The 72,089-nt window shown below is 41.4% G+C and overlaps 1 long non-coding RNA gene across 3 annotated transcripts; it reads left to right on the top strand.

Annotated features, from left to right (window-relative positions):
- The first annotated feature begins 30,094 nt into the window (after window positions 1-30,094).
- On the top strand, window positions 30,095-48,792 carry LOC310749394. 3 transcript variants are annotated; one of them, XR_014541600.1, is made up of 5 exons: window positions 30,212-30,655; window positions 32,832-32,943; window positions 34,199-34,311; window positions 48,285-48,413; window positions 48,548-48,792. It is a non-coding gene; the product is annotated as an uncharacterized lncRNA (long non-coding RNA). The 3 variants fall into 3 exon arrangements; XR_014541601.1 differs by lacking the exons at window positions 48,285-48,413; window positions 48,548-48,792 and adding an exon at window positions 30,095-30,165 and having other exon boundaries at window positions 30,558-30,655; window positions 34,199-34,572; XR_014541602.1 differs by lacking the exons at window positions 48,285-48,413; window positions 48,548-48,792 and having other exon boundaries at window positions 34,199-34,572.
- Window positions 48,793-72,089: the final 23,297 nt, after the last annotated feature.

Below are 72,089 nucleotides of genomic sequence, written 5' to 3'. Positions count from 1 at the left end.
TTGCCCAATTAGCGGCTTTTACAAATCATCTGCATTTTAAATGTTAGGAAGTGATGAGTCCACTGTATTTTCTCTCCCCCCCCCTTAATTCTCTTTGCAATAAGACCTTCTCAACTTCAATAAAGAAAAAGCGCCCAAAGCCAGGAAACCCGGGTGCGGCTCCATCCAATCTATCACATAAATTATGCAAAAATGGTTCAAAATGAATTTCTGGCACTTTATTACTTACAACAGTAGCACTCAAGTATTTCATAAACCATAACACACCACACTGAATTCAGAGATCATTTTTGAATAATAATAAAGCTGGCGTTCTTTCCCTGTAGCTTCATAAATCTATTATTATTATTATTATTATTATTATTATTATTATTATTATACATAGTATTCTTATAATTATAAAATCCCCAGCATAAACAGTTTATAGAGGCCTCCCCTCCATTCTCCCTGCAAACCAAGCCCCGTTTAATTGATTGACAAGCTAGGAATTGCAACCTAATGGCTTTCTGGATCTTATTTTTAATTTAAAATATTTGGATGCCTCAAAAGGAGAAGCCTTTGGGGTTCACATGAACCCACAAATTAGAACAAAAATGTTATTTTTATTTTTTAAAGAAATGTCCTTTAATCTACAGCTTTTTTACTGATCAGTCCAAGTGGTAATTAAATTAGCTGTGGGCCTAAGTAGATTTGAAGCAGTATCTAGATCTCTGCATTATTTAAAATGCCATTAGAATCCTTAAATCTCCTCATCTTCAAATATTTCTTTAAAAGCCTATCAACCTCATATTAGTTCTCTTTCTATTTTCTACAATGGCAGACAGTGCCTCTGGACCCTATTTATACAAAGCCTAGAGAGCATTCTTAAAAAGCAGAGACATCACCTTGCCAACGAAGGTCCGTATAGTTAAAGCCATGGTTTTCCCAGTAGTGATGTATGGAAGTGAGAGCTGGTCTATAAAGAAAGCTGATCGCTGAAGAATCAATGCTTTTGAATTATGGTGCTGGAGGAGACTCTTGAGAGTCCCATGGACTGCAAGAAGATCAAACCTATCCATTCTTAAGGAAATCAGCCCTGAGTGCTCATTGGAAGGACAGATCCTGAAGCTGAGGCTCCAATACTTGGGCCATCTCATGAGAAGAGAAGACTCCCTGGAAAAGACCCTGATGTTGGGAAAGATTGAGGGCACAAGGAGAAGGCGACAATGGAGGACGAGATGGTTGGACAGTGTTCTCGAAGCTACGAACATGAGTTTGACCAAACTGCGGGAGGCAGTTGAAGACAGGAGTGCCTGGTGTGCTGGGGTCACGAAGAGTCAGACACGACTAAACAACTAAACAACAACAGAGAGCATTGTGACTTATAAACATCATCAAGATTGTCACCCCTGGGCTGTTCCTGTGAATAACCTAGCCTTCTATTTGGCTGAAAAGCGGATCTTCCACTGACAGATTTATTAAGAACAGGGGCCTGTAAGTTACTAGCAGAAGAGGAAATGCCTATTACTTTGTGGGGTTATGCCTGGGTGAGAGCAGCATTTGCATTCAGTGGTTGTAATTTCATTACCTTCCATTACCTCATCCACTGGACCTGGTGCCCTTAAACTGAACATTTCATGTTTGTTGCAGCTAAATTTGTTGTCCGGTACTGACTTTTCAGTTCCATAGAAACTCTGCATGTTGCTTCTTTCCAGTTTTTCTTTTCTGGGGGCACTCACTGTAACAACTTCATGGTGAGTACCAGCACCTTTGTTTTCCTAGAAAAAAAGTGCTGTTTCTTTCAGTGGTGTGTTGCTTCTATGTCACATTGCCACTCCTAGCCTTTCATTGGAGGTGAGTTTGCTCCACCCCAATGAAGAAAGACACCTTGTGCTGCTGGCTCATTCATCTAAAAGTGTCATCTGAAATGCATGAATCCTTGTGTTCTTAAGTAGGTCTCTGGATCCTGTCCCAGGTTATTGTGTCTGTGTAAAAACTTGCCTTGGAAAAAGAGATAGGCTGGGAAATCTATGCATTTTCCTTTTTGAACCACCACCCCACAAATCTTTTCACCTAAGCAAATGAATTAAGAAGAAATGCTGCACTAAGTGGGGCTAAATTATTCTCCGTGCACCAAAAGTTTGATATCGTTTGATTGCTTTTCTAAATTTATCAGCTTTCTGAGACTTCCCATAAATGTTTGAATGCTACCTCTACTTCCAATAGAAACAAACACTTCATCTTGGGAGCATATTTCACTGAAGTGGTGAGGCCAGCTTTGCTTTTGCTGAAAGGCAAAGATAACAGAACAGGGGTTCAAGGATGCATCTTTGCCTGTTCCTAAATGACTAAAAAGTCAGAGCATCACACCATGTGTAAATAGAGAATGCCTCATTAAGTCATTCTGCATCCAGGCTGTAAAATAATAAATTTCGAGTTCTGCAAATGCAGGCCAGAATTCAGAGGCCTTGAAAGACCCGTAAGTCAGAAGTAAGTAGCTTTTACCCAACACCACAAAGCCTGCCTGCAAGCCATGGGATGAAGTGAAGAAGTTATAAACCCATTCCCTGAGGTATGCAGATCAATTTGTGACTCGTGACCTTTGCGTATCTCCAGCCTCCAGTTATCTTATGTTATTATTTACTTGAATTTCTATCTGCTCCATTCCTTAGGGTTCAGAACAAGTTATAACATTTTAAAAACTGTTAACATTACCATAAAACAGGTCCATACAGTTTGTGACCTATCAAGCTGAATGCAACTCACTAGCTACAATAAACCTGCTGTCTGGGAGGGGAAGGGGAGTGTGAGTTTGTGGAAGGGGGGATCAAATACAATCCTACTCTGGGAGTAAGTCCTCATTAGGACTTACTTCTAAGTACACATGCATTTGATTGCACTGCAAATCTCTTTTCAGTCTTACTAGCCTGCAGGTGATTGGTTTAAGAACTATCCACTCAATATTTTTCCCCCAGATGCTTTCTTACCCTACTTTGCCTTGTCCGTCTCCTAAATAATAAAAGTGTGGAAACTACAGAGGTGGTGGTGCTTATCATGCAATATGTGTATGCTATTCCATACAAAATGGCTGTAGGCAGTCAATATACAAGTTGCAGTCCAGGAAAAACAAATCTTGGTTACAAACATTGGTGGCTAGAAGGTGGAGAGGCCAACAGCTCGTGCAGCCAGAGGCAAATAATTCAAGTTTGCTGAGTTTTATAAGTCCTGCTCTAGGTGTGCCCTGTGCATGGGGCAGTTTTGCCCAGCTTTGCAGGGGCTCTGATGCTGGTGGGGAAGTGAGGGTTCTCACCCTGTGGTGCTCTCGTGAGATCCCACAGGATTGGGATCACTGTGGCCAAGAGGGTTTGAGACCACTTTCCCCTGCAAGCGTCCCACCCATCCTTGGTGCCACAGCTTCACTGGGCTATTTGGGTTACTGGTTGACAGGGCCAGAAAGGAATTGTTTCCTCTTAACCTCAGTCTGCCCTTGGGTGGGGAGAGTGGGTTGCCTTTCCCTCAGTGAAATATTTCATCGTGCCAGGCGATTATAAATTTTGTCACAACGTTAGGCAGAAATGGCCTGGGTTAAGGGGATCATTGGTTCAAGGCATACTCTAGGCTTGGGTAAGGCCTCTGCCTGCTTAGAATTGCTACCCTGGTTGCCCTGTGGCATTCTGGAGGCTTGGCTTGCATTACACCAGGGTCCAACATTGGCCGACTACCATGGTAGGGTGGCTGGGTGCTTCCCAACCAGGAGCAAAATGTCATTCCATGAGCAAGGGCTGAATTGAGAAGGAATTGATCCTCACCCTACTGTCACACCAACCCTGAGACTAAGGATGAAAAAGCTGACAGGCGGTGCCACCTGCTGGATTGGACGGAAGTAAGAAGGCAGGCAAGAAGAGGCTGGCTGAAGCTGGTGGGGTAGTGCCCCATTCACCCTAGTAGACAAGCCTCCTTGTGGTTAGTCTGGAGAGAGCCAATGCACGTGCCTGAGTTTAGATGACATGGGGCAGCACAGAACTATAAAGAACCATAGAGGGGCCAAGCAGCCATGAGCTCCACTCCAGAAGCCTATGCATTAAGCCACAGTTTGTGTGACGTGCACATCAGGCCAGAGTGAAAAGCAATGGCGTTTCACCCATACATCCACATGGTGCTTCATCTTTCCAAAACTATTTTAGGGCTGCAAAATGGTGGGTTGTTTGTCCTCAAAATACACTTTTTACAGAACCTTTCAGTATCTGTGTGTGACCTTAGATCATTGGTTTTAAAAGTCTATAGCATGCTTTCTGGCTTAGTCCTTTGCTGTTGTTATGCACCACCCCAGTCTCTGAGTGCTGTGAGATTCCAGGGGTCCAGGCACTTACCCAGGGTTTGTGTTTCCTTTGGAAATGAGGCGCAGCAGAGACTGTAGGGTTTTTATGATATATGGTTTATTTACACATATATACAACCTGAGCCTGTGATGGAAGCGTTCACAGCATTAATACGCCAAAAGAGTCTTGCTCCTCCCATAGCTGTAGCCTGGGATCCAAGCAGACACCAGCCATGGCTTTTACTCTCTCTCCCCAGTCTGTGTTTTACAGACTGCTACTTTTTTCTCTCTCAGCTCCCATCAACTGCAATCCTTCCAATGCTGGCCTTTGTCCTGCTACCAATTAAGATCTGGAGGAGGGCTCCTCCCCAAGAGCCATCTAGCTCAGACTTTGCCTTCTTAAAGGCTTTCTTGATGGGTCATTACTGTCCCTTTGTTCTTTGGTTCACAGCTGATCTCCTAGGCGAGTTCCTGAACATAGGAAGCTGGTTTGACCTGTATTTAACACTTTGCTGAATCGAGTGTCTGGCATCTAGGAATTAGAAGGGGGTTCAGGCATCCCACAAACTCATAACACTATTCTGTTCACTGATCTTCACTTAAATAAATGGAATTACAGTTCCACTAAAAACAATGGTGCAGCAATAGGATAAAACTGAGACTCTGGAGTGGAGGATCAACCTCACAGCTTTCAACAGAGGAAAAAGAAAATGTCTGCCTCCCCCCGCCCCACTTCTTAGAGAAGCTTATAGAAGGTGGAAAACCCTAACTTATTTATTTCTTCTTGCTTGAGGAGATATGCCAGTAAATTGTTGTTCTGCTAGACTTTATGTTTTCCAATAGCACATGCTACAGTGGCATTCCCACAAGGAAGAAAAGGTATTAACTTTACAGGGGATAGAAAATTGAGAGGATAAGCAAATATCTGCACGTTTATCCAGCTGCCCCAAAGCTTAACAGGATTAGCTGTAATGATGATAGCTCTGGATGGTAGTTTGTTGGGTATATGCCATTATCTCTCTTCCTTACCCAGTTATTCAATAGGAAGCTTGGATGGGAGGTGGTTCGCTGCTATCTCAGGAAATCAATGTATTTTAGAGTTGCCACCAGATTTTGTCCAAAGCAAAATTGCCAGGCAATTTCAGAGGTTTCTGGTTGGGTGAAACATACAGAGAATTTCAAGAGAAGCAAAAGGTTTCAAGACATTTTTGGTGGATGGGAGAGTGGGTAAGAAACTCAAACATCCCTAAGTTGCTACTAAGTGTCACATATGATAAAATATTTCAGTAAATATTGAGTTTTCATGTAAATTGCTTAAGGTGTGTGTGTGTGAATGAGTGGGGAGGCAGGGAGTAAAAATATAACCCAAATTTCATTTTTGTGCATTGAGTCTTGTTTGAAAGGTCTTTCTCTTTTCCCTCTATGTCACTTTGTAAACATGCTTAATTGCATATATGTTTGTGTGTGTGTTTTGCTACCTCTGCATTGTGCTTTTTCTGTCTACAAATTTTTATAAGACACCTTTTTGACATTCATTTCCATGCACATTAATGCACAGAATATGGGAACGGATTGTGTCTACTGGTTCCACTCATAATCTCCATACGTTCAAAAGTACCATATGCATATCTCTCTCCTGTCTGCACTAAATGAAGGCTTCCACATGCATGCCTTCCGTGTGCTCAAGAAAATGCAAGATCTCAGATCATGCATAGGAATCTTTCCACATTTGTGCGTGTGTGTATGTGTCATATAAGCAATAGCTCCACAGGCACAGTGGACAGAGCAGGGGAGCATTGTCCTGATCACCCCCCCCCCCTCGCCCCATGCATTAATTTGTAAAGAATGAATAAAAATGTAAACAATTAATATGTATAAATCATTTGGCATATATCCTCCAGTTTTCAAAGGAATTTGCAGGTTTTGAGATAAAACTGAGAGCAATCTAGTTCTGTTGTTTCTTGAGTTTCATTGAGAGTTACTTGCATCGAGTTACTCCTTAAGTTTGTATTTTAATAAGTTTGTATTATTTAACTCAGCAATATATTCTTCACTTCTTGAGTGAGCCAGAGTGGCCTGATTGAGCTTATAAAACCCACACTCCTTTTTTTGCAATAAAAATAATTAATTCAACTTTTCATGTTAAATGTCTGTAATTCTACTTCCAATAGTGGTATGGGACATGAGACAGCAAATAACCAAAAGAAAGGGGGAAAGTAGGATTTGGAGACAGATCCATGAAGGCTAAGTAAATAACAGGGCAGGAAGTGGGTAGATAAGGAAAGTCTCAGAATATTTAAAGACTAATAGACATTAAGGACAGCTCAGCACAGATAACTGATGAATAATGGGCTTTTGCCTGAATGTTACCAACATCCCCAAATGCTTGATGTACTTTTTGAGAGGCAGAAATTAGAAGACAGGCAGTGAAAATTTAATGCACAGAAGCCCTGCCAAAATTAAGGAAGACTTTGTCTATTTATACACTGACTGAGGAGTGGATCGGAATATAAAAGGGTGAATTTCAAAGGATAGCTGCAGTTCAGGATGTATGTTTTCAGGAAGTGCAAATAAGATAGAAGGTTCATACAGAAATGAACCAAACCAATTCCCCCCTCACCCTTAGGAGCACTCATGTCAAAGATACACCTAGCATTTCCCCATTATAGCAGGCTCGTGACATTGGGCAATATTCAAAGTCATATTCAAATTAGAACCAAAGAAACCAATTTCCTTAAGCCTATAGATTTAATGGGGCTACCCTTAGTATGATTAAGATTGGATGTCACTCATAGATTCATAACTGATTCAGAAAAAGTGTTGATGCTTGATATCTTCCCCACCCTGGCAAAGTCACTGTTTTTAACGATGGGAGTCATTCATCCATAGCTGGACTGAGACAATTGCAGTCATCCCTTTTGAAAGCCACTTAGATCAGGGGTCGGCAAGGGGTCTTGCCTGGGCTGGATCGGTCCCAGGAAGATCCCTCTGTGGGCCGGATTGTGTGTGTGTGTGAGCATGCATGCTTGCTTGCAATTTTCCGTGTCTGCACAGACGCGGTTTCCGGCACCACGGAAGTGAGTACCTGCGCCGGTTTAGTGCAGCATGCGAGTGGGCAGCTCAGCTCGGGGGCCGATCAAACGACCTCCATGGGCTGCTTCCAGCCCATGGGCCTTAGCTTGGTGACCCCTGACTTAGATTAATGACCACAGCACCCTGGGTGTGATTCACCATACCAGTCCTGTCAGGAGAAGCCCTGCACAAGGACATCGGCTTGCACAATGGGTCTTCCCGCAACTCTGGGCTCCCTAAATTGAAGGAGGGGAGTTGGGAGAACCCTCAGAACAGCATGTGGAGGGACGAGCAGAAGGTTGTTCTGTCTGGCAAGCTTGTGCTGATGGAATGATCCAAAGTGTGTTTTATTGCACCCCGCCCACCTTGGTTTAATTTCCCCTGTTCAGAGAAGTAAAAAGCTACTGTGGCGATTTTGTGAGAAGAGGAATGTCACAGCAAATGGGTCAGGAGTGTAGGGAGCTCTAAATTAAAAGCTGCATAGTTTCCCCCCCCCCATACTGTTCTTTTTTTGAGGACTCTCTGCACCAGTCATATACACCTCTGCTTCAGAAATCCGTTAAATGGAAGCAGATGGAGGCTTTGCAAACAAGGCTGTGTGAATATGATTGACAACAACGTTGTGGCTGCAGATTCAGTCGTGTGACACTAGAATTCCTTTTCATTCCTCACATGAGCCTGTTGTGAGCTGTGATTTTGTTAATGCATAAATTACATTAAATCATCATGAATAAATTCCACAGGTGCTGACACTGCCATGTTGCTTATATTTCATTCTCCATTAGTGGGAAAGGAAAGGGGCATATTGATGGTGGGGGTTTTTTCCCTTTTTTTAAGCTTTCACTGCAATTATATATGTCATGAATTTTTCATAGTTTCTAATTCAGATGCATTATGGCACGGCTGTTTTGTGTGTGTGGTCACCTGCATGTTGCCCATGGAATAAATGCTGCAGTGGGAAAGGCTAACATAATGGCCTTTTTAATTTGATTTATTCTGAACTACTAACTACTGAGGCAAAAGGTCTTATTTTCCAATATCAAAAGGACCTGTGAGCAGCCGCACTTGAGATAAAATGCAAAGCGTCCCTCATGTTGGCAGAGGCATTAATTACCATTAATTGTGGCTGGGAGGCAGTTGCCGGCTGTGTGTGTATTGCCACACCATGCTTATTTTGGCAATTGTTTTTCCTCACTAATGGAGAAACTGTTTAATCATTCTGTTTAATTTAAGTTACAGCTGCTCTGGGGATTTACATGCCAAGATATATCCATGTAAATATTGTCTTCCTCTTTTCAAATCTTTTTTAAATTAACGTCCTAAAACCAAGAGCAAAGTAACACTTCTCATAAAGAGGAAACGGAAGGGAGATTGAAATTTTACTAATGGCTAGAGATGAGCTCTTGCTATCCTGTTATTTTGCAGACTTCATTCCCCACAGAGTCTGAGCCTCTTCCGACAGCACATTAAAAGCAACATAACTAACATCTGTCAGGTGTACTTCATTATTTTCAAATTCCTCATAGCAAAAAAAGAAAAGGCAGGCACGTGGTCAGCTCTGCGTTTAACAAAAGTTGTTCACCCAGCTGAAATACAAAATGTAACTCTTTAATTAGAAATGTAAACAATCTCACAAAGAAACTAGAACAAAATTGGCACACGGAAAACAGACACTGTCCTTGAAAATAGGAAGGCTATTTTCTGATTCTCATTAGTGCCATGTGGAGGATGGCTCCTCATAGCTTAGGAAACATTCTGTGTAAATGCAAACCTATGGTATGAATGCATTATGTGCACATGCACACACACACATAAACATTTCAATATAAAGAAACTCTGTTAACAAACCCTCACAGACAGGTGAAAAATGTTTTCAAAGAAATAATGCCCTCCCTCAATCTGCATTACTTCAGCAGCAAAATACCCAGGCATTATTCCCTTGTAGTTTGGGATGGGGTGGGGGATGCATCTCCCCAAGAGGCAGAAAGGCCTGTGAAAATAGTTTATAGATGGTTCTTCACTCCTGTGCTAAAAGCACATATTAAGAACTCAGAGAATACGTCCTGCAGGCAACGCTGTGGACTTATTGGCACGCATGGTAGACGTGCTCATTGGTCCACGCATTCTGGACTGCAGTTATGTGGAAAATTAGGACCATTCTTGGTAATTTACTCCAGCCAGAACCAACTCTGTGCCTCCTCAACAACTTCTCAGTAACATTAAAACCACTTGTCCTTCATCTTGCGGTGGTAGGCTGCCTGATGGTCGGGTCAGACCTGAATACAAAATGCATGTTGTTCATATGTCATGCTGAATCTTGACTTTCCTCTCCTCCATTGGATTCCATAGCATTTTCCTATACTGGTTTATCCTCTTTGCTCTCTAATCATGTCTTCTCTATCTTCTTTGGTAGGTTTTATTCTTCATCATCCTGAATGATCTGTACAGGAATTCTGTAGGCCACTTAGATTTAGTGGGGAGAGGGAGACAGCTCTTGTCTCTCATTGCTCCATCTACTACTGTCATAATGCTGCCTTAAATATGTTTATCTATCAGGATACCTTCACTTCTGTTGCACGTCGCACCTTTGTTTCACTAACCTCAGTCCTCCCCGTGCCCTGCAGAGGCTTCCCGCGGCTAAGCCAGAGCTGCGCAGTTCTCCCTCTAGCTGTTCTGGCTTCTGGGATAGCTGCATAGCCTGCATTTGCTCCATAAGACGCACACACATTTCCCCTTACTTTTTAGGAGGGAAAAGTGCATCTTATAGAGTGAAAAATACGGTAAATCTCCCCACTCAATTTCTACCTGAAGTGCAGACCTCGAACCATGTGATTTTGCTGAATGTTACTCAGCCCTTAAAGCACTTGCCTATGCAGCACAGATTGCAAGCTGATTAGGTAGATAATACCACAGCCAATCTGTAGTCTGAACAGTGCTCAGTACATAGCGATGGTGATAAATAAATGTTGCCTATTACAAGCGCAGGTAATACTGTAAGATTTCCAGCAGGTCAAAAAAATGTCCCACAACTAAGAACATGATCTGGTTCCAAAATGATTTGTCTCTAATTAAGGTTTCAGTCTGAATATAAAACACTGCCATAACTCACACTACGACTCTGTAGTTTGTCTTAATCAAATCATCATTGAAAGTGTAAATACAGAGAAAACTCTAGAGTCTTGGGGAATGCTAAACAAGATGTGCACTATTCAGGAATTCAGCCAAATATATTGGGGCTATTAAAAAAAAAAACCACCTCAAGATATCGGGTCTGTTCTACATAGAGGGGGAAAGAGGGGAGAAAGCCAGAGACATACTATTTCAGCTATAATTATCTGTATATGATAGGCTGCTTAGAGCCTCTCAGACTAGTGTCTGACTAGAATAGATATTCCTGGGCTGAGATACAGATGTAGTTCTCCCTCTCTGTTCCTCCCTCAGGGTGGGACTGCTACTAAGTGAATAGCACTTTTCTCTTTTCCACTGTCTTGTCCTTTTCCAAGTTCTTTCTTTTTAGTGTCCTCTGTTGCCCTTCTCTCAGATCTTCGGCTCTTCCCCAGAATTTCCTCACATTTTTTAAAAAATAAACAAATAAATCTAAGGCTCTCCTCAGAAAACCTTCCTGGAATCTTCTCAAAGAGAACCCCAGTATCTCAAGTTCCCAGGGAACCAAAAGGCTGCACTCTGGATATCCTGCCAGGAGCTGCACTTCACAGGGCTACAGTTGTTTCCAACAGTAGAGTATCTAGCTCAAGCTCATGCCAGAGCAGCCTTATCTTAAAAGTCAGTCATCTCCCTGACCTTTCTAAGGCCCCATCTGTACTATACTGTACATTTAAAGTAGTAGCATACCACTTTAAACAGTCATATCTTCCCTCAGAGATTCCTGGGAACTGTAGTTTTAAAAGCTGAAAGTTGTTAGGCATTACCACAGAGTTCACTGGGAAGAGGGATTGATTGTTAAACCACTCTGAGAAGTGCAGTTCTTTGAGGGAAAATAGGGACCTCCTAACAACTTTCAGCAACCTTAACAAACTGCAATTTCCATGATTACTGGGGGAAGCCACAACTGTTAAAAGGGCATGATACAGCTTTAAATGTAGAAGAAGAAGAAGAAGAAGAGTTTGGATTTGATATCCCGCCTTTCACTCCCCTTCAGGAGTCTCAAAGCGGCTAACAATCTCCTTTCCCTTCCTCCCCCACAACAAACACTCTGTGAGGTGAGTGGGGCTGAGAGACTTCAAAGAAGTGTGACTGGCCCAAGGTCACCCAGCAGCTGCATGTGGAGGAGCGGAGACGCGAACCCGGTTCCCCAGGTTACGTGACTACCGCTCTTAACCACTACACCACACTGTACAGTACAGATGGGGCATTAGATATTTTGCAGCCATTTCTTGATGTCCTGGTCTACTGAGAATTGCAATCCAAGTGCATTTACAGCTAGTGATTTAAGCACTCCAGGGATTATTTGACAGCAGTAATAAAATAATCATTTCGCTAGCCATGAGATTTTTTTTGTTACAGTTTGCTATATATGCATGGATTTCTAATTGGAGTGATGAAAACTGGTGTTGACCCATTTGAGAGTTATGCCACTTTATGTTAGCAGGGGCACACAAGTATTGTATCTGTAGAAATAAATGTTAATTTCTACTTATAACTGAACTAACAGGATACACTTAAACACACACACACACACACACACACACACACAGAGTAATTGTATTAAGGCATTTAAGGATAGTGTGATAATTGTATTAAGAGTTATCCTAAGACAGAAATAAAAACCCCCTGTCACAATTTGAAGATGTAGGCAAAGTGCAAGGGGGAAGAAGACCTTCACAACAGCAACCAGATGTGCTTCAGGCATGCATTCAACCTAAATTGGGGGGGGGGGAGACCAACTATATATTACACAAACACCTGTTTGGGGCCCGCACAATCCAAGTATCTCAGATGTGGTCAGGACCTTAGGGTGACTTAGTTGGCCTAGTTGAATTTCACAACCCCTTGAGGGATTCTTCAGTGTTCAACAGGGCCAAGCAAAACCCTTTAGAGATGAGCCCATCCTAGTCTGCAAGTGGGGAGATTACTTAGGGGGCTCCTTCTCCAGTGCTCTTTCCATTGCACTTTTTTTTTTGAAAACTGGAGGTGTTACACCATTGAAAAGTGGAGGTATTTTACCCTATTGATACTGGAGCATGGGAATTTGACCCAAACCTCTAACATTTCTAGGACAAAATGTGGCAGAATGGTGATGGGCTGCTTGTAGACACTGAACAGGGCCATCACCCCTACTTAAACTCATAGAATTGTAGAGTTTGAAGGGAGTCCAACGGTCATCGACTCCACAACCTCCTGCAATCCTGAAATCACAGCTAAATCATAGCTACTTGATTTCTCATGACACCCCTGAGAAAAACTCCTCACAGTTCATTGATGAAACCCAACATTACATTACAAGAGTATTGCAAGAGTAGAGTGAAGTTGGAATGAAATATAAGAAAAGTGAAACACTGAGGAAGAAGTGAGCTCATCAGTCTAACTACTGCCATGAAAGAAGCAACAAAACCTGCAAAATAGAGAAAGCTAATCAACCATAGGCATCCTAATAGAGTCTCAAATTAGCTTATGATATGCTTTCATGTGGTCATTCTGCTATTTCATAATATGAGAACTGGCTGTAGGTAGATGGCTTAGACTGCCTTATTACTTGAGGCTAATTTTGTAAGTCAGATGTTGTAAGTCTACTTGGTGTTGCAGATGGGAGGCAGGAAAAACTTCCTGCATAGTAGTGATGACTCCTGTAATGTTTAAAACAGCAACAAAGGATTATTATTAGTAGTATTAGTATTATTCCTATTTTTACTTGTATTTATAAACCATCATTCAACTTGAAGATTCCTACAGCAGTAACCAAATAATTCATTCAAATACAACACAAGTTAAGACAAACAAGAAACCCATAAAAGTGATAGTCATAATAAAACAGCAGCTCAACAGAAGAAACAAACAAATACTTCTTAACATCTAAAAACAGACAATATGGAGTACAGTAGTTATCACTGCTGGAAGGGAGTTCCACATCTGGGGTGCCATAACAAAGAAGGCTCTGTTGCGCAGTGATGTACAGCTCATAATGGAACTACAAGGATGTTTGGAACTCTCCTGGAAAATTCCTCTAATCTTATTGGAAACCTTTGCACTTCTGTTTTTAAATATTTATATTGAGTGTTCTGACTAAGAAGGACAGCATTTGCCAAAACATCAGGCAAATTATTGGCAACTCTAGCAGCAGTATTCTTGGATCAACATTCAGTGATTTGGCAAACAAAGTACTGGCATGGGAAATTCAACCAGTACATGTAGTTGTCATTTTCAAATGTCCCTGGATTGAGATCATATTCATGATCTTCCTGTTTATCATCTATGTCTTCTAAAATTGCTCTTTTGTGTGTAAGTTACTTACCAAGTGAGAAGATGTGTGTGTCTGAGTGTTTTTCTTGCTTTGTTTCTGAGGCCTACTTTGGCCCACTTTCCTGCAATGCAGATTCACAGCTTCTTACTAGCAGAATGGCATCTCTTTAGCTACAAAAAGAAAAATCTCTTTTTGAAAGTGACTAGGCAGGAAGCACCTTGCCTGATGTTACTGACATGTTAATGGGATAGTATCTCAGATGCCTGAGATTAGTCAGAATGAATGTGCCGTGTGCTTCAAATTAATCTGCAGGAGACAAAGGGAAACAGCACTGATAACAAACCATCCCTCTGTTCCTGGGGCTATGTCATTAAAGCAGCGTAAGAAGCTGACAGGGATAAGAAGCTGAAACCTGGATCCTAGAAAATGTAAGCTCCACTGGTTGTTGGCTGCTCACAGCTCTTGGTGAACTATGAGATTAGTTTAAGTCACTCGTGGAGATGGAACTTTATTTTTTTGGCTCAATTGATATACAAAAGCTCTCAGAGATCCTCAGTTGTCTGACCTAGTTGACCTGCTATGTACAGAGTGTATAGGGCGCACCCAGAATATAATAAAAATAGAGGGGAATGTGACCAGACCCCATTGTCTTTTTGTTTAAGAAGTTAAAACATTCAAAGAGAAAAGTGTGGGAGCAATAGAGAACAGAGGACTTGTTTCTTGGTCCTTTACGAATCTGAGGGTTGGTCCTTTACGAATCTGAGGCAGGTCCACTGGAGGCAAAGGATTTTAAAGGCTCATTCTGCTATCAACTCCAAGCTCACTTGGAGCTGCCTGGGATCCAGCACAGGGGTGGATGAAGGGGAGTGCGGTGGGAGTGGACGGCCCCGGGTGTCTTCGCCGAGGGGGGTGACATTTGGCACGACACCCGCCTGCGACTCCCAAGCCTAGCCCAAGCCGTCGGGGGGAAGGGAGAGCTTTGCCAGCAGTATTCCCCCCTTCCCCCTTCATTTTGACAGCTTGGGGGAGGCTTGGGAGTCGTGGCAGGCGGTGCGCTGAATGTCCGCCATGGGTGGCTTGCTCTGCTCCCGGCTGTAGGGCATGCATGCCGTTCCATGCACCTGAGTGGCTATCCCATGCCTGGGAGGGCACCCTCTGCACCCCGCCCCCCTCGGGAGCACACCTACCCTGGGTAGCGCAGGCATATGCTCAGCCGTTGATCCAGCATCAGACCAAAACTCTGCAAAAAGAATGGCTTTAAGAGAGGATTAGACAAATGACGAGCCATTGGCCTGGTCCAGCAGGCTCAGTTCATGTTCTTATGTTTTTCATTTTTGGTCCAGTGTAGCAGAGCAATCCAAACCCCACAGCTCCATCCTATTGCAACTTAGCAGGAAATTAGTACCTAAGGAGTCATTATGCAAAGCAAGTCTCTACCGGTGAAAGTTGCCTTGAGATTAAGAATCCTAACTTCCATGTTTTAAACAAAACTTTTGCTTTCCCCTTCTTTTCCCATTATAGACCATTCTTTGTTCAATATGACATTTTTCTGTTTAATCATTTATTATTTCTAGTGTGCTTTGCTTGTACTAAGCACTTTAAAATAAATAAACATTCATAAGAAGCCTTGGCTTCAGGCTTACAATCTAATAATTGTGATCTTGTTTTATCTTAACTGTTAGCTGCCTCGAACATATCTCACTGTGGAGGAGGCTCAAATGATCACAGAGCATGTGTAATTTATCTTCAAAATAAAATATAAAAAGCTTGTTATAGTTATGCATGCCTTGGTAACATTCAGGCTGCAATGTGTCGTATCTGGGGATTGTCAATATAAAGTCCCAGGGCCAGCCCAAATCCAGGACTGACCGGTCCCAGGGCCAAACTACAGAAGAGCAGCAAATAGTGCCCCTCCCCAAGTCAAGGTACCCAAGGGTAGTCAAGTTATTCTGGAACCTGAGATAGAAATTCCCATAATGTCTCTCACTGGCAGCCAAAATACAATAATAATACATTAAATATCCAACAATTTACTTTCCTTGCATGACATCAACTGCGCGAGATGGTCACCTCACACTTCCCTGTTGCAGCAGCCACATACTGAAAAGTCTTCACCGTCTTGCTTTTGGAGTGCAATTCACATTGCTGTTTCCGCCTCTACAGTCTTAAATAGCCCAAGGCCAGGGTGTCTGAATGAATACCTTTTCCCATATAAAAACATCCATCCATGGACTGACAATAGGAACAGGGGCCTTGGTTAGGGTGACCCCACCTTAGGTGGCAGGCAACCTTCTTGCTCAGAGACCAGTGAAGTTGTAAACAGGACTTTGAAGCAGTATACATTATGTTTTTTTTACTATAATCTGGTAGGCATTCCCAAATACATTCCACAATAAAAGAATTAAAGATGTACATATGTAAAGATTAAAGGCAACACTCTCACACAATCATCAAATACACCTCCTGTTCTACTAAAAATGTACTGCAAACATCAGGAGACAATGAAACCAATAACTGATAGACCTATATAAAATATTAAAGCAAACTCCAACAAACAATCACAGAGATATACAGTGGTACCTTGGTTTATGCACTTAATCTGTTCCGGAAGTCCGTTCTTAAACTAAGACTGTTCTTAAACTGAGGCGAGCTTTCCCTAATGAGGTCTCCTACCACCGGTGCCCTTCCACTGTTTGGATTCCGTTCTTAGACCAAGGTAAAGTTCTCAAACCAAGACACTATTTCCAGTTTTGCGGAGTTTGTAAACCGAATTGTTCTTAAACTGGACTGTTCTTAAACCGAGGTACCACTGTACCAGTGTCCTGAATAGCAATCTGACTCTTAACCAAGACTGCAGCCATGCCACCCGCTTCCCAACCAAGTACTCCTTCCTCTCACCAAGGAGCATGTTCAGACATTTTATCCCACTTGAAGCAAGGAGTGGCCTCATCTATCCAGGTTGGCCCACTGGCAGCAACCCAATTGGCTTTGTAGTTCTGTGGCTGGATAACAGTTATCTTCCACATCTATTTTCACACATGTCCGCCATAGTTATGCCCCAACAAGATGACAGCCAGGGCTGATAGGGCTATCAGGGAGGCTCTCTCCCTCCTGTCCCTTGCTGCCTACCAGTCAGTGTAGTAATGTCACAGTTAGTCTCTCCTTTCATAAAACCTTGTATTTAAAGTATGTATAGTAAAATATTTAATATATTTATTTAAAAAAATAACTAAATTCCCCACACAGCAGTGAGTTTGCCTTTTGTGATCTAATACCAAGAGATTGTTATAATATGATAAAATACAAGCAAAGTATCTGTGAAATTAATAATGTTGTGTTGCTATGATGTTTTGGATAATGGGTTTAACTCTGCCAGATGTGACTTGCTGGATATTCATGGCTGAGAATATCAATGTTCCTTCAGCCCAGTTTGGTCTTACTTTGAATGAATGCATAATTATTCCTCCACTGTATTGTATCCTCAATAATAATCCATTAGTCTGAGTAGCCAGACAAGTCTCTAGGGCATTTCTTCCCTGAAAAATGCCAACTGAATACCGTAAGTGTGATCCTGCTAGTAGATTATCAGAGTATATAAAACAGAATATACTAAATCATCCTAATTTATACCAGCAAAAAGCCTGAGGATGCGTCATATCTAAGATGGATATACTAGCAACGGGATCCTCCAACTTCAGGTGATCAATACTATGCCTTTTTTAAAAAAAACAACAACAGCCCTTCAGTTTCTTGAAGAAAAGTTTTGGAATCCATCAAGCAGCATGAATCATATTTAATTATTTAAAGAAAATGCTAACACAGACTTGAGGGCTATTTGGATTTGTCAGCCAGAAATCACTAGGGACTTCTGTATCTATTCATTATGCTGCTACAGCACATGTCGGGCCTAATGGAAACAATGGGGAAAGCAGACAGGTAGAGCAATGGGGAAGAGCCCCCCCACCCCCACCCACTCCTTATGGGGTCTTCGCTGCGAGACCACATTCATCCGGTACTATACCAGCTGCACTGGCTCCCGGTGGAGTACAGGATCAGGTTTAAGGTGCTGGTTTTAACCTTTAAAGCCCTATACGGCCTAGGACCCTCGTACCTACGGGACCGCCTCTCCTGGTATGCCCCACAGAGAAACCTACGGTCTGCAAATAAAAACATCCTGAAGGTCCCAGGCCTCAGAGAGGTTAGGCTGGCCTCAACTAGAGCCAGGGCCTTCTCGGCTGCGGCTCCAATCTGGTGGAACGCTCTGTCACAAGAAACTAGGGCCCTGCGGGACCTGACATCTTTCCGCAGGGCCTGCAAGACAGAGTTGTTCCACCAGGCCTTTGGTCAGGGCGCAGCCTGACTCCCTCCTCTGGCAACCTGCACAGAATTTTGCTTAATGGTTGCCATCAACTTGATTTTAATTAATTTTTATAATGAAATATTTTTAGAATGTTGGATTATTTGATTGTTTGATTATTTGATTGTTGTTAGCCGCCCTGAGCCCGGCTTCGGCTGGGGAGGGCGGGATATAAATAAAATTTATTATTATTATTATTATTATTATTCGGTTTGCTGCATTCAAGAATAATGCATGGTCCAAGGCACGTAGATCTTCTGATGAAAACACCTTAAACAGTAGGCAAAGCAGAAGCACTTAGGGACAAGAGGAGCAAATGTACCAAACACTCTCTCAGTGATGTCATATATGATGTCCTCCTTGCAATTCAAGGATTAGAAGATCTGGTAATGGCTGGGAGGATCCAACATTGAATCTCCATCTATGAGATCAGAGCTCTGTTTCCAACAATTAAATCCATCCTATCACCCCCAGGGTGGTTTTGCAGAGACCCATTACTATTTTTCTACAAAAAGAGGTGCCTGAGCTCACCCATTCTTAGAATGGCAATGGTGCTCACCTGAGAGGTGCCAGAGAGTTCCAGCTCATAAAAAGCCCTGCAGAGATTGTGAATATTGACTTCAGCTGACTATCAAAATCTTCATATTCTACTAGAGCATCCTGAAAAGTTTCATATGTATGACTTTGATCAGATTGTGTCCAAAAACAGCAACAACCACCAATGATTTTTTTTTTTTTGTAATGGAGATTGTATTAAGAAATATTGGTGTGTTGACATTTTATTTTTAATAAAACTGCTGTCATTCAAAATATATCAGTCGCTCAGCATAATCAACTTTAGTGGGACAATCCATCATTAATCTGAACTTAACATTGAAGAAAGAAACAATGTATTAAAAAGCACAATTAGTCACTCAGCTGAAATGCATGACAATTCCACATATGCACAGTCCTCTTTATAGCTTTCTCCTGTGATTAATGTAACAATGTTCCTGATTCCATTACTACCATGTGACATCTTGTTTCTGCATTCTTCATGACATTGGACATCTTTATACTAGCAGCAGGTATAACTGAGTGCCGCAAAGTGAGAAAAAGGGCTTCCTTCAGCTTGCTGTTCTTGTAGGATAGTACTTATTCTTAATAAAGCATGTTGACATATTTTAGCAGTTTCCCAGCATATGTAATAGATATATTAAAGAGGAGATAGAGAAATTAAGAATAAAGAGGGTTTATAAGAGCAAAATGTTCTGCTATCCAATCAAGTTTTGAATCAATGCTGTCTGAAGCCAATATTTTACAAAGACTGCCAACAGGAAGCTGTCTCTACTTGACTTACCTGTCAACTTGCCTGATAAGTTATCCTGGGTTCTATAGTGCCAGGGCTGTTAAGTATTCTTGGCCCAATTCCTGAAACAATATGTGTTGCCATTATACAGTCTTGCTTCCTATCTTGATTCTGTTTTCCTTAGCTGTGACCTAACCTTCTTGTGATTACAGTCTACTCTTTGGTTTCATTATTTGCCTCTAGCTTTTTTTCAGCTCACTTAAGACCCAGACCATCCCAAGGCCACAAGGTCAGTTCTGACTGTCTAGACTTGTTGATCATTGATCACTGTTTGTCAGATATCACATTCATGATGAGGAATATTTCAGAATCAGAATCCACTTCAATCTTATTTCAGACTTGAGTCAGATCTGATGAAGAATGATTAGGAATTCCAGGCACGAGCAATGCCAAGCCCAGCATACAGAATATGGATAGTAGTCCCAAAAGTAGTTAGCCAAGATGCCTTCTGACAAATCAGCCCTTGAGCCACAATGGGCAATTGGAAGTTAGTGCATTTATTATGTCAATGGTGTAGGGATGGTGACAAAGTTAATTACAAGCACGCAAAAGAGAAGCTCTATCAAAACTCACACACTCATGCAGAAACCTATCTACATGTGAGAGCTCATCAATACTGATCTTATGATAAACCTTTCACCCCCAACGTCTTATCACTGTTCTCGATCTCTGTGCCCTGCATTGACATTACACAACAAACTTGCAGAATACCTTTTTTTATAGAAAATGCAGATACTCTCCAGTCTTCTCAGCAATTGGCAGTATGTATACCAAAAACAGAAAATAAATCAGCAATCTTTTATTTCTTACATATGCGAAGATTTCAAAATGTCACCATGCATTTATTTTATTTACAAAAATGCCCACCCTTTTCTCCCCTAATATACACCCACACTTACATACACCCAAACCCTGTGACCTATTTAGTAATTTAATCTTGTGATGGATTAGAAATGTTTTGTATTAGTTTGAATACTGAAAATCGTCTTCAGAAAATATTCACTTACTAATTGAATAAACTTTGTTTTTAGGAAGTGGATAATTCAACACATATTTTAAAATTTTTAACTAAAATTATAAATTTTGGAATTTGTAAATAATATGCAAAGGTGGCCAGATTATTCAAATTGCGCAATTACTTTTTTTTCTAGTGCAACATGGTAAACTAACAATTACAGTATATTAGACTAACATTAAATCTGGTTGAAAGATTTGATAGTGCTGACCTTTGTTTAGACTCTTGCTCATCCTCCAAAAATAGTAAACTACTAAATACTTACTAAAATACTAATTTTATTTTATCATTTTAAAAAATGCCTTGAGAACTCAAGCAAATATAAGAACAACAATTAAAAAATTGTCCATCTCTGAGCAGCGGGGATGAGTAGGTAATTTAGGTAATTCTATCAAAGAATAAAAGGCTCACTTGAAGAAAAATAATTTTGTTTGTTAAATGTTTTTGCTCTGCAAACAAAAAATGTATAATAAATTATTATTATTATTATTATTATTATTATTATTATTATTATTTATTATTATTATTTATACCCCGCCCATCTGGCTGGGTTTCCCTCTAGTGGGTTGGGTGGTTGAAGCGAAGGGTACTGGAGGTGGGAGGCAAATAATAATGTAGACTATGAAATGGGAGGAAGGACCGCAAAGCAATGCTATTTGTTTTCTAGAGTAAACATTAACAGCCTTAAAGCAACTGTGTATCATATAGAATACACATTATAGAAAGCCATGTATGCATGGGGGCGGCACACATTTGCATCAAGTACTGCTAAAGTGGACTAAGTATTGACTTGAACACGTGTGATAAGAACAGCGAGCACTAAGCAAGCGTAGACTAGTAGGGAGCCCCATCCTTAGAATGGAGCAACTGGTGGTTTGATTTTGGCACATGGCATTTGGATCACAGGCCTTTAACCTTCAGTGAAATGGTGGGACGCCATTGGTATGACTTCTTCCTATGCTGGCCCAGTGTTGGCAAGCATTATCCCAGATAGCTGCTGGAACTACAGCCCTGAGGTAGAGCCCATCGCCAAACCCTGCCCTGGACTCCATTTAAAGAAACTTTTCATCAGGTGGTTGAGTCCAAGGGGAGCCCACTGGCACAGAGAAGGGCCCACCAGAGGGAACTTTACCAGTCCACCTCCCTCACCCCCCGCAAGCAAGCAAGCAAACAAACAAACAAAGAAATATGTAGCTTATCCTGTTTCCCACATGTAAAATAGTGGAGGGTGGAAATTTTTGAAAGACACACACGCGCGCACACACACACACACACACGTATGTATGAATGAATGAATGTATGGCGTGTGGCCCAGTGGTCTAAACCATTGAGCCTCTTGGGCTTGCTGATCAGAAGGTTGGTGGCTCGAATCCCTGCAATGGGGTGAGGTCCTGTCGCTCTGTCCCAGCTCCTGCCAACCTAACAGTTCGAAAGCACGCCAGTGCAAGTAGATAAATAGGTACCGCTGCGACGGGAAGGTAAACAGCGTTTCTGTGCACTCTGAATTCCGTCACGGTATTCTGTTGCAGCAGAAGCAGTTTAGTCATGCTGGCCACATGACCCAGAAAGCTGTCTGTGGACAAACACCGGCTCCCTTGGCCTGAAAGCGAGATGAGCGCTGCAACCCCATAGTCGCCTTTGACTGGACTTAACTGGGGTCCTTTACCTTTTTTAAACCTATATGTATGTGTACAGTATATAATATCCAAATCCATTTAGATTTATTGGAAGATGGACTGCTTTAATTAATTTCCATGTAGTTTTTAGATTATACCGCATAGCATCTGAACTGTCTAGCCAAACACATAACAACTGCTGCCATCTGGGACTGCTTTGCCTGGCACTAACAGTACTATTCTTGCTAATTTAAAATGTGTTCTCCCAGCCTTTGACGATAAATGATGCTGAAGTGCTTTAATTGTCATAGTAGCATTAGACCTCTGTGTTTTATATGTTCTGGTTTGTGGTCTGTATTCTTTTCATTTGTTTCACCATGATGTTTTATGCTTTTTTTCAGTTAAGTTGTAAGTCACTTTGTAGGCTCAAAAGCCTTCCAATCTGCCCAAAGAAGAGCTGCATTATTATTTTGCTATACCCACAAGTACAGTGGTACCTCGGGTTAAGAACTTAATTCGTTCTGGAGGTCCTTTCTTAAGCTGCAAATGTTCTTAACCTGAGGTACCACTTTAGCTAATGGGGCCTCCCGCTGCCGCCACACAATTTCTGTTCTCACCCTGAAGTAAAGTTCTTAACCTGAAGCACTATTTCTGGGTTAGTGGAGTCTGTAACCTAAAGCATCTGTAACCTGAAGCGTCTGTAACCTGAGGTACCACTGTACGGGATAGCTGCTTCACTTTTTGTATGGTGTGTTTCTTTCAATAGATTTCTAAGCTACCAGAAATATTAGCGATTTTCCTAATATCTTCCATAGCTGAAAAAAGAGATATTTTAATTGTCTAACACCTGTAATAAAAGTGGAATATATGGTAATCTTGAATATTTAAAAACAAAGAGGTAACAATGTCACATTTTGAAAAATAAAAACTTTCAAAAAGAACTGAATGTTTACAACATTCTGGGAATGGCTGCTTGGTGAACTTTCTCTTCAAAACTTTCTGACGGCAAAGAAAGGAGAAAATGTAGCATATAATTAAAGTAAAATAAAAACAATTCATTTTTTTAAAATGTACTTGAAGAGAAAAAATTAGCAGTTTTTCATCTTGCAAAATACCACTGTGTCTCACCATCACAAGCTAAATGGATCTTTTCAAGAAGCAGTCTTTTATTCTCAGCTTACCTCCCCAACCCTTTTTAAAAATCCAGTGACGAAAAATTCTCCTGCACAGTTCAGTGCTGAGATTCCAGCTCAAGATAGAGGAGTTACATTTGTATTGCAGATACCCTTATCGCATGCTTGCAGAAAAGCACTGCAGACAGAGGAGTTATCTTTGGAAAAGAAAAGGTTTTCTTACTTATCGCTTAAAATAATGGAAGTTGAAGTCCCAAAAAATACTTTAGGTATCCAGAGTTTACTGTACATCTAGTGTCATAATGTGCTGGTGGACGTCTTAAATTGGCCTTGAATAGACACGGGGTGGCAGCTATCAGAAGTTATTTCCTCATGAAGACAGTAAAAGATAGCAGGAGGTGTTGGTTTGATGGTTGGCAGTTCCGGATTTATGTATAAGCTAAGCAAGCTATAGCTTAGGGCCCCACTCTCTTGGGGGCCCCAAAATAATTTAAAGGAAAAGAAAACTGGGTGTACATTTCCAAAATATAAGATTTTCAGGAGCATTGCCATCTTGACCAATATATATTTCATAGCTTAAATGCTATATATTACAAAACCGGTTTTGTGGGATCACCTATTTGTCTGATCCAGAGTTTGTTTTATGACTTCAGTCCTATTCAGGCCTTACAACCTTCTTGTACAGGAACACTTTTTGTACAGCTATCCCTTCCCTCAGCATCTGTGCATACTATGAGACAGTGCTGTATAAGCTAAACAAGCTATAGCTTAGGGCCCCACTCTCTTGGGGCCCCCAAAAAAATTAAAATGAAAAAAACCTAGATGTACATTTCCAAAATATAAAATAAAAAACAAATAAAATAAAACCTACATACAGCAAGTGTTTTGTGTTGTGTAGGCTCCTATGAGCCAGCTAGCCTGCTCCCAAAAATATCACTGGTTTGCTCATTTCTATGTATAGGGTGCCTACATTCTGCATGGCAACATGTGCAAATGGCTTTAGATACCTATTAGGTCCCTAAATTACCATATAGCATATGTTCAACACAAAAAACAGGGGCAATTTGTTGTTGACAAAGGACAGCTGGACATATAAAGGGCCCCATTACCTCCAGTAGCTTAGAGCATCATCTAACCTAAATCCAGCCCTGCTACGAGAGCATCTACAGGAAAGCAGCCTTCAGGTATACAACTCTGTGTGGAAAGCGTCCTGTGAGATTTGAAGCCCCAATATTTCTGGGTTACATATCTTGCCGAAGACTTCATGTGGGCCTCCTCCTTTGTAGACAATTGGGGCCTGAGTTTTTTTCTGCACAGCTACACTCTATGCTTCCATGCTGCTGCACATGAGAGCTACTAAGATCAGTATAGGAATATCATCCTGTTGTATTAGTTGTTGTAACGCTCCATTCGAGGACTGATTTCCCCTGTGAGGAAAGGTTGCAGCATCTGGGACTTTTTAGTTTAGTAAAACATAGCATAATAAAAAGTTATGCATGGTATTGAAAAAGTGGATAGAGGGGGGGAATTCTCCCTCTCATAGCACTAGAATTTTTGGAGATCCTATGAAACTGCATGTTTGAAGATTCAAGACAGGTGAATGAAAGTGCTTCTTTGTGCATCTCATAGTTAAACTATGGAACTTGCTACTACAGGAGACAGTGGTGGCCTGTAGATCTAGATGGCTTTAGAAGAGGATTAGACAAATTCATGGAAGACACAGCTATCAGCAGCTGCTAGCAGGATGGCTTTGCTCTGCCTCCACAATCACAAGCAATAATGCTTCTGAATACCAGCTGCTAGAAACTGCAGGAGGGGAGAAAGCTTTTGTCCCGTTTCTGGGTTTCTTAGGGGGATCTGTTTGGCTGCTGTGAGAATGGGATACTGGGTTAGATGGGCCATTTGCGTGTCGAGGTCCCCAGGGCCACCCTAATAACTCACACATCACACCATTTTTTTTGTTTAAGGTTTTTTGGCATAATTTTGGCCACAACTTTATTAAAATACAAACATGCTTAGGCATTGGTTGCGACTACCTGCCCCCACCGTGGCATTTCGCACGATGCAAAAGTCAGAAAAGGGGAATACACTTGGGGGTAGCGAACGGAGCAGGGAACCTGCCCTCAGCCCTCCCCAAATGCAGCCAGGAGCTCTTGGAGTGGCCGAGCCCCCTTGACAGGGTGGACAAGCAATAGTTAGCCCCTGATTCCTTTAACGGAATCCCTTGCAGCAGCAGCATTAGAGGGGCAGGCACAGCCAATCCATGCCCCTCAACCAACCAAACCATAAACCAATGCCTAACTGCAATCTTACAAGCTGTGATGATTTGCTACGCAGTAGGCAAAAAACAAATGGCCCCAGCCAATCAGCCAGATGGACAAAATTCCTACCGGGCCCCTGCCCCAAGAGCAGACGCCCCCATGACAGGCATAGCAAGGTCAAAGCGAACAACCCTAATTCTAGGGAGGGGGGGACGGGGAATCCGATGCACGGGTGAAAAGAGGAAGCCCTAGCCTCGTGCAAGGAGTTTTAGCATTTCTGGCTGTCAATCAACAAATGGCAACATTAACTTCTTCCCAACAACAAGGGAAGCCCAATCACATCAGTGGCCAACGATCAATTAGTCTGCCCCACAACTTTGGAGTGTCCTGGCGGCCCCCACCGCAACACGTGCTCTCCATGAAGGAGAACATGCTTTGCCTGATTCAGCAGGCTTTTAAAATATAAAAATTTATTGATATAAACACATACAAAATACTGCAAAAGTGATCAGTGCAGCAGGCTCTTAAGTTCTTTGAGAGGAATCTCCAGCTAGAATTGGTCACCTTTTACTTTTCGTTCTTCCCCTAGATTCTCCTCCTCCTCCTCCTCCTCTTTCTAGTTTTTGTACCCATTTATGCAAGGGAGCTTGCAGTCAGCTTCCCTTGTATCATCCTGGCTTCTGACCCTCCCATCTCCTTATTTGATGTTCCTTTCCCTCCCCGGCCTTCCTCTGTCACTCACAATGCATCTTCATCTCTCCAGAATTTGCTCATCTCCTACCTTTTCTACAGAATAAAAATGTCCATTCTGAGATTCTATTGGGCTTGGAGTGGGGAAATAACACCTCCTGTGTGGGATATAATTTTCAGTGGGCAAATGGGAGTGGGTGGAAGGATTAAACCCTCCTGGCTGTGCAACACAGTCCTAAGCAAGACTGAATGCCTGCTCAGCAGTTTTATCTTTAAAAAAGGAAGTGGCCAGTGTTAAGCACATTTAACATAATGTGAAATTTGACCCTTAATGTTCAGTTTATTGGCTCAGAGGTGTATATGAATGACAAAGACATGAATTGCATATTATTTAAGGGCTATATCATGTATTAAAACAAGACTGAAATGCTAAAGAAAGGCATATCCTCACACCCAGAGTAATTTAGGAAGGTAATATAGTATAGAGAAAGAGTGTTATGTAAGCCAATTTATATCTATTTGGAATGTGCGTGCACAGATGCACATTAAAATGTGATAGGGATTAAGATATTGGCTTATAAAATTGGATTTGCAGTCATTATGCTAAAATATAGATAAGAATTATATTAAGAGCCTGCCTCCAATTCATTAAATTGTGAGTGGAATTGAAGATATACTGTGCTTCATAGGAGTCCTCTATCTCAAACCCTACTAGCTCTTACACCGACAAAACAATCTAAGGAAAAGAAAGGTAAAAGCTTAAGAGAGAGAAAAACCCTATCATACAATTCAACTCTTCCTGGTTGTTCAGAATGAATCCTTTAAAATTGTTTTTTTAGTTAGTCTGGGAGAATTCTAGCGATATGCCAAAAAAATAAATCTCAGGCATTTTTTCCTGACACTCCTTCATCAAATAATAAAAATAATGAGAATTTCATTCTAAAATGATGAAAGGGGATTTTTCTTTTTTAAAAATGTGAATTTCTCATGGGTGAAATGAAGGGATTTGGTTGTGCTTACCTTGCTTTCAAGGTGGCCAAAAGGTGCTTGTGAGTATCCTTCATTTCCATCTACAGATCATCTGTTCCATGGTCTATGGAGCCTTCTTCAGTGCCCATGTTTGCTGAAAAGCCCAGTAGGTCCTCAGCTGGGCTGTCCCAGAAGCACGGGAAAGCGGGACCCATGTTCCATGTTTGACATCTCTGTGCACGGCTTGGAAAAGTTTGTGGCTGAAATCCTGAAGAGCTGCTGTCAGTCAGTGTAGACGACACTGACTCAGATGCACCAGTGGTCAGACTCCGTAACTGGTATCAAATGAGAGTGGAGAAACATGTGTGATCATGCCACATCATGCATCTCATTATTCTTATGTTTTTTCTCTATTGCATTTATATCCCACCTTTTTCTCCAAGGAGAACAAGTTGGCCTACATTGTTCTCTCTCTCCTCATTTAATCCACACAACAACTCTGTTAAGGTAAGTTAGGCTGAGAGGCAATGACTGGCCCAAGGTCACCCAGTGAGCTTCATGGCTGAGTGGCTCTTTGAACCTGGATCTCCAAGGTCCTAGTCTGACATGCTAGCCACTATGCTGTTGTGGGTCTCATTACTATACATCAGGAGGAAAGGGACTAAAGAGGTCACTTATGAGTTCTGGGTAACATCCAATTCTGTCGTAAGTGCATAAACTTTTGACATTCAGAAAATTTTGGTTTAAGCAGCCAACATCTAGGATCAGTGGGTAATATGATGGATGCACTGACTTTCACAACATAGAAAGAAAACAGAAGCCCCACCCCTCCCTCCTTTTCCTTAAGAGCTGTGACAAGGCAACAGGTTGTTGTTATTGTTGCTGTGGCTGCCACTGCCTGAATTCCAATTACCTATGAAGCGTTCAGCTCATCACATTTCCACATGTCATCTTTCCTAAGTGGAACCAATTGCATTAAAAACCATCAGGAAACTTCCAGGGCCCCCACACTTCAGTGAAAATGCAATCGCAGAAATTTAAAATGCACATATTCAGCCACCGTCGCACCTCCTCCCCCACCTTCAACAATGCCAGGCGAACACTGCCTCAGGAAGATTCACTGGGGGGCATAATTATCAATGCTCCTTCTGCAGAATCTCCAATGGAAAAATTACATACACAACCAACTTGTTCTTATAAACTATGCATCTGATTTCGCTGACTATAAAATGGCTGGGGGAGGCTTGGATCTGTCCCTGTCCCTGTCATTCTACCCCTTCATTCAAGAGGACTGAGGAAGGTTTTTGAGCATACTCTCTTTCTAATCAACAGACTTCAAGTGAATCCAGGAGAAGGCAAAACATTTTAAGCCCCTTGGCTCTGCATGAGAAACAAAGCTTTATAGATCACCAGGATTTATCATGCTGGTGAAATCTGTAGAATAATGATTTTTTGCAAGTACATAGGGGCAAAATGAAATCATGTGCAGGAAGTATCCTCAAACTCTATCCAGTTCCTAAGCCTGTAGACTGGACAAACCTACCCTGCAGAGAGTACAGTTAATTTTCAACTCTTTCCTCCTGTCACACCCTTAAGTGAGGAGGTAGGTCTTCCTGATTCAAGCCCTCTCAAGGTCGCAACCTCACCCAGAGTATGTGCCTTAGGATACTATCTGTTTCAACTTCTTCCTGCACACAGCTGACAAGTGACCAAAGACAATTAAAACAATCAGTCTAATTATCCAGCACCCAACACTGTAACATTTGAGTAACAACAACAGAAACAACCCAAAAAAACCTCTGCAAGCCAATCACAGAAAAGGACAATAAAAAATCTCCTCAGTTGCTTTGTGGAAGCCAGTTAAACTCACAATGCCTACCAGGGGTGGGAGCTGAACGCTATGCTTAGAAAGGAAGAGGAGGTGGTGGTTGTCAGCCTGGCCTTAAATATCTGTGCCTGCTCTGTGCCCCTGCTAGAACTTGCCAGCTTCTGAAGCTGAAAGTGGTTCCATGTCAGTCCTGTGGTCCCCAAGCAAACACACTTGCATCCAGACTTCTTTCTGATCCAGGCAGAGAGGCTACATTCTCAGGGATCACTTTCATACAGAGGTGCCAATTTCTAGAATACACAAAAATGAGTGGATTCTAAACAACAGTAAAAAAAAATAGTTAAGGAAAATGTTGCTTTCAAAGTCAGGAGCAGGTAAACTACTTTAAAATCAGACATTCAATTTAATCTGAAAGGACAATTTAATCTGAAAGGAAAGCAAATCTATCAACGTCTTTTGGACTTGCAGTAGAGCCTGGAGCAGCATTTCAGTTTAATCTCTTTAGGTGTCCTCTGAAAGTTTGGGTTTGTCTTTCTTTAAATGCACACCAGCTGTAATGTGGCTATCAGTTACTCCATTCCAGAATAGTTTACAAGCATGCCTTGGGCATGAGTCATGAGAAAGTAGGGTATTAATATTTATAATAAATTCCGCCAAAGTAGCTTGTCAGTTTATCTTGCACATTATTTCAATTACGAAACTCAGTGGAGCAAGTTACACTGCAAATCCTTTTCTGGAATAAATCCAGGCATTTCACTACAGCTACTCATGAGTAAATATTTGAGCTATTTAAAGAAAGAAAAAAGTCCATGGATGTCTGATTAATGGGCTTTTCACAACCTACATTGCGACTGCATATCACTTGTCCTGTGGCTAACTTCCTCTTGTACTTTCTCAATTGTCTTGTCTTACAGATCTAACAATCTAAGTCAGAGTTGCAAAAACCAAATCACTCTGAGAACCATGACATTTTGATTAAATCCTAAGGCTACAGGCCTATGCATGTCTACTCAAAAGTGGGTCCCATTTAGTTCAGTGGGACTTGCTCATGAAAGTTGTGTGCAGAATTGCAACGCAAAATAGGAAAGCATTTCTGACATATTTTTAACCCAATGCTCTCTTTTTTTATCCTATTCTTTGTTAACTTGTCCCACCCTGCCTGTAAGATTTCCTCTGTACTCTGTGCTATCGTTAGGTAATTTTGGACTCTGGGATTAATGATCTTACAGATGCTCCCACTTTAAATGGTAACTGTATTACTTCAAAATGTGGTAAACTGACCCAGCTGCATTTAGGGCTCCCCAATCTGCAGGGTGGGACCCTGGACTTTTCCTCTAAAGTCCTATTCTGATGGCTCCACTGTCAGAACCCCTTAGTGGACTCTTTTATTCACAGTTCTCTCTGCACTGCCATTTCTGCTATCTCTTTTATCTGTTGCTTTTTAATTCCTCTCACACTCAAGCTCTCCGCCTGCATCAGCGCATGCTTTTCTGTGCTCCCACCTCTCTTGTCTCTTGGATTGCCTTACCAGCATCTGGTGATTTGATTTTCAGACATTAGCAAGTGATACAGTGCCTACCTCTGTGATGAAAAGCTTCACCTGTTGATTCCTACATGCCAAGCTGCAGTTAGAAGAAAGTCAGATACCCATGTCAGTCTGCTTGCTTGTGTTTCTGGCCAGTTGACTATTACCACTATTACTTTTCTTTTCTTCCATTAGTCCCATCAGTTATGGGCAGCCCTCTCCACAGGAGAGTCCACAGGAGTGGACTCGTTAAACCAAGCTATTTCACACACACACACCCAAAGATGGGGGAAATAGCTCCAGTTTTTCCTTGCTGAATTCCAAATTTAGAGTTCTCTAATTCCTCTACAAAACCTTAACCCCGTCCCTTTAAATTGTTGTTTTTATGATGCTGTATTTTGGGCACCACTGAAAAGAGGCCTATAAATGAACTAAATGGACTAAACTTTACTGAGAGTAGCAATAATTGTAGCAGAGATTGCCCCCAATGGTCTGTTAAAAAGTCAGGTAGACAACTGCAGTAGGTCTGCAGGCCTCATGTTCTGCAGGCCTCATTTGAGATAATGGAGACAAATCATTCAAATGTGAAATGGGAGGAAATGACATTTGGACTTTCATTTTTCACAGAGCTGTTTTACTAATTGATGAATTGCCAACATCCATCTGGGTGGATGTTTCTGTTCCTTTAAGAGGGCAACTGGTGGGGAGGGATTAGCAAATATAAATAATCCCATTCACTTTATAGCTACTATTAGCTTCATAAACTAATAGAAAAATAAGTTTATAAGTTCAATGCTGCCTCTGCTCTCATTGTCCCAAACATCTACACATATGAACACATGCACACACAATCCAATGGTCCAACTGTGTGAATGATGGATTGATTTTACCCTGATGGAAAAAGGGGGGGAACCACAGAGAGATTTAATCTGTGTTGTGGCAATTTCAGGGGAATTTAAAGCTTCCCTTCCCACAATGTATGGTCCTAGTCTGGACCAGAGAGCACTTTGCTGGCTATTTACTTCCAACAACAATGTGCAATCTCCTAGTTGCATGAATAACATCATGTTGTGTTCATCCCTCAGTTGCAATACTAGACAGTATCTTTCTTGCTTGTGCTGTGTATGTTCCATGTCAAACCACTAGCAGGTTCCAGTTTGTCCCTATTTGTTAACTGAGACCAGGCAAGCAAGCAGCTCAACAAGCAACTAAGCAGTAATATCACAGCTGGGTCTACCTCCCAAATCCATTAAATGGGGCCAACAAAATTAGCAAGGTATCCACAGGGATGGGAAACTTGGGGCCCTCCAGATGTTGTTTGACTACAACTCCTATCACCACTGACCATTGGGTTGTGCTAGCTAGGGATGATGAGAGTTGTAGTTCTACAACATCTGGAGGGCCACAGGTTTCCTATCCTTGCATTAGAGGGAAGTTTGTGGATTGCTAAGCATACAAAGTGTTTTAAGGTTGGGACTGGAATAATGGTAACAGTTCTATTGCCAAACTGAAGCAGACCAAAAGGTAGTGCTGTTCCCTTGACCAGAAGTGGGGAGACCTTTCTAGCCCAAGGGCTGCATCACCTCATGGCAAACCTTCTAGATGCTGTAGTAGAAAGCAGGGTTAGAAGCAAAAGAGGAGATGGCCAGAGGCAAAAATGGAGAACAGTGGATGTGACATGCTTGTACAGTTCCCCCCCACATCTCTCCACCCAGGCAAGCAAGATGGCAAGCTCACACTTCAAAGACACATTCCAGCACTTGAGGGAGGCACAGAGCCAAGCCAGTGAGAGATAAGGCCTGGGGAGATTCCTGAGGGCATTTGGCTTTGCTTTCTTCCGTTGTGGGGACACTCCTAGAAAAAGGGCTGGAAGATCCCCAAACACAATATATATTATACTCCCTCCCTCCCTCTCAGCTTTTGATGGCATCTTCTCCTCTGCACCACAGGAGCTCAGGGGAGGTGGACACAGATAGGCAGAGCTGCAGATCTATGTGGCAATGATACAAGATTTTTAAATGTGATGAGTATAAAAAAAGGCTTGCATATTCCTTTCCGTTTCTTTTGGCATCACCCGAGGCTTGAGGTTTTTTACTCCAGCGAACCTCTGGGGACACAAATCCTTATGGCAGTGCTTGACAGCTATGAATATTTCCATGTAGCTTATAGATGCATGAGAAGATGTGGGATGGGCATGTTCTGAGGAAGCTGCCTTTGGTTATTTGTAGATGGAAAAAAGACTTTAAATTGGCCTAATGAAAACAACCTTTAAGGTCTGAAATAATAATGTGCTTGTGCTCAGATTTTCAGAATTTGCCTGACTGCTGAGATACACAAATAGACAGGGAGAAAGGCTGCACACACAGAGGAAAATATTGTCATGGTGAAACGGAATGTCTGAACACCTAAAGCAGGTAATTGAACAATGTTATGGTCACCCTTTTGGCAAAGCATCCTACTGAGAAAATATTAGCTGGGCAGCTAAGCCACAGGGCATTTTTAAAATAATTCTGTTTATTAAGAGATTTTCCTCCTTTGTATTACAGAAGTGAAGTAATAGAGGAAGAAAAGAAACTACATTTCTTCCAAATCCTTATGAGATTCCCTCCACCTTCAGGCAATTTACATGAAGAGTGGAAAACCCCAAAGCCACTTTTGATCTTTTATTTAATTTGTTGCTCTCAAATGCCCTAGATAAGTTTAATTCTGTTCCCACATACCATGATAAATCTGCAGAAAACCACCTGCATTTCAAAGAGGCATCTTTTCTTTCATAGCAAACCTTATATTAGGAATCTCTGCTACTATTTCAGTTACACTAGGGACTGGGGATCTGTCAAGTTCAGTTTCTTATTTTTCCAAAATCATATTCAGACTATTAATTATTTATCATTTATTTATTTATTACATTTGTACACTGTTCTGCATCTCAAGATCACAGGCCAGTTCACAACATACAAATGCAAAATGTTTCTTGGTCAGTTCTGGGAACCACCCTGAGATCTTCGGCTGAAGAGTGGTATACAAATTTAATATTAGTTTTAATCTTCAAGGAGGTGGCTGTTTGAGAGTTATAGCAACCTTCTTCAATGGTGCTAGGAACCTGCTTTCAAAGAGGTTTGCTCTCTCCAGATCAGCTAATTGGTACTGACAAGGAACCCTGCTTGTACAGGAACAATTCAGAGCACCTTTTAAAATCCTGATTGTTCCTTCCTCACTGTTTCTATACTTGCCCCACTCTTGACATCATATATGAAATCAGGCATGAGGCAGGTGGGTGTGGTTTGTGGGAAATAGCCTTGCGAGCCAAACCAGGCCCACTGAGTCCCACAGGGCCAGACGTTCCTCAGCCCTGTGGTGTCTAAGGTTGTAGCATTATTCCAGAATACCACAGCTCCATAGTAACACAAATTCTGTATCATGCCACAGCTATATAATGTAACAAAGCAGAATTAATAGCAATAGTTTAGCAACGTGTATTAATCTCATTGCACTGCTCACAAGGAAAAAAATTGGATTGTTGTTGCTGTCCTTCCTGTTACAATGTGTTTTCTTTTAAAAACTCTGTTCCAGCTCAAGTGCACACTTTTTGCTTAGAGTTAAACCACCAAGACCTTGACAGGTAAGAATGAGCAGGTGAGCAGGTGAACTCCTGACCTTTTCTTTCAGTGACCTGAGGAGCTGCAGAAAACAAAACTCAAAACCCGGTGCTCATCTAATTGGAAACCAGCTGAAGAGGCAACCGATATCCAGCAGTCATCACACCCGAGTCAACTAATTAGGTGCATGACTCTATGTCAGGGTAAAAGAACAAAAGGCTTGGTCTAGCCCATTTGCCGTTCTCGTTCAGTGTAAATTCTCTATAGAAAAACAAACGTGTAGCCTTCCTTAATGTATCTCCTGGCCTGAGGTTGAAAGCCTTGACCTAACATTGTCTTTGTGACTGGACAGATTAGCAACCTGACTATTGCACTCCCGTGAACCATAATCATTAAAAACACAATTCAAAGCTCTGTTTTCCTGAAGCTGCAGGATTTCCTAAATGTTTTGTTTGTATATTTTTAGTTGCTTCCTGTTGTTAGGTGTCATTTAATGACATGGCTGCATGTTCTGATGAATGCTGTAGGAATAACAACTGTTTAACTATTTGTTCATTTTAAACCACAAAGTGGACTGTTTGAGTTCTCGCTGTCCCTCCTGCTGCTCTTTGCCATGGCCACAAGCCCTTCCTTTATTAAATATGGCTAGTTGTTTCTCCAGCATATATCTTCTATTCAGTAGGACCTTTATTCTCCTGATCACAAAGGGAGTAGAATCCGTTCAACCTGAGAATCCAAACCCCACAAGGAGGAACTGTGATGACTTGGCCTCCCATCTTGAGTGATAGGAGCTTCCTAGGTGCCCCGCAATCTTTACACGCTTTTGAAGAGCAGCTCTATGCTAGACTACATGTCACAGTCACCAAACGAATCAGTGCCCCCATGACAAATTCTCTGCCCCCCTCAGTAACATTTTGACATTTATGAGCGCTTAAAACCTGAAGTGCTGTCCACAGGCTGTGAATATCCCTGGTTCCAAAGCACACTAATTTGATTTCATAGAAGGAACACTGAAGGAAATCGCCATGGGCCACCTGGCACATTGGGAAATGTATTTAGAAATGCCCTGTGGAAGTGCTGCAAAGCAGCAGCATTTCTCTTCTTCCCAGAATTGACAAAGAAACACCAGGGCACCGAGCCTGCAATTTTATTTTCTACGTTATAATGTATAAAGAAAACCACAACTTGAGTATACTTTTGGTCACCTGTAACAAAGGGGAAAAAAAGGTGCTATGCTTGAAGGTCCAATCATGCTGTCCTGACAAAACTTTCCCCTGAACATATGTGTGGAGCTTTTTGCTTCTGATGGCAGGTAACAAAAATAGGCTGATGGGAGGAAGAGGCAAGTCATGTCTGGATCTGATGCTGAAAAGTCAGAATTTGAACTAAACTTAGAAGTGCCACACAGAGTTGGCAGAATTTGGAAGAAGTCTTAGAAGGACGAACTGCATGTTCATGGGCAGAGGGAGTTATATATTCAATCTGGATGGATTTCCTGCTGTTCCCCTACAGTCCCCAGGTGGGTTACACCATTAAAACAACTTGCAATCACATTGACCAATGTGGTGGCTAATGATGATGCTGGCTGGGGATGATGGGAGTTGAAGTACACAGGTTCCCTATCTCTGTATAGAGCAGGCATAGGCAAACTGGGCCCTCCAGATGTTTTGGGACTACAACTCCCATCATCCCTAGCGAGCAGGACCAGTGGTCAGGGATGATGGGAGTTGTAGTCCCAAAAACATCTGGAGGGCCCAGTTTGCCTATGCCTGGTATAGAGGCTTTCTACACCAATGAAAGGAGGTACAGGCAGAAATGGAGCAGTTAGTGCTATAGGTACATTTCTGAAGACTAATATTGAATAATACCTACTTTTTACTTATACCACACATTTTTAACTGATCACCCCAAAAAGGTAAGCATTTCTCATAGACTGAGCAGTTCCCACTATTGATTTTCTGTTGGTATTAAAAAAAAAAACAACCCACAATTTTAAAAAAATCATTCCTAAAAGTGAGGGCTACACAGTGATCATGACAATTATGATAATAAGAAACCAACAGCAGTGGAATAATTAAATCAAGAGAACATATTGTCTTTGTTAATTAGTTGCCGGTTATAAATCTAAAGCTGTGTTTCTATGCGTATTTAAGTAGAAAAAAATCACACACCAAATGAGGGTTTGCTTACAAACATATGCTTATATGTTCAAATTATTACCCATCATGTTAGTGTGGCAGCACCTACAGTTTGGAACTCTTTGCCCACTGACACCTGGCAGGTATGTTTGCTGTGCTCTTCTCAGTGCCTGCTTGAAACACTTTTGCTTAGGCCAACCTGTCTGGACAGGTGGGTGCGGACATTTTAAAATCTATTTTACCATTAATTTTAATTATCGTTAAATGTTTTTAACCATTTTCCTGACAATTTCAACATTTACTGTTAAACCACCTCGGAGGTTATATTACAATCAGGCAGCATATAAATTTTAAATCAAATGAATAACACATATCAGGTAAGGGCCATCGCTCAGCAGCAGGGCACCCGCTTTAGATGCAGCAGTTCCTGGGTTCAATCCCCAGCGAATCCAGGTAGACTCTACGTGAGGCTGCCCTTGAGACTGACCCAGAAATTCCAGAGGGTTTAGAATGCCACGGCAAGACTCCATAGGATCACATTCACCCAGTGCTATACCAACTGCACTGGCTCCCGGTGAAGTACAGGATCAGGTTTAAGGTGCTGGTTTTAACCTTTAAAGCCCTATATGGCCTAGGACTCTCGTACCTATGGGACCACCTCTCCTGGTATGCCCCACAGAGGACCTTACAGTCTTCAAATAAAAACATCTTGGAGATCCCGGGCCACAGGGAGGTTAGGCTGGCCTCAACCAGAGCCAGGGCTTTTTCGGCCGTGGCCCCGATCTGGTGGAATGCTCTGTCACAAGAGACTAGGGCCCTGCGGGACTTGACATCTTTCTACAGGGCCTGCAAGACAGAGCTGTTCCACCAGGCCTTTGGCCAAGGCACAGTCTGACCCCCTCCTTCTGTAATCCTCATAGAACTCTAGCCCAATGGTTGCCATTGATGGACATGCTCTATGTCCTCACACCATTAATTTGATTCTGAATTGATTTTAGAATGAATTGATTTTAGAATGTATTTCAATTAATTGATTGTGATTTTATGTAAACTGTGTTATTTTACTGTTGTTAGCCGCTCTGAGCCCGGCTTCAGCTGGGGAGGGTGGGATATAAATAAATTATGATGATGATGGTGATGATGATGATTAGAGCTGGGAAAGACTCCTGCTTGAAAACCCCGGGAGCTGATCCAGTTAGTGTAGACCAGTGTTTCTAGCTGTTTCCAGACTACAGTTCCCATCACCTTGATCAGTGGTTTTGCTAGCTAGGGATGATGGGAGTTGTAGTCCAAAAACGAGTTGGAGACCCAAGTTTGGGAAACACTGGTGTAGACATTACTGAGCTAGAAGGACCAATGGATCTGACTTTGTAGAAACCAGTTTCCAGTTGCTACAATGAGTGAGATATTCATCCCTTTGGGTGCATCCTTGAGAAAAGAATAGATCTTATATTGTACCAAAAGTAGTGGAGAGATCAGTTCCACATGAGAAGTGAATGACATAAAATTAGCAAGATTAGATGCCAGGGGCTAAATCAACACAATTATATGGAAGGGACTAAAAGGTCAGTGCATTTCAAAAGGTTGATATTTATGTTATGCTTTCCTGTTGATGGACTTTGGATGTGCTTTTGCTGCTGTGTATTTTTACACTTACATTGTTTTAGTCTGCTGGTCCTGTTTTCTCTCGCTCTGATGATTTTTAGAATTGTTCTGTTTTAGATGATGTTTCTTATTCTTTTGTTATTTGTAATGTTATAGATGTTGCAAGGCTGTGGAAGGCAGCCTTTGAATGCGGCAAATAAGTAAATAAGGCAACTAGGTGGCAAATACACAGCACAAACTTGCCTTTCTGAAGAACAGAATTTGCTAAATTTCAGGAGAGATTGGTTCATTCTGTCTTCTGCCTCACCCTTGGCTGCACAGCAGAGAGCATCCACATTCTTCTCAGCTTTGAGGTTTCCCCCTGACAGGGATACTGTCAATAGTTGCTTCTGACACCACTTGGATAGACATATTGAGATGCTCCTTGCCTGTGCAGCTTCCACACAAATAGTGGAGGCCTGCAGAGGTTTTCACAACTGTGTGGAAAGACACCTTGGCTTCATCCTGACCTTTTCCAGCATGGCAGATCAGGAGGTTGATTTGCTCTGTTAGACTCCTCTCCATCATTCCATATGGAGCTATATTCTGCCTCTCTTTTCTCTCTTCTCTATCTGTGAAGTTTATGGTCTAGGTAACACATGGGTGGGTTAACGTGTGCAATCCATTATTAACCCTTTCTAATCTGTATGCTTCAGCAGTGGCACTTCAAGCTGCAAAACCATTTTGTTCCTTCAGAAATCATTTTATGTTGGTGTGTGATACCTTCTTCCCATATTTTTTTGTGCACTCTCTCTCACTCTCTCTCTCTCTTTCTCTCTCTCTATCTCTCTCTCACACACAATTGCTGCAAAGTTGTGGTTATTGCTAAAGCAGGCAAACTAATACTGCTTCCATATCGGGCAGTTCTATGCTTTCCAAAGTTAGCCAGGTATCCTTAGCCAATGCAGTTCTGTCTGTGTGTTCCCAATGGGCTCCAGTCAAGATCCCAAGAGTAGTATTGCTAATCCCTCCCAAATTAGCTTCTCTGCCACTACAAGTGCAAGACATGTGTGCAGGCACGCTAGCAAACCTGACAACAGAAGGGAACACAGAGTTGTGAATCCTAACCAGCCAGAATGTTGTTTTCTCAGCTAGTATCAGGAATTCAAGGATGTGAATCTCAAAACAAAACAAAACAAAACAATAGAGTTATGTTAAACATCAGCAATATTTGTAGTACAGTATACATGTATGTGCTATGAACTTAATAATTTCCTTCATATATCTGACCAAAGACCATCTGTTCCAGTATTATATTTCAGCTGTAGCTAGATCCAGAGGGCAACTTAGAATGGATACCCCATTTTTGTTCTAGCACCTAGTGCCCAGATTTAAGCTGCTAATAGCCATTGACAGGCATTCTCCATGAATGGGTCTAATTCCTTTGCTGGGGGCATGTAAGGAAACTGACACTGGGGACTGTGCGGAATCAGAAGTTATGGTGTGTATCTCCCTACCTGTGCAATGCAGGGATGGGAAACCTGAGGCACTGCACTTCTTGTTGGACTACAAGGACCATCATTCCTAACTACAGTGGTACCTCGGGTTAAGAATTTAATTCGTTCTGGATGTCCGTTCTTAAGCTGAAACTGTTCTTAACCTGAGGTACCACTGTAGCTAATGGGGCCTCCTGCTGCCTCTGCACTGCCACCGCACGATTTCTGTTTTCATCCTGAAGCAAAGTTCTTAACCCGAGGTACTATTTCTGGGTTAGCGGAGTCTGTAACCTGAAGCGTATGTAACCTGAAATGTCTGTAACCCGAGGTACCACTGTATTGAAGATGGTGGTTTGTGCTGATGAGAAGTTTAATGTTCCCCATCCCTGATATAAGGAAATAGGCTGCTTAGGAGGTGCCTCAATAAGCTTTAATCAGTTAGCAAGTCAGGGATGGACCACCTCTGGAAAGGGCTTTTCCATCTCCTCATCCCCAGAGTGATCTACCATGAACCGTTCTAGTCTGAGTAAATGTACAACTCAATGTGTTTTAATGTTTCTTGTAAGCTACCTCCTTATAGGTATTGTATGCTGAACAGAGTATACTAGTAGGATCTGTCATGGTATCAGATCAGATCAGAATGGCAAGGTGGATGCAAACTTTTCTCATGATGCATACTTTTTTTCATAATTATATGAAGCTAGGAACATCATTAAAGCTTTCACCATTTAATGAAGGATCTCTTGTTTCAATAACTTCAGGAAGCAGCTGTCCATGGGAAAGAGTAATTACTTTTAGTGAACCTACTACTGGTGACCAGCAAATGAGTCTATCCAATCGCTAGAATCTACCTAGTAACCATGTTGGAACTGCAGGTAACTCTCATGTAACAATGGCTGTCACATAAAGCGAACTCACCCAGCAATGCCAGGGTTTGGGTCAAATGACATTTGGCAAACTTAATCAGTGTCTCATTGATTATTTCATCAAGAAAACTTTGCTCACACTGCAACTAGATTATGATGGATGCACTATGAAAATACTTGTGATGGATTCCAGAGTTTATTGGAGCAAAAACAGACATAAATGCAATATAGGGACCATTTTCAATGTACCTAAATGGCTGTGTGATTTTCAATCATGTCTTGCTCCCACAGCTGTCTCTGTTTAATAATATTAATCATTTCTATAGGACTTTCCAATGTACAATGTGCTGTACAGTTTTTTATCACATTTCTCATTGTCCTGCCCTGAGGAAATATTTGAACCTGGATCTCTCACATCAGAACTCAATAAACTACCCAACACAACATATAGGACAACATATAGAAAGTAACAAATGAATGAGTTGAGTACCTAAATTAACCAGTGAGGTCCACATAGCCACCTGTGTGAATAGGTGTTCTTTATCATGCCGCCTGTCCTGGGCAGTAGCTCATGTCCCAACCTAGAAGAAGAGGAGCCTGACAGATCAGAGTGACCAGCATCAAATGCCAGGAAACAGCTAGACCAGGGGTAACCCTGCAGATGCTGCTGCACTGAAACTCCCTTCAACAGCTGACAGCTAGTCATGTACTTTAGTCAAGGTTTTAGCATTGTTTAAATGTCCATATAAGCCAGGACTCCAAGCAAATTTTCCTATCCACCACCCTACCAATTTCGCATTCTGGCAGTTTGGCAACCTGATGAGGATGCAAATCATTCCTTCAGAATGTTTCGATTTCTTTTCTTTTTTTCCCTTTGTGAGCTTGGGTCAAGTGTAGAAACCTCCTTGTGTTCAACTGTTAGTACACATCAGGTTCACCATTGCTCAGTCCAGTGTTTCTCACTCTCTCACTCATCCCCTCATCATTCCATTCACTCATCAGCAACAGTACATCACAAATAACCACACCTGTCCACAGAAATCAGATTGGATAAGCACAGAGGGAATATAATAATTTGCTTTTTCTGAAAAGCATGCCCACTCAGAAGTTTCATTAAGTTCAATGGAGCTTACACCCAGGTAAGTGGGCACAAGACTGCCACCATCAATCCTTTCTGGAACTGTATTGAAGCAGGAATAGGTGTTTTTATTTTCTTCCCCCTTTTCTTTGACCTTGAGTTTCTTTCTTTAAAGAGATCAACCCAGTTCCCTTTTCATTATAAACTGGGGAAATCTAGCTTGTTTCATGTGGGTTTTTTGTTTGTTTTTGCATTGATGGCTGAGGCTGCAAACACAGAGTGGGCTTTATTCTTATTACATGTCTGGTATATTGCTTTGTATGGGAGGTTTCCATACTATCTGGAAGATAATGTCTGTGGTGGGGCAGGGAGATGGAGGACATAGAAAGCTGTTTCACAGCAGCTACACATCAACTTTCTAGTTCCAATGTCCATTGAAGAAAGAATTGAACATGTGCAAGGTTTCTCCAAATTTGTGTCTTTGGGTCTGGGCCTCATATCTTTTAAGTAATGGGCCTGGCTGCAAAAATTGGGCAGAAAGAGAATTCTCAGCTCTTTTGCAATCCAATTGTAACCCTATGCTAAAAATTATGTAACACAAGGAACATGTTATGTAGGACTGCTGAAGATGCAAACAAAAATAACAGGCTGTCCTTATCATTAGCTAGGATAAGATGACAGTTTTCTGGTACCATTTAAGAGTAGCAAACTATCAATTATTTGGCTTGTTATAATAGCATAATAATATTTTTCCATCACTGGAGGTACTGATGCCCATCTGTTGTCATTTGGATTTTCTGCTTAGGGCACTGATATATCTGTGACAGGATTTAGTCTAGTTTCTAGCCACCATAAAACATGTTTACCTTACAAGGAACTGTATCCGTAGCAAGCAGCAACATAGTGTGGAGTTGTAATTTCTTCATGCTGCTCTTCTTATAATGTAGTAATTATCACTCATTACCAATTTCCAACAGTTCTGGAGAGGGTCACAGTGAACATTCATACATTTTGCAAAGGCATGGGGTGTAACATGCCGTGTTTTTCTTACCTTGGAATATTGATTGCCTTACTGTAATGTATGTTGGAGCCCTAATAAGAAAAGGAGGGTGGGGAAGCAAAGTTGGATGGTCTAGAGCAGTTTATTAGTAAGGCTGAGGAGAAATAATGAAGCAGAGCAGAAATAATTACAGTTAGCACATATTTAATTGATGTGAGAATGATAAGTAACACTGTGAATATTTGGACAGATTTGTTAAAGTGTCTGGCACAGTTTCTCAACTCTCCAGTAGGGCTTTAAATAAGACATTTAAATGGAAGCCTGCATTTTTAACCCATTGTAAACAAAGAAAACATGCAGAAGTGGGGAGGGGGGGTCTCAGAAATGTCCCTGTAACACTGCAGCATTTAGAATGCATTTCTTGGATATTGCCTTTGTCTACTGCATTTGTAAGGACTTCCTATGTCAGCAACATGTAGCCATGCACTGTCAGTAGTGGGTGCTGAGAAATTGAGCACAGTTTACTAAGAGTGCCTGCAGACTGTCACTATCTTTTGGGAGGAATTCAAGCGCATGCCAGAAATTAAGTTTTCTGCAATTAAAGTGGACTAAAGGGCTCTGTTACCCTAGCACAACTTTTCTTTTTTTCAAGGTTTCCCACTTTGACCGTGCAGAGAAATATTTGAAGTCAATTTGTTCAGGACCTTTTCTGTGGGGTTTCAGACTTGTGGTTTATATATATACAGTTATGAACAGTATGACCTTAAAATTCTTATAACAAGCAGCATATAAATACTTTTGTATAAACAAATAAGCAAGTTTTGCATAGGCAAATCAGGATGAATGCTAGATAAACAGGTCATCTGAAGGAGCCCTAACTTGAAATCACTCAGGATATTGAGAATGTTTTAAGTATGCACCTAAAAATGTTAATGGTTTAGAAATATACTCTTGTGAGGCCTGCAGGTATCTGCTGTGTATACTCTGTGATACAATTTGCTTTGCTTTGATGTGTGAAGAGGACTCTTCTGTACAAAAAACCCCCAGAAATTTCAAATGTAAGGTAATGGCTATCTTCATAACAACCTGTCTATGCACTGAGGTCATCTTTAGAGGCTCTCATCCAGATACCCCTGTCATCCGTGTGAGTCCACCTTGCACGTTTTTGCTTGTGCATAATACATTGACCACAACTGTGTTTCAACATGGGTGTCCTTTCTATAACAGAGTTGCAAATATTTTGGAGGCTACATAAACATAATCAAAGTAATGGTGAAAGGTTTCACTTATACACTAACAGAATGATAAAAGTGTCACATCAGAGAGATAAAGACAACACAAGCAGGGGAAGCAAACTGGGGGGGAAACTCCATTCATATTTTTTAAAACATACACAGAACAACTCAGTTTTACAATTTCACTCTAAAATTCTGGCTAAAGTGGCAGTGAGCAAAATATCGTTTGCAAATGAAATACCTACATTTCAGAGTACAAAACAGTAATTCTACATGTCTTTCATAGTCTTTGATGAAAGGGATTATACATACATATATATTTCTTCAAAAGTGCTGCATTTATTCCAATGTCCATTTCATGCTAAGGCAACTTTCACCATTATAACATAATTATAGTAGAACAAGAAATCCCTTATTGATGCCAAGATCTCATTTAAGTGTTTACATGTTTCCCAGTTAGATTGCACCTTGTATTTGATCTGGCTTTTGTTGTGGTTACTGATAGTTATCCTATCTCACTAATGCGTTTACTGAAATCTCATTACTGGAAGTGCATTTGTAAGAAGGCTAGGGAAGAAGGCATAAGCCCCTTGATTTGTACAGACAGCAAGTGTGACAAACAACTTCGAGCACAAAGGGATAGATCCAGAAAAAAAGAGGTCTAAAATGTTATGCACCAAAATGCTTGCATGGAGTAGGATAGCCATTTGTCCTACTTTGCAGAGTACAATCTCCCATTTGCCACAGGACAGTCCTCTGTTTGAAGAAGTCCTCTATTTGAAGAGCTATCTAGATCAGTTCAAAGGCAAAGAACCCTGGGGAGGAGGATGCTCTTCTGAAGTTGTTCACCCATAGCTACCTCATGGACCAGAGGCTGAGTGTGCAGTCAGTTCGCATGGTCACAGTCTTTCTCACAATGGCATGTATGTCTATTTAAAGTACAGTGGTACCTCGGGTTACATACGCTTCAGGTTACAGACTCTGAACCCAGAAATAGTGCTTCAGGTTAAGAACTTTGCTTCAGGATAAGAATAGAAATCATGCTCTGGTGGCGCAGTGGCAGCAGGAGGCCCCATTAGCTAAAGTGGTGCTTCAGGTTAAGAACAGTTTCAGGTTAATAACAAACCTCTGGAACGAATTAAGTACTTAACCTGAGGTACCACTGTATAGCAATTATTTCTAAATTATCTCCACATCTAAATTAGCAACTGCAGATATTATAAAAATTGGTGTGCCCTCCTTCATCCCTCATTTTGATGGTGATAAGTGGCCACCTTACTTCTATGCCAGATGGGGAATGGGTTACAATGAACTACCCCTGAGGATAGGTGAGGAGTTTTGAAGCTGAGATTAAGTTTACTATTTTCATTTCTGGCACAACTATACAGAGCTGTTGTGGTTTTTAAACAATATTTTAATCTTACAGCCAACTACTGATAGCATCAGCACTGGATTACATCTCGTTTGCAAGGAGAAATTATCTCGCTTACAACAGGCAAAGCTGTTTCAAAGCAAAACCCCTTGCTTCTGAAAGTGTTATTCTGCTTTCATTTCTCACTTGTGTGGTCTCCTCACATACGCCCCAAAGGGTGAGGTCAGCATTATGTGAAATTTACATGGCTAATGAACCTTTTACAAAAGCAAATGAAACAAAGCAATCACAAGCTGCTCACAGCTGAAAGCAAAACCATATAAGTGGGAATACCAATAAGCAAGATATAAGGGCCAACCCTTTTCCTTTGAAAAGCACGCTGGAAATGTTTTGGGAACATTTGTTTGTACTAAAGAATTAACTATTTTTTCCTGAAAAGAAGGACTGGAAAAGCTGGGTTGAGAATAGGGATGTTGGAAGACATCAATTTCCATTCTGCCTTATTTTTTTTGGGGGGGGGGAACAATCATATTCACTGGATAAGCAAACATCAGCCATTTCTGCTCCTGTTTCCCCTGGAATCCTCCAACATCCAAAGCTGGGAAGAGAAGCAAGATGAGAGGTTATTAGTTTAAATCTTTCAGTCTTTTTTCCTGTGATAAAATTTTCTTTTTTCCAGTCCCAGGGTAGAACAGAGTAAACTCTAGTTAGTGGTCAGAAATAGCGAAGGATGCAGGAAGTGGTCTGGGGGTTGAGAAGATAATTTCATTTCCCTTTTGACTGGAATACAGCAATGGCATAAATACCCACATTCCTAATATCTCCAGTGATGATTCAGCCCAGCCAGGTTTGAACATAGACTGTCTTAGTAAACATGTTAACTTTTCTTTTCCAGTTTTTTAAATGGGATTTTCTTATAAAAACTCCTCTGAAACTGAAATGGGATTATTGTTTTTCATCAACCCAAGACAATGGCAGCTCAACGGCAGCTGGATGTTAATATTTCATGTGGTGACTTTCATTCAGACCTGTCTCAACAGCATAATTGCATTTTGTCACCAATGTTGGAAATAACACTTATTAAACCTGGGGTGATGTCCACAGAGTGCCTTTCCACTATGTTTCAGAAACATCTGACTTTAAAGTTGAGTTAAGAATTTAGTATCTAACCTTTCTTCTGTTCCTTTGTTTTTGTTGTTCTTTTTTACTGGGGGGGGGGGGCCTGACTTGCTAAGGATAGACTAATAGGTTCAGAAGCATTAAAAAGTGAGTTGAACCTTTCACCAAGGCATGAAACTGTTTTGACATGCAAAATAAAATATGAGTAATTGGTTTCGACTACTTTTTGGGGGCTTTTTAATTAACACTGGTCCAGGTTTCTTCAAGAAAAAGCTTTAGACAGTCTTCTTCCTCCCCCACAAATGATGCTTCTTATCCTGTTTCTGCAGACTACAAGGAGTCAGTCAATTTTGATTTCTGTGACATTACAGGACTGGGGAAGGGGAGAAAGAAGAGGGAAAACAGTTGTGGATGTTCATACATTCATGCTGTATTACTGAGACATGGTAGAAAATTAACCTTCCCCCCATTATGAAAGTAGAACTAAATGTGATCCAATGGAGCTGCTTAATAATACACCAGTGAAAGTAGAAGAGGAGTCAAGTCTTCTGGTCCCTAATTGTATGCTTTGGTTTCTCCTTGGGCATCAAATGCACACTTTCAAAGAAGACAAAAAGGCTGCTGGTGGTGTGGATGAGTGACTCACAAGAACTATAGGGCAGCTATTTATTTTAAGTGTGCTTTCTTCACTTTTCTTAAAAGCAAACCAAAAAAGCTAACAATAAAAAGTATTAATGAAGAAAAACCAAGAAAGCAGTAAAAAGGACTTAATAAAGCAATACCACCACCCCAGAAATCCATTCCATTTCATTTACTGGTGTCCATTTCTAGGACCGCCAGTTGTAGCAGGAGCTATGCAATAAAGTTCTAGCAAAGACTCAGTAGCCAATGAGAAGCTTATATCCTCCCTCCTTTGCTTGGTCATCTGCTGGATCACTGATGGTAGCAGATTCTTCTCCCTCCTCTCAAGCAGACCTTTCTTCTTGAGGAGATCCCTGATGAGGAATGTTGTTGTTGTTGTTAATATGCCACCCATCTGAATGGGTTGCCCCAGCCACTCTGGGTGGCTTCCAACAAAATATTAAAACACAAGACTCCTGGCATCCATGCAAGTGCTCCTCTGCCATCTCTGGGCTTTCCACCAGTTGCACTGGCACTTTTGAGGACAGTTCTAGAAGGTGGAGAACCAGGGGTCAAGGTAGGACTTGAGATAGGGTACAAGACCTTCCACATCTACATTTATTTTGCAAAGATTTAATTTCTGTGCTTTGAATATTCTATGTTTGCCTCCCCCACACTTTCATACAATGGGATGAACAGTTTTCCTTTATTGTTTTTTACCCTTCCATGTAGTCGCTTAGTAAAAAGGAAATCTCCATGGATCTGGCTGAGTGCCAGCCTTCCCTGTGCATATCAGCCCCTGTGCCTGGTTAGCTGTGAAGGTCACTACATCACAAATGGTGATTTGACAACCCTTCTTTCATGTTCTGAATCCATGGAAATGGCAAAATGTCATTGAGACAATTGTTAACACAATGAATCATTGTCTTTTGAGTTCAGATGCTTTTGAACTCAAAGACAAATCAAATCTCGGATGAAATTTCTTGTGAAAGACCTCAGAAAACCACAAGGGAAAGGGTATCTGAGCAGCTTTTGACAAGCTAAGGATCCTCCTCTCTAAAACATGTAAGACTTCCTTCTAAGAAGCAAAGCTGCCCTTTTCTTCCACAGAATCATTAACCGTTCATGAAAAGCTAACTACTATGAACTTTGGTACAAGTTGTGAAGAATCTGAAGGTGTGTTTCAAATGTATGTTAACACATCACGTTGGCTAAAGTGTCATACATCAGTTTGAAGACTATTTTAGTTTTATAATGGCTTGTTCTTATAACCTAGATTCTGTTTCTGAAAGTTGATGCTATTACTGCTTGTCTTTCTGCCACCTTTCAGATTATCCATTGCCACCTACAGAACTGACGACTTGGCTGCCTTTTGCCACTTAAATTTATCTGACACAAAAAACTGAAATGGGGGAGAGAGAGAAAAGGGAACTGTGATGGAAATGCCAGTGACAGATTAACAATAAGTGATGTGTATGCCATTCCCTATCATTTCCAGAAACAGGCCCTGCTGAATTCAGTGGGGCTTACTCCCAAGTAATTTATTTAACACTCGAGTCCAAAACATACAATTTGGGTGTAAATCCAGTTATTCAACTGATTTTCATAAAAGCATATAAGAATAATAATCTCTTTATCCCTTGTTAGGGAGACTGTAGTGACTTGCAGCACTACCAGTTAGGTTTATCTATGTGGATCAACTTGCTAAGGGGTATATAATGCCTGTCTGTCCATGCCCATGAATCTACAAGAACTGTGGGTGACCCCCTACAAAAAGTTATGATATTCCATTTTGTTATATATTGCATTCATCATTATATATTTATATTTATTGTTTCTGCAATCTGTATCTGGAAAATTGGTGTGTCGGCTCCCTAAATAAGCATTAATAATCTCTTCTCTCATTAAAGAACCTTAACTTCAGGCATACTTGAGTTCTCCAAGGACAGCAGAAAAGAAAATTGATCATCTTTTCTTCAAACAAGGTTCAATTGCCATAAAATTGGAACTGGGGGGGGGGGAATCTCTGCACTATAGAAATATAATTGTGCTTGGAGAATTTTCAAAACGACTTCTTGGAAACATATGAAACAAGTTAAATTATCTGCTTCGTTTGCACTGTTTACATGAGGGGGGGAATTACAAAACACTCGACTAGATACTTTATTCTAAAACAGCATAATATTAAATAATTGCTGAAGGACCACAGCAGGTTTTTTTTGTATTCTGTTTTGACAATATTACTATGGATTGTGCATGTGGGTGTGTGCATGCACATGATGTGTGTGAGAGAAACAAAGCTTTTGGCCACATTTACACCTAGGATTCCTTTGCGGGTCACATGCCACTGGTCAAAAAGCATGTGCTGTGAAATGTGGCCACCTCCATGCACACGTCTCATAATTCTGGGAGGTAGGATTTGAACCTGTGGCCCCAGATGGCCATTTCAGGATAATATTCCATGTCTGAACACAATTTCCCCACATTTCTATTTCCCCTCTTTATTATTTCCTCTGCATCAGAAACATATGCCAGATACTCCATTATATTGCACCAGAGTCCAACGGAATTGAGGAACAAATGAATGTATAAACAAATGCACCACTGCTGCCATCAAATTCTTAGGTGTATTGGGAAGGGGGCATAGGAATCACCTGAGGGAGCTGGTGCAGGCCCTAGTAAGGAGGGGTTAACCTCCTCTGCAGTAAAAGATTGGTTGTTACCAGGTTTTGTCCCTTTAGTTCTGTGTAGTTTTCTTCTTTTATATCTAGTCAGATACTGATGGGAACCCTGGGTTTTGGATAGCCTCACTTATAGGAACTGCAAAAGCAAATGGAATGCCCATTGGAATAAGCATTGGAATATGCACCCAGCTGTATCTATGGCTTTCAGTGATGTGTACATCTAGAGACATATGTTGAATGGGCGACCAAATATAGATGCTCTGCTTTGCTTTCCAGGGGATGCAAATTAAGATGGGCATCACAGTGTTCATCCCCCATTTTAAAAACACAAGGTTTCAGTATGTTCAATGAATTCATATAAGCAATAGTTTTTCAGTGCAATCCTATGCACATTTACTCAGAAAAAAGTCCAGTTGATTTCTATGGACCCTACTCCCAGATATACAGATACAGAATTGCAAGCTTACATTGTAATCCTATGCATAACTTACTCTAAAGTAAGCCAAGCTGTATTCAGTGGGATTGTGTTCCTAATAAAGAGTGTTCAGAACTGCAGCCAAAGGCAACTAGGTTATGGATTGCTAAGATCCCACTGTTTGATTGTTCAGTGCATTTGTTCATTTGTTAGTTGAGTGCCAAACCTCAGAGCTTTTCTTATGAAGGTGTTTATTAATCTTTTGTGAGGAAGGAAGCAGAACAATAGATCAAATTTCCACCTCACATAATATGATGAGGACAGTAACTGAGACTATACAGCACATATAATTGGAAACTTCTCTAACAGAAGAAGATTAAAGTGTTTATAGGCTGTGATTTATGTATACAACTTCCCTTTGATGAAGATAGTGTCAGAGCTCTTTTGCTGAATGAAATTGGAGATTCAAAAGAAAGTTGGATGGTATGCCCAAAACTGCAGAGAGTCATTGGAAGATTAAGCTTACAGTCCTATGCAAACCAGCCACATCATAATCTCCATTTAATACAATGTCATCCCCCTCCCCAGTAAACATGCATAGGATTGCACTATACCACTCAATGTTGTTTCTCTCATTGACCCACAAAACTGATAAATAATCAAAGGAAAACAGTAACAATTGAGATACGCACAGGTTGCACTTGGAACATTTTCTAGGTATTGAGCATGGGAAGCCTGGCTTCCGTTGACTTGAATGAACCATGGGCGGAAATGTTGCAGTGCTGTGGTATTCAATCCTCCTTGCAATGAATCAGGCATGGGTCTTTCCCAGGAAATGCCTGGGATTGAACCTGGGACCTCCTGCATACAGTGCATGTGCTCTTCCACTGAGCCATCATTTCCCTTTGCTCTTGGGAGACTTGCAGCTCCACACGGCAGGATCTGCACTCTCTAGCCATCCAGATGGCTAGTACCCACGTGACAGGGTGACCTCCCGTTGCTCTGTCCAAGCTTCTGCCAACCTAGCAGTTCGAAAGCATACCAGTGCAAGTAGGTCTTGCTTGTCTTACTTGTATGATGTTAGCCGCTCTGAGCTCGGCTTTGGCCGGGGAGGGCAGGAAATAAATAAAATTTATTATTATTATTACTATTAGGTAAATAGGTACCACTGCAGTGGGAAGGTAAACGGCATTTCTGTGTGCTCTGGCACTCATCACGGTCCTCTGTGCACCAGTAGCGGTTTAGTCATGCTGGCCACATGACCCAGAAAGCTGTCTGTGGACAAACGCCGGCTCCCTCGGCCTGAAAAGTGAGGTGAGTGACGCTCCCCACAGTTGCCTTTGACTGGACTTAACCATCCAGGGGTCCTTTACCTTTACTAGTAGCTTTCAAAAATGAGAAAAGAAAGCAGAAATGAAGTGAGTCAGCCCTCAGACTGCATTATTGTAGAATCTAACAGGATCCCAAAGCTCCTCTCTTGGAGATGCCGATCAGGTGAGTCTGCTTTGGAAGTCGGACTTGCCAGATTCCTCAAGCATCACAACAGCAGGGCTAAGGAGCCAAGAGCCCTTCAGATGCTGATGGAAACGAAGCCCCATCAGGCCCAACCAACGTGCAATGGTTTGGGAGGATGGGAGCTGTAGTCCAGCAACTTTTGGAGGGACACACCTTCCGCAGCAACTGGCAGCAACTCTCCAGGATTTGAGGCAGGGCTCATTCTTCAACTCTTGCAGGATATGCCTGGGATCTTCTGCGTACAAAGCAGATGTTCTACCACTGATGGAACAACACTGAGGGAAGCTACAACCCTTCCCGCATTGAGCCCTACATGATGTAAGTCAGCTTCCCATGTCTTAAAAATAGAAAAGGCCTGGTCTGAAGTCCAGGGATGGTAAATATTCACGTACAGAGATTTAAATCAAAGAAATATGACTCAAGATGATGGGAAATGTTTGAAATAATGAAGCTGTGGTGTTACAAAGTGCTAGGTAGTCAAGGTGTCTTCATTATTATGCTTCTTAGCCACTGCAAAGAAAGGCTTCACTCTATCATTTAGATTAGTTGTGTTAAAAGTGTGCTGCTAGGCAAAGCATCCATATTTATGTTGCATTTAAATTTTCATTAATAATAAATTCAGGTGAAGTAGTTTTGTTATTAATATTGATCAATGTTTCCACTGAAAGCCCAGATGTCAACAGTCCTTTTAGTGTGCTCCGTTCTATTTAATGGTGCTGTTGATGAAAGAGGGCCTAATGAAGGCTAACAGATGGTTGGTTTAATGCTGCTCTCAGATTTGAGGCCTTTGCCAAAAAAGCAGATACACAAAAGGATCTGACAGTGCTGTAACCAGAAACCTTTAATTACAGCTATTTCCAGGGAGGCTAATGTAACACAGCCTCTTCAGCACAGGTCAGCATGAGGAGGGACAGGAGACTTGCTCACTCAAGCTGTTTCTTTTCTGAATATTTGGAGATGTATTTGAAATTGTGGAATATTTGTTATATATATTTACACACACACACACACACACTGGCTACAGGCAACACATATGCATATATGTTCTTTCAAAAACTTGTGTGGTTATTGGTAAAGATTTGAACCAGGGTATCTGCTTCAGTGCATTACCTCCACCCTACCTATTTGGTTGGGTACATCTTAATGTTTTGTAGGATATTGTACAGGCATAGCATCCATAGGGCACCAGAGAACTGGAAAGCAAAATATACCCCTTCTTCACCAACTCTAACCAAAAGAAAGGAAATAGATCATGTGCTTGGTCCATTATTTGTTTTTGTTTGTTTTTTTAGTTGGACAATGAGTTCCTCTAATTTGAAAACCCAACACTTTTACTCAAATTCTTGCTTTTCCATATCACACTCTGGTTGAATATACAGTGGTACCTCGGGTTACAAACGCTTTGGGTTACAAACTCTGCTAACCCGGAAGTAATACCTTGGGTTGAGAACTTTGCCCCAGGATAAGAACGGAAATTGTGCACCGGCAGCAGTGGGAGGCCTCATTAGCGAAAGCATGCCTCAGGTTAAGAACAGTTTCAGGTTAAGAACGGACCTCCAGAACAAATTGTTCGTAACCCGAGGTACCACTGTACTACTGAACACAGAAGAAAACCCATACCATTTATGCCTTGTTTTCATCCCTCCTGCATCACACACACACACACACACACACACACAATTTCCCCAATATGTCCCAGTTTCAGCTTCTTTCATATGTGCCCATTGGCATTTTGGCATTTCAACATGTATTTGAATTGTGTAGTCCTATTCTCAAGCTTGGTGAACATGGTGTCTGGTTGGCTATGCAGGATCACAACTTTCTCAAATCCATGACCATTGATGTTGCATCTTTATCCCTCATCATGAAACATACATACCCAATTTTCTATATGGCATCTAATTGGCTTGTAGCCCCACGTAAGATCTCATTTCAATGCAATACATGCACACCTAAAAACAACTAAAGGGCTGAAAACAGCGGGATGAAATTTGCTGTTGGGAGAATAGCACCAAATGGTTTTGAACAAAGCCATGGATTTCTTTTAGAAAATGTAATTTGATTAACATTTCCACTCCTTTGAAAGTGCAAATTGAAATGATATTACAAGGACAAGCTTTGTAAATTTATGCATACTATTCACTATATGTTACTAATGCATTTTCAACATTTTGTAAAGTATTCAGGTTGTAACTAAAAGCACAGATATGTACATGGAATATATATATTCAGTGGAAACTTTCACTCTCCTAGTAGCATCATTGAGTAGCCCTGTGTAGCTAGATAAAGAGAACATTTGGCAAAGAAACATTTCTTTTTTAATGTGCCATTTACCTTTTATGGTGCAAACCACATCATTAAATACTCATCCATTTTATTAGTGTTTACCCTCCCCTCTCCAGAACTGAAGGAGTTGTTTATTAATTATTCTGTGACAGACACATGCCTCTATTTTTCCCTCCTCCTTTTTTTGTAAACCAATTCAAGCACAACACACTACACTTTTGTAAAAGGCCTTGAACCATCGCAGATTATACTGGGGCGGGGGGTGGGGGGCGTCAACTTGAAAATGTAGCTTCACAATGGATGTTCCATAATTAGAGGAGGTGAAAAACAGCTGAATGTTCCAGTAAAGTCAATTAAACACTAATTAGTATTGGACTCAGAGTTGCTGCCATGTGATAAATTGTTCAAATGTAAGTATCCTCACTGTGGAGAGGTGCCGACTCCCTCACCCCACCCTCCCCTTGAGGTTCTACAGATGTTTTTAAACCACTTCTCTTGTTCACTTTAAGATAAAAAAAATAAAAAACCCTTCCCTCATTATAGATAACAGAATGGGAGAAAAACCCTCATTAGCTAACAATCAGGGTGAATTTCTTTTACATGACTATCTCCAAGTTGCCATGTTTCTACAATGCACTAATAATGAATTCCCAGCTGCTTTTCTCAGGAGTTCAGGAGCCTTTGTTCAAATCAAGATCAATGCATGGTTAGTGTTTTACCGCACTGTTACCTTTCACATGGCAAAGAGCTTTGAAAACTTCCCCAGTTTCTATCAGTCTCCAAGACTGCGATGGTCATTTTATTCAATGCTTTTAGGAGCAGTTGCAGTTGTTTGATTATCCAGAAGCACTCCAATAGAAAGGCACTGCCTCTCCTGTACTCTCCAATCAGAAGTTTGCAGATTCAGCACAGGTCAAGACATGATGACAACTCACTGGGAGACCAGCCAAAGGGAGGCAGTGGTACTGCCCATTTTGTGGGTATTCAAAATAACAGCAACATGAGATTGTTTGATGTGAAAGGTGTTGCAATGTTATGATCAGGTGAGAGCTATAGTAGACAGGTCAGAGGTTTTTTCCAGTGCCAACTGGTTACTGGCAGGCACTGGTGTTTGTAGCCAAGTTTTGATTGCTCTCACACACATATAAAAGCCAGCATGCTGCTACTGCTGTAATTAATCAAATGAACCAGCCTTGTGAATAAAAGAGAATGTAGGTTGTAGATAGGGATGGAGGAGAAATTCAGTTCTGTTTTCATTTAAAGACAAATCTTTCAAATTCTCACTTCCTCAAACAATATGGAAACTGAAAAGCAGCTATCATTTGAAATTCACCCTTTCCTGAATTTTGTGATGCAGTTCTCTGCTCAAACAGAGCTCACAAAAATGCATGTATTAGGGGGAAGTATGTATAAAAATGAAGGTGATACATGACATCTGCTGAACAATTGTAGTAATGATGTTGTGGAGAATGTGGAGCATCATTTTGAGTGATGCTATGAAATTACATCACCATAGGTCCTAAGAGCCATTTTTGTACCTCATGATGTTTGGACGGTTTTATCCCAAAATATATCCTATGTTTCATTAACTGTGTTGTGTTCTGATCCATATATATGATGCACTGTTTCCATGCCAGTAAAGGAGATTGATTGATTGATTGATTGATTGATTGATTGATTGATGTTGGTGAAAGTAACATACAATAAACTGCTTGCAAAAATGAGTAAAGTAGTCAAAGCTGCATACAAAATGTATTTATTAGGAGAAATTCACATTAAAATACTGATGAATGTTCATTATTATTTTTTAATCACAGAATGAGGGGAACTGAATTTAAGATTAGGAAAATGAGAAACTGAAAGAACCAAAACTGACATCTTTTTGTCCCCATTTGTAGATTTTCTTTTGGGCAGTGCTGCTCTAAGGGAGGGATATTGAGCAAGGCACCCTTGTTGTACTTCTCTCTCTATGGGTTCTCATTCTCACCACCATTACAGCTAACTCATGGCTGATCCAAGATATTTTGCTGCTTGAGGCAAAGGCCAAGATCTGGAGTTAATCCAGATATATGAAGCTAATTGGACAGGCAGCTGGTGATAGGGTATCTTACACCACATCTGAGATAGTCACTTCTGGGGCCCCTGGGGCAACAGAATAGGATGGCTGGGGGCCTCAGGAGAAATGCTACTACTGCCCCAAATAAACTGTCACCTGAAGCAGTTGCCTCAGTTGCCTAATGGTAGGGCCTGTTAGACCTACAGCTCAGTTGGCCCATACATAACCTGTTATACTGGGCCCACTATTTGTTGTTAATAATACACCACACTTCAACCAATGTGATGAGCAGAGCATGCACAGCTCTGGCAGAGACATGCAGCGGAACATCAGAGTCTCCTTGCTCTCCAGTAGCCAGCCCTTTCTAGAGTTCCCAGTTAAGAATACTCCTTGCCCACACCGTTCAGTTAAATGTATAAAGTGATTATTGTCTCATGACACAAGACAAGCATAAACACACTAGCTACATAAACTTTAAGAGATGAACTATGAACTAATCTACTATAATACAGTTCTCTAGTGTTAGAAAGATCCACTAGCACTTTACTGTGCTAGCTCACCGTGCTATATTTTCACCATATAGCATGTAACACCGAACAAGATGATAAAACCTCACACTTGGCGAATGCCTCACACTCATACCAAATGCTGCTGAATGTAACCTTGGCTTTATACCTGCCACTGCATGTACACACATTCCTTCACTGGGTCTTCATGCACTGGCACATAGTTCTGGGATCGTGTTCCTGCATTGCATAAAACTAGTGAAACTAGAGAAAGGGAGGGTGCCAGGAAGTGACCTCATTGATCTTGAACTTAATTGCACTTGTGGCAGTGAGGTCTTACCTTGAAATGTACATGTGTTACAGAGAAAGGGGTTGTGTTGTGAGGCTGGTGTAATAGGAACCATGGAGATCAGTTCTGGAAAACATCAGAAAATAACTGCAGCTGAGAGCAATGGCCACTTTTGAGAGCAGCTGTCAAAGTTGCAAAGTCTTAAGTGAGATTTGTTTCTTGTAGCATCATTTTATAAACTTAGCAGTGACACATTTTTTTCTAATGTCAGAAGGAAAACACCACAGCTCCAGGAATACTAGTGTCAGGGGGGAGGGGAATGCTGCAGAGACCAGGGAAATTTGGAACAAGCATTTGAATGGACTTTTATTGCAAGTGGAGTAGATCCAAAAGTGGATAAAAACACTGAGAGACTTCAGTCAATGACATTTCTTCATGAGGCAGGCAAAGAAGCAAGAGAGGTATGTAATAGCTTTTCAGTTTGATAATGGTGCGGATATGGAAAAAGTTCAAGTTTTGCTTAATAAATTTGAATCCTACTGTAAACCCAAATAAAAGGCTACATATAAAAAGGAAGAAATCCTTCATTCCAGCTCAGAGCCAAGCTAGAAATGGCATTTGCATACGTCACATAACAAGCTTAAGGGTGGTGAGAATTGTAGCTCTGTGAGGTCAGCACCCTTAAACTACAGTTCCCAGGATTCTCTATAACTGTTAAAGTGGTATAATAATGCTTTATGTGATATTAATGTTGCTGCTCTGAAGTCATAAGTATGGATGTATGACTTCAGCAAATGGATGCATTCATGGATGGGTAGAAAGAGAAAGATAGTGTTCTGTATTTGCTATCTACTCAAGCAGATGAACAGACGATGAAGTTACCATACATGAACATCATGCTGAGTATGTTATTTATAACATTTGCCAGAGTTAATTAACACTAATTGAGGTTGGGATTTTAAAAAAAATTAAACACCCACCCACTCCTTATGAATCAATTCACTGCTGCTTTTATACCACACACTGCTCTTTCTTATTTTAACAACAGTGTCAGGCCCCTTCTTCCATCCATTTCACTTGTAGTTTAGCCTTAATTTGGTGCTTCATTGCATTTGTAATAAGCACCAGCAACACGGAAAGCAATTGGATCTAGAACATCCATTTGTCCACAGCCAGCCCAGCTAGCTTTTTAGCTGCCACGAAGGGTTTTTCTTAATACAAAGAAATGCTTCCCCTTATTTTTCTATTCTCTTGCTTTAGTAACACTGCCAGCTGCACTTTCCACTTCACATGAATTCTGGTCTATTCCAATTTTCCACTTCCCTGCATTTAATCCCAGTGTTACAAATGGAATCCCATGCTACACTAATATCTCTTACTTGCTGGCACAGAAGAGATCAATATTTCAAAATGCCATATGTTTTATAGATTAGGTGCCTTTTGCATAAGAATCTATTGGTGTCTGAGCTATTTATGCAATACTTCTGCGTTATATTGGGGAGGAGGCACAGAAAAGATACATGGGGCACTTCCTTGGCCAACACTCCAGCTTCTATCATGTATGATGTCCAAGTGGAAAGACACCTCAACACTTTCCTAGGAAGTATGGGGTCTATCAACTAGAGTTGTGACTTTGCATTAAGATAAGCATTTAGAAAATAATAGAAAGGCTTTGGCACTCTGGAGGGCACCATGATTACTCCTGCTCTAAAGCACAAAAAATACTAGTCAGGGTTTCCAGAGGACACAAGCTTTCTAAGCAAAGGGCTGCCTTTCACTCCTATGAGAATTAATGGACTCTTGAGAAGGCCATGGCTCAATGTTTGAGCATCTGCTTTGCACACAGAAGGTCCCAGGTTCAATTTCTGGCATCTCCAGGTAGGACTGGGAGAGGACACCCTCAGAAACCCTGGAGAGCCACTGCCATTCAGTGTAGACAATAGGGAGCTAGATTGTCTACAGAGAAGTACTGACTTAGTATAAGGCCGCTTCCTGTATTCCACATGGCTGCTCCCATTACAGGCTCAATCACTGATATGGGTCCCACAAGAGATCAAAATATTAAAGGTATTTTCAGTTACTTAAGTGCTTGTATATTCCACTTTCATTTACACTCAGCATGGGGAATATGAAATTCCGAGGCAGTGTCTTTTCCAAACACCAACCAGATCTAGACCCATTTAGATTCAGAAAGGGTGCCACATCATATACATTTCAATCAGTGGTGGTCTTCCTGATGTGGTTGACCCACAACTCCCATCTGCCTGACCCAGCATGGCTAATGCTCAGGGGTGATGGGAGTTGTAGTATGCAACAGCTGGAGGGCCACAGATTTCCCCACCCTGCTGCTTTAGATCTTGCCCTGAAAGTGAAGTATTGCAGTGTCAGAAAGTGCACATGGCATTACATGATATGGAGAGGAGTGAATGCAGCATGGATTCAGCTAGGGGTTTGGGGGTGGGGGAGGAGGCAGCTCAATATTTCTTATAATATCTACTTGTTTTGCCTACAAATGAATAACATTTATCAGTGGGCATCCTTAAATGAATCGTTCCAGTTAATTCCAATTCTTCTATATATATATACAGCGGTACCTCGGGTTACAAACACCTTGGGTTACAGACTCCGCTAACCCAGAAGTAGTACCTTGGGTTAAGAACTTTACCTCAGGATGAGAACAGAAATCGCGCGGCTGCGTCACGGTGACAGCGGGAGGCCCCATTAGCTAAAGTGGTACCTCAGGTTAAGAATGGTTTCAGGTTAAGAACGCACCTCCGGAACGAATTAAGTTCATAACCAGAGGTACCACTGTAGTATGTTAGCACAAAGAAACACACAGACACATGCAGCCATTATTTTAGGAGAAACACCAGCTCACATATGTGGCCTACTTGCATGATTCAACAGGGATAGATGGCTCTATTGCAAGTCCATATCAGTGTCATGTATTTTCCTCATAATTCCATTCCATTGCCACATTAACCTAAAAATTAGGTCTGCATTTTGTTACATGTAAATGCCTGAGAATCACATTGCAACATTTGGAAAAGTGTGAAATTTGGTGGATAGCTAGGTTCCAATCTACACGTCGGTCTGGAAGGTAACGATCAGCTAATTTCATATTGGAATCTCAGGGAGGGGGAATTGAATTCCTCAAGCATCCCTAATACTCTCAGAAGATAGTGGCTGCTCCTCTGTGATTAGAAAAATCACACTGAAAAATTGGCTGCAGCACCATCTGCACCAGCTCTTGGGTGCAATCCTATCTTGCACCAATGCTTAGTGGAGGATAAACTCACACTGTTAGAAGCATTTCCTGAAAAGTGTTGGGAACTTTGTGGTTACATTTGCTGACAACTATATATACACATGAAAATTAGTTTTAAAAGCATCCCCAGGCCACACAGAAATCTCTAATGTGAGTAATCTGGATTTCAATAAAACTACTGTATTTCTTTACTATATTACTGCAGATTTGTATAATTAGTTGATTCCCTTAGAGGAAATGAGTTAAAGTCTTTTCTATTTGTGAAAAACTTCTTTTTTCCATGCTAAAATGTTGCTACTGTTGGATGTCTTAATAATGTTACTTTAAAGCTTGAATGGAGAAGAATGGATTAATGCAAAAGCAAAAAAGATTCAGCTATGAACCTTTACAATGTTACAACTTTCAGCTGATGGGCAAACTCATGAGAAATATTCAGGCTTTCTTTGTGAAAGAAGTGGGGAGGGGGGCAGTGGATAGATGCTGAAGTGAGCACAAGGGTTAAGCATAACATCACTGAGAGCCATAGCAAATCTTGAATTAGGAATTTAGGAAGAGAATTATGGATGATATATCCATTAGGGATGTTAGCCATGCTCAGAATGGATTCATTAAAATTGTTATATATCACCAGTGCTCAGGACAGGTTTACATGCAGATACGTGTCAATCTATTGTTCTGAAATTTAGTTCAGTGGTTTTCAAACTCTTGAACTTCTAAGAACACTTCTAAGAAAACTCACGTGTGGCCAAGATTCTGGGAAATGCTCTATGTAGGACACAGTTTACATGGATAATAGCCAGGCTTCTTTTATGACCTGTGTGTTTGGTATCTTGTAGCAGCCTACCTTATGATCTAAGGGGCAAGGCAGTTCCTTCTCATTGTCCCACCACAGGATGATGTACATCATGAGGTGATACATAATTGGACTTTCTACACGGTAACATCCTGTTTCTGCAATGCCCTACCCTAAAAGGTACAGCTGGTGCCAACATTGAACTGCCAGCCAATTTTGCCCTAAACAAAATAACTAAGACACATATGGAGGTTCTTGTTTAGAAGAAACACCTCAGGAATTCCAAAAGGGAAAAACACCTTTTGATAAGAATCACAGTTTTTCAGGGATGGTTGTGCACATATGCAGCATGAACAAATATTTAACCCAAATCTACCACTTGGTTATTTTAAGAGAGAGAGAGAAAAGAGCAATCTCCTTTTGTCCTTGTTCGTCCTTTTTTATCCTATTTAAAACACTGGGCAAGTTAGTCACAACAACTCACTCAAGTCAATAATTTCAACACAACATGTGATTCACTTGCTCTGAAATGGAGCCAATAAATATGAATTCCAGCTTGTCAATCTCTTTTCCTTCCCTACAAAGTAAGTCAAAGTTAGAATAGTTAAAGTAGTTGCAGTAAAATCAAAGGAACTGATTCTTTAAAAACTAATAAAGATGTTTAAATAAAAGTCTTTCCCCCCTGCTGCAATGTCTGCTCTTAGCGAAGAGTTTTAATTTATTTTTATCATCATTTGGGGATGGTGGGAAATATTTGCCTCTCATCCAAATATTACAGCAAATGGTCCATAATTACAGTAATTGCAAAGCACTCTTTCTCCTTTTTTTGTCTTTGCATATGGTTTGATGAGATAGGATTTATTTTCCTCATTTTCCTCGTCACTTATATCCCCTTGCTGCAATTCCAAATTAGGAAGCTGCTGAAATGTACTGGGGAAAGGATTTTTAAAAATAAAATCTCTGAAGAATGTAGTATTTGAATGTTTGGTAATCTACTGTAGGAAGGAATCATTGAAGTCTTCAGTCTGGGTTGGCAGTCTATAGCAGACACCCAGTTTCCTACCAGAAAACCAGACATTTTGCAACAGGCAAGTAAGTGGGTGTTAGTCCTTACGTAGGTATGAGCAGGCTGGTGGGGATGTATATTGCAGCATCTAAATTGTGATGGTAGCCTAAAACTCTTGCATGAGATACTTTTAGAGTATCTCTACACTACAGACTTAGACTGCTTCCATACTATCACTATGTTGTGAGGATGATTCACACGCATACTAGAACTTTAGATCTGTGCAGCTAAAGTGGGTTAAAGTCCTTTGTGCAACCAACCCATCTTTCAAAAAGAACCTGACTTTTTGCAGTTAGGAAAGTGATGGGGAAATGCTTTGAAAAGTGTGTGAAGATGGAATGACAAATGGGAAGGCGTGTGAACACCCAACAAGCAAATCAAGATGAAGGCAGGATGAATGCTTGTTGTTGTATCAACCACACCACAAGCAAATCAGAACTAATGCTCAATAAAGTCCAGATATAATCTACCCTCTATGAAAGCTTTGTGCAAGTAATTCTGGATGAACGCTCAATAAACAGGTCATCTGGAGGGCCTCTATTTCAGTGAGCTGAAGGGACTGTATTTCAGTGAGCAGGATGAAGGATTTCAAACAGAATTCTCAACATCCTCACCAGATTCATGGGTTCCTTGAGGGAAGCCATGACCATTCAAAAGAAATAAAACCAATGTAGGTTTGTAGTGTAGATTCATTGCAGTGTCTTTCTCACGAAAAAGTCAGATTTGGGGGTGGGGAGAGGGTACAAAAAGTATATGATTCTCCCCTTCTTTGCTTGAATTCAAGTAACTACTTCTGTACACACACACACACACACACTTAAGAGATGGATATATATTGGCTTATACATGATCAGACGTAGCCAGAGAAATGTAGCAAAGAAATCATAACTGGCTTCACAGCAGCACTGCTGTGAAGCAAATGAATGTTCTTTAAAAAATGTAAATCTCTCTCTCTCTCTCTCTCTCTCTCTCTCTCTCTCTCTCTCTCTCTCTCTCTCTGACATGGAGACACACCCACACCCACTCCAAAAAAGAATGCATAGAGAAATTCCACACCAGGATTCCCAATTTGCCGCCCATTCACCTCCACAAATTTTCTCATTTAATATTAAAGAGCAATTTTCATCCTTGTTGTTGGCGGGGGGGGGGGGGAGACTATTTCTGCCATATTGCTCCACAGAGAGCTCATGTTCACAGTCTCAAGTCGTGCCTGTTTAAAAAGATTCACAGCAGTCACAAGCCTTCAGAGATAATTGATTTGCATGCTCCACTCTCTGAAATTTTCTTTTCTGTCTCGATACAAAGTCTTCTACCTTTTTTTATTTTTTTTTACAAGAAGTCATATTAAACTGTAGATGATACACGTCTGTCAAGGGGGGGGCTCTGTCTCCCTCACCTCAATTCTCCCCCAACAAGCACTGGTTTCATCATATTATCCCATGTCACTCATTATAAATAAAAAAGAAAGCAATTCCATTTTGTGCTTTTTCTTTTTGCCTTGAGTCTTTTTCATATGATTTTTATTTTTATTAAGAATAGATTTTCTGAGCAGCTGTTCAGCCACATGCAAGGATTCTAGTCATTTGGCCACTGACACGCGTGACGACACTACAATCAGGTTGAATAGTGATTAGTCTAAGATTTAGCTGCTAAATAAATAGGTAGTTTGCTTTTTACAGCTGTTAATCAACAGGCAGAAAACCAGGAAATTAAAATAGCCTGCAAATAGCTTCTACCCTGCTCAAAGTCTGGCAATCTACAAGGGCACATGTGGATACCCATCCATCATTTTAAGTACAGATCTCCCTTGGTCCAAATCTAGGCATGGGCTCTGTTTACCCTCTTTGCCCCATCCCTGGGAGTGTGTACCACTCCTGGGCTCGTGCCCACCCTCCTTAGGTGCCCACCCCAGGCGCCATCCACACACACACTACATTCAGGCTTAATACCAATTTATATATGTAGCCTTTTAGATCATAGTAGGAGTGACCCTACTGACACAACTGCATCACTGATAATTATATGCTATTGATTACTGTACTATATTGTAGTTTGTGATTTCAACCCCATTTTAAAAGTTGCATTTTATGGTTGTTGTTTACCAGCCCTGGACTCCGGCTCCCTTGGCCCAATAAGCGAGAGAAGTGCCACACCCCATAGTCGCCTTTGACTGGACTTAACCATCCAGAGGTCCTTTACTGCCCTGGGTACTGTGTGTGGAAGGATGAGGTAAAATAAATAGACTAATAATCACTGGTCAACAACAAATTTGTTGTATGCATTTTTTCAGTTGATTTAGGATGAATCTGATGCGCTAAATCCAAAAATCACATTGGTTTTGCTCAATCAGGTCAAGTTTTTGAGCTATGGCCACATGTCTTTTTTACGTTTTTGTTCACATGTACGCTTGTGTGGAGCATTTTAGAAGAAGTTGGTGGGGGTAAAATGCCATGTCGAATAATTGTTTTGATTGGAAATGATTATTTTAATGACAAGAAGTATTCAGGTCCGATAGTTCTGGGTGATTATGTCGAAAAGGGATCAGTTTGAAGTCATAAAACCTTGAAATCTTCCATAAATTGGTGCGGCAAAGCATAAAGTTGGGGGATCAAAACTAAGTTAATGGGGCAGCCGCCCCAGGAAGAATTGTCAAAGGACTCTGCCGAACTGTTGGCATCCAGATTGTGAAGAATGTTTATTGCTCAGATAAGCCTTGGCGTCCTGCCCGCTTCGGCTGCGCAGTTCTGCTAGGCCTCCGGACTTCAAAGGCCACATTCCAAAGGCTCTGAGCAAAGGCAGAGATTAAGCAGTGGTCAGAGAAAGCTGCAAACTCCAGTGCGTTCTTCAGTGTGCTTAAATAAAGTCCACTCAGGATCTTAGCAGCTAGAAGCAGTTTTTATTTACAGCAGACTATCCATTGTCTATCACAGCAAACAGCATCGTGAAAACACGTCCTCTCTCCTCAAAAGCGAAAGTAGAGAGAAAGAACAAAGGCTGGAGACTCTCGGAAATGACGCATAATGACGCATAATCTCCCCCCTCCCAACTTGTAGGCAGGGCGTACACTCTGAGCTGTTTAACCCTGTAAGCTCAGGTTCTCCTCACAGATTGAAGGGAAAAAACCTCCTGACAGTGCTCGCATCAGCTTCTTCCGCAACAGGCATCAAGAGTACCTCCGTTTTTTCTCGGAAGAGAAGGACTTGGTGTACTGTGCAGATATTGCACAGCTTCTGCTCAAGCTTGGAGTGCCACAGTACGAACCCAAAGATTGGAGACTGTTCATTGACAGCAGCAAGCGATCACTGAAATGTGTTCTGCTACACAACGGCAACCAGTTTGCCTCTATACCCCTGGCTCACTTGACTACACTGAAGGAGAACTATGAAGCGGTGAAGTATGTCCTGGAGAAAATTGGTTATGATCAGCATAAGTGGTTTATTTGTGTTGACCTGAAGATGGTGAACTTTTTGTTGGGACAACAGTCTGGCTTCACCAAGTACCCATGTTTTCTGTGCATGTGGGATAGTAGGGACCGTGCTCAGCATTACACGAAGGACTAGCCTGTGCGTGAGGAATTGGTGCCTTGCAGAGAAAGGAACGTCATCAACGACCCTCTGGTGGACAGAGACAGAATACTTTTCCGACCGCTGCACATCAAGCTCGGCTTAATCAAGCAGTTCACCAAGGCTCTGGACAAGGATGGTGACTGCTTCACTTACTTGTGCCAGGCTTTTCCAGGATTGACCATGGAGAAGTTGAAAGCTGGCATCTTTGACAGTCCTCAGATCTGTCAGCTCATCAGAGATCCAGAGTTCGGAAACTCAATGAACGAAGTGGAACTGGAAGCGTGGAAGGCATTTGTTCTGGTAGTGAAGAACTTTCTGGGCAACAATAAGGCCAGAAACTACGCAGAACTTGTCAACAACATGCTGACTGCTTTCAGAAACCTGGGCTGCAACATGAGCGTCAGGATGCACTACCTACTTTCACATATCGACCGGTTTCCTGAGAACCTGGGTTCAATGAGTGACGAGCAGGGGGAGAGATTCCATCAGGACATGAAAGAGATGGAGACCAGGTATCAGGGTTAAGAACCCAGGTTAGTGGCCAGGGTCTTTGACATTTAGCAGCAGGGAAGTCAGGTTCAAATCTCTATTGTGCTGTGAAGCTCCCTAGATGATGATGATGGTCTAGTAACACTCTCTCAGCATAATCAACCTCCACGTTCATTACAATTGTTGTTGCAATTTAATGGAATGAGGCCATGTATGCTGCCCTAAGCTCCCTGGAAGGAAAACAATCTGGAGGGGTGTTGTTCCAGAAGCAGCAACAGATCATTGGAGTTCTCTACATTGAAATGGTTCTTACACAGATTACCGACTGCCAAACCTATTCCATTCAGACCTGGAAATCCCTGGTTTGAAGGGATTTTCTTTTCTGAAGGGAGTGAGCATCTTTCTTTCAAAAATTAGGAGGGTGAGGAAGAGAAGGAAAAGAAATAGAAATAATAAGGGCGCACTGTGGCGCTCTGTGGTTGAAGTGGTAATTAAATTGTATTCATTATATAATTACATTTTCTGGAAGCAAGGCTAACTCCCCACCCCATCTTCTTCCCCATCCAACAACAGGGTCGCTGGGACGCAGTCATGATGGCTGACTACTGTTGGACTCTGAAGAGAGACCTCCCTGCCACTGAATATTCCAGGAGTTCCAAGAAATGGAAGTTGAAGCCCTGAAGTTTGAAAAACGGTGAAGCAACATGCAATTTATGTGTACTTACCTTTATCAATGCCCACCATTCAGTTTACAGTAATCAATGTTTCTATCAGGTAATCAATATATGTTGTTGGAAAAACATTTTTTTCTCTTAAAAACATATTTAGGATGATATGTGTTGGCAAAAATCAGCTGATAATGCCACAAAAATGTAATCGATTTTGTCACAAGATCTGATTTTTTTTCAAATCAACATAACACAAAAACCTGACCTGATGGAGAGAAATGGATGCCATTCCCTGATTCAGCAGTGCAAAAATACCCTAAATCAGTTGTAGAAATCTAGACAACATTCAAAAAGTAAAAAATTGTTGCCCAGTGTAATAAATCATAATGTTTCCAAAAACCAATTCAGATAAGCAACAATGTTTCTCTGTCACATTGCCCTTATGGAAAGACCATCAGGGATGAACACAATGACTTCATAATGCCAATCAGACTTAACTTCACCATGATGTCACTGAAAGTAATTGTAGTTGTTGCTGAGTAAGGACAATTGTGTGACCAGGCCGCGACAGCCCCAACCCCCAGGGGTCATAGGAAAGGAATAAAGACTCTGACAACGTGTTATGGAATTAAATTAGACCACAGCATTATTAAACTTCCAAAATGTAGAAGACCTTGGCTTAGGCCTTGGGCGTGTACCCCTCCCAGCCCCCCAGCCAGGGGAACTGGGGAACATCAGGGTAAATGGGATATGGGGATGCACTGCAGGCAGCCCAGCCCATATCCAGGTTAGTTCACTGACAGCCTTTTGGTGTATGACCAGCGACACCCATTATATAACGCCTTTTAAGAGGAACCCTGGAATCGACACCACAGGGGGATGAGTCACCACTTCACACACACACACCACACATTAATAGGGAAGAAAAGACTAAAGGATTCCACCCAAGGCCATAAACCACCAAAGTTGTGACGAGTTGCTACGGGGAAGACAAAACCTGCCAATGCAGGAAAATTTCTTCCCAGTCCTTCAACATCAACCAGTCAAAGACCGCAGCAGTGCCCACTAAACAGGAAGAAAAAGTTAACTTGCAAAAAAGAAAACATTAAACTAAGGGAGAGTAGCGTGGGTGAATCTTCTGAGCCAACTGCCTGGCTACTGTCGGCTCCGCCCCCTATATAAAACTGGGACTGGCCTCAAATCCCAGCAATAAAACTTGACCACTGAGGCTGGGCGTAAACCTCCAAATAATAAACAGGGACTGGCCTGCCCCTCAGTGTTGCCATTAAGTTCCCTGGGAACTATAGCACCACACACGATCCCACAAAGGGCACCCACAATGTAAAGTGTGAGTGTTGATTATTCCTGCAGCAGTGACCTCACTCTAAATACACTACCCCCACCCCACCCCTGGCCACTAAAACCCTGTCTATTAAGAAACATACAAGACAGACACTTCCCCCCCACACACAACGGGAGACCCCTCAATTTTAACTCAACCTTGCAGCAAAGTAGGCACGTATAGCATTGCAGCCTAAAGCACAATCCTTTGTGCCCTTACTGGAGTGTAAGTTCTATTGCACTTGTGAGGGCTTGCTTCTGAATGTTTATTTTAGGTTATAAGGCAATTAAATCCAGTGATTTACAGTACAATCTTAACTAAGTCTACCCAGAAGTCTACCCTACTGAATCCACTGGGGCTTACTCTCTGGCAAGGAGCATTAGGATTGCAACTTTGTTTGCTCTAATATACTTTAGCACTCATTCAGTGCATGCAATATAAACACCTTTTTCATCTAAGAAATTTTGCATACTGTTAATTGTGAATCTGAAGTTCATTTGTTATTTGATTACTGTTATCTGTATGCATATTGGCTTACCAATATATGTACCGAGGCCCAAATGCATGTTTGCTTTCCATTCTCATGCTCTTTAATATGAGTTTTTGTACAATGCATGACTGAATTCTTTAAAAAAAATTAATAATCATGAGAACTGGCTGCATATAAAAGTTCCTTTCATTAATATGAAAAAACCACTGCATCATCACCATAAGTTAAACCTTTGCACCAGTTGTTTATCCTTGCAAAATTTACAGTTTAGTAAAGTTTAATTCTCCATCAGTTTTATAACAATCACAACATGAAAATCTACCTACAGCCAGCAAAATTAATAAGGCATCTGCTATTTGTTTTAAAAACATTCAACAAAAAAACTATGGTTTTAAAATATATTTAACAGGCCTTGTGGGTAACAGAGTGGAGGAAGGAAAGCCGAGAACAGAGTATTCATTATGCCACAGAAGCACGTTAATCCACAAACATGAGAGAGAGATTCATTGAGGATTAATGTGTATTGCATTGTAGCAAGCAGGGAAAGTGTTCACAAAAGATGGAGCTGCTCATATTCAAAGATGAAATGGAATCTCAGGGAAGTTTTTGCTGTGCAATATGCCTAGGGAGGGGCATCTAAACCATTTGATTAAACAGGGGTTCAAATAAACTAATAAAAACTACTGTCCAGATTGGCAGTCTAGATTCAAGACTAGTTATAACCAGGATGAGTGCTTTTTTTTTGTAAAAAAATGTTTAGGAGTACTCTCATTTTGGCTCAAGAAAATCACCATTTTATAGTTCAAATCAGGAAAAATAAAGATAGTAAATGGACAAAAGTACAAAGATTCACCAAAATGTTTAAGGGTATGTGTACCCTTGCATATCCCCAGAAAAAAGCACTGACCAGGACAGGGATAGGGAATCTGTGGCCCTCCAGATTTTGGTGGACTCCCAACTCCCATCAATCCTAGCAAGCATGACTAATAGTCATTTGGAAGGCCACAGGTTCCTCATCCCTCCCTCCCAGGGATGCAAAACTTTCATATGCTGCTGGGCCACAGCTCCCATCATCCCTGCTTATTGACCATCTTCCAACAACATATGGAGGGCCACAGGTTCCTCATCTTTCATCTACACCTACTTAATTTCAGTAATGCTACACAAGGCTTTTCTTTTCCAGCAAAGGACCATTGGGAAAACTGCAGCATCTCCTCCGTCTTCCTCGGAAGACAATGCCATTTTACACAAAAAGCAGTGATCTGTGGAAGGACTGTGGAGGCAAATCAGTTAAGATGCATACAGGAATGTCTATGGGTAACTCCAACCTTAACACCTTAGCTTCATGAACGCAACTTTTCTACTCTGCCTCCACAGAACCTTGACCCGAAGCTTTCAAATGAAATGTAATTCCACCAAATATTCCACTGAGCACAACAATAGCAGCCAGGTCATTTGAATGCAGCTATTCTACTAATTGTTGTATCAAACTATTATACTCAACAATTTTTCACTCTCCCCTTTCCTTCCTGATTTGTCATCAGTGCTTAAATAGACATTCCAGGTAATGCCATCTCTGTAAAGTTGGTTGAATTGCCATGCACAATTTAGAAAGAGGGCAAAGCTTTGCAAACTTGTAGGAGGGTGACTTTTGCAGCTTTAGTGTGAATGTGGAATTTCAGAAGGAGTTCTAATTACATCTATCAGTGTTCAAAAAAGAAAAGGTTCTGACCTCGTTTGACTCCTTTGCTTGGTCCTCAGACCCTAGTTGGCACAAAAGAGTCCTTGAGAAAGAGTATCTTTGCAGAGTATTGCTGCTTTTATTCTTAAAAATCTTCTTCTCCAATTACCACCGACAGCTTTTCATACATACCAAACTCAGCCAACTTTCAACCATCCGACCAACCCACACCACACACAATCAATGACCACTCTATATATACAGGAAAAGGGGCGAGCTAGGGCTGCCCCGACCTTAAATTGCCCCCTAGTAAGCCCGCCCCCGCCACCAGCCGATTGGCTGGTGGAGTGACTAAATGAATATTGATGACCGGGAATTCCCTGAGTCTCACGGGACTGCCGCCAGTCCCGCGAGGCTGTAGGCGGGGCGTTAGCCCGCAACCCCCCCTCCTTATGTCGGGAGTGGCTTTCTACCATCCGACCAACCCACACCACACACAATCAATGACCACTCTATATATACAGGCATGTGTAGGTGAAAGGTTGCATGAGTCATGCAGGCTTTGCCGATTCATTGTAGGCTGCTGACTCATGTTGACTCAGTTCCTTTTGTATTAAAGAGACAGAGGCTAATTTTAAGCTGTGACAACATCTCCCCTAATGAAGACGCTCTTGCCAGTGTTCTTACATAGTACAAAAAAGGCTTATGTGCTATTAACTATGAAGCCAAAACATTTGCCAGTGGTTCTTTACTGTACAGGGCTCCCATAATCTGTCAGTCTGGAAAAATCTGTTGTGTACCCTCAGCCTACCTAGTGGCAAGTCCCGCGAGTGTATACAGTATACCAAGCCCAAGTTCAACAGTCAGGAAACTTGGCCTGGGGTCAGTCCACATAAGCCAAGTCCAAAGTCCAGCAGTCAGGAAACACAGTCTCATAAAGTTCCTGTAGCATCCAAGTCAAGGTCCATTAACTATGGGCAGTTAAGCAGACACAACACCTCAGCTCTGCCTCCCTTTTATACCCTGCATGCTCATTGCAACATCTGGGCTTGGTGAGACATGTGACCCTCACCTGTTTTCCACCTACTCCAGCTGAGGAATCACACACCTCCTTCCAGATCTAATGAGCCCCACCTGGGCTGTGGGCCCTTGCCTGCCTCAGTCTCCCACAGCAGGTTAATTAAATTCTGCTCTGGTCCTTCGAGCTGATACAGCTCATCTTGACTCGAGCCCAGCAGAGTATAACCCAGAGTCCACAACGAAAGAATGAGGCAGGTATGGCTACATTGCTAAGCTTTATTTCTAAGCTATGCTGAGAGCATACAAATATACATCTTGCCTCTGTGAGAAGCAGAGAGCAACTCCAACAAAGAAACGACAGTACAAAGGAAACAGGAAACCAGTAAACGTCACATCCCGTCTCCCTTTCCCGTGGGAATCCAACAGTATCTGGACTGTGGAATGAAAACATAGTCTTGTGACTACCAGCAGCTGCTCAGTGAGGGAAAGAGAAACTAACACAGCATGCCTTCCATGACTCCCTATGCCTCAAAGCTCATCTTGTTTGTGAAGACGGGGGCTTCTCTGGCTCTGATCAGGGGTCCTGGTCTTCTAGTCCCTGCACACTGACCCCACCCCCTCGCTGCCCTCTGTCATCCCATGTGTACTTTTCACAACCCCAACCTATCCATTCCTATCCCCAGCTTGCCCTGGTGGGTCCAAGTCGCATCTGCCCCCCTCACCAGGATCCTCTTCCTCCTTGTTGTCCTGCCGATTCATGACAAAATCTGATCATTGCAGCTTTTCTCTGAAAGTTCCTCAAAGCACCAGAAATAAAATTGTTGGCTTTTTACTGCAGCACTGATATTCAAAACTGGCTCAGGCTGCTGATTTTTCCTCTGTCTCCAACAAATGCAAATGTATCTTTGTTCAAGGGTTGTTCAACTCCAGTCCTAGCGGGTTAAGACCTGAATGTAATGGTGTACAAGAGTGAACCTCAGTTTCACCTACCCACAGTATACAGAAAGTTTTGTATGAACCAGGTTTCATGGGAATATATAAGCATTCAGAGCCAGTGGGGACAGAGCCAGAGGGACAAATCCTGTTTGCATACAAATGCATAAAGTAAGGATGAAAGGATCTGTCAGGTTTGGCTCTCTCAGTTCCTCATTTAACCACACTTAAATTCAGTTCTCTGGATTTTGCAGCTATTTGCTTTAAAAAAAAAACAACTTATGAAAAACTCATCAGCATTTTAGTGCACATTTCTCCTAATGGCAATTTCAACCAATGTACATATTTTTGCAAGCAATTTCCCCTACTATAATGCATTTTTCAG

The sequence above is a fragment of the Podarcis filfolensis genome, assembly GCF_964270895.1.
Source record: "Podarcis filfolensis genome assembly, chromosome: 1".
Classification (NCBI taxonomy): domain Eukaryota; kingdom Metazoa; phylum Chordata; class Lepidosauria; order Squamata; family Lacertidae; genus Podarcis; species Podarcis filfolensis.
The sequence above is the reverse complement of the archived record's forward strand: the minus strand, read 5'-3'. Positions and strand labels throughout refer to the sequence as shown.